Genomic DNA, 72,089 nt, shown 5'->3' on the forward strand with positions numbered 1-72,089 from the left:
TTGGGTATGTGGTGCCCCAGTGCCGCATCACCGCTCTCAGCAGATTAGCGATGGGATTACCAGCCACACTTGGAAGTCCAGCTTCCTCTCTGACTACAGCAGCTCCTCATGTGACCCGACAGTACGTAACAGGTCACTTGAAGCCGCGCTGTAGACATGGATACAGGGCGCAGGATGGGTGGATGGAGATCCCATCGTGGAATGCTGAGAGTAGGTGAATGAAGCGGCTTCATGCATCCAGGGAGGGGGAGATGGAGTGTGAGGAGAGGGACATTTGGGAAGGGGAGCCGCCTCTTGCTACCTTCTAATTGTTGCCACCATGAAGCACATGATACATGTTGCTTCGTGGAAGAACCACCCCTGACCCCTGTGCTACTCCACATGGTTTGGTTTACTAGTAATAGAGGGGAGGATGGATGGTATATCATGGTGAATGCTCTTGTAATGGAAAAGAAAAGGAAGAGGTTCCCCTGGTGGCCATATTTATAGAGAAGGGATTATACAATAAATGCACCTGTAATGGGGAAGGTCAGGGGTCTCCTACTGGTCACACATGTTAAGGGGGGGGGGGAGTGGAAACACCCCCAAGATGCTGCTCTTATTATTGAGGGAGGGTTCTCAAGGTGGCTGCACTTGGCATAGAGAGGGTTCAAGAGTTCTCACGATGGCTTCACTTATAATCAGGGCCGGCGCTACCATAGAGGCAAAGGAGGCAGCTGCCCCAGGGCCCCAGAGCTTGTAGGGGCCCCCAGTGGCTACAAGAGGAAAAAAAAAATTTCAAATCGACCTTATAGTTTTTGAGAAAATTGATTTTAAAGTTTCAAAGCAAAAAAAATACACATTTAAAAACCAGACGACTTTAATGGTTAATAGCAAATCCACCTTAAATTCTAGAAGCCCTACATTTGCAGGATATGTTAAGGAGATCATTGGGAATAAGAGGAAAAAACAAATTTTCAAAAAGACCTTATAGTTTTTGAGAAAATCGATTTTAAAGTTTCGAAGGAAAAAAGTATACTTTTAAATGCGGTAAATGTCACTTTTAGTACCTAACGGTAGTGTAATTTTACATGCATCAAAAGAAAGAGCAATACATTTCCTGAAGGGGTTTCCAGGGGGTCCATACGTAGCCGCAGCGCTTTGGCCAGGGATCGCTATACAGCCGCAATATGGCTGTATGAAGATCCCTGGCATTTTTTTTTCCTATTTTCCCAATTTTTTTTTTATGTTTAGAGTGTGGGAATTTTTTTTTTTTTAATTATGTGGGGTCCCCCCTCCTGAAACTTTTTAACCCCTTGTCCCCCATGCAGGCTGGGATAGCCAGAATGTGGAGCTCCGACTGATTGGGCCTTCAAACTCTGACTATACCAGCTGCAAAAAAGGTCCCTTAATGCCAATTTTTGCTCCGGGGTATCTGTTGGGGGGCCCCCCAGGTTCATTTTGCCCTGGGGCCCCATTGTTGCTTAAACTGGCCCTGCTTATAATAGGTGGTGGGGTGGGATCTAAAGGTGGATGCAATTGTCAAAGGGCATGTGAAGTGAGTGGAAAATGAAGGCTGCAATATTTATTACATTCATACATCAGTAGTGTCTGAGTCATTCACCTGAAATAAGTATACAGCAAATCCAGTCAAACTTCAGTCAAGCACCTGATCTGCATGCTTGTTCAGGTAGAGTGACCAGATTTTTGTGGGTCCAACTTGGGACGGGGAGGGGGCTGCGGCGCGTGCCGCGTTGAAAAATGGGCGTGGCCATGACATTGTATGGGCGGCGCTAACGTAAAGATGTAACAGCGAGGCATAAGAAAGCAGTGTTTACGCCATGATGTGGACAAACAAGACTTTGCATCATGGGTGTGCAGAAACTGTGTGATGCTAATAGTATACCGTAACCACAAAGCAGCAAACATAGCCATCTATGACCATTAAATAATAAATGCAGTAACAGTTACCCTGGACACCAGAAAATAAACGCAATGGGCAACATGTCAGCACAAAATAAACGCAATGCGGGCAACATGTCAGTATAAAATAAATGCAATGCAGGCAAACATGTCAGTAAAAAATAAATGCAATGCGGGCAAACATGTCAGTACAAGATAAACGCAATGTGGGCAACATGTCAGTACAAAATAAACGCAATGCGGGCAAACATTTCACCAGAAAGTAAACGCAATGCGGGCAAACATGTCAGTACAAAATAAACGCAATGCGGGCAACATGTCAGTACAAAATAAACGCAATGCGGGCAAACATTTCACCAGAAAGTAAACGCAATGCGGGCAAACATTTCACCAGACAATAAACGAAATGCGGGCAAACATGTCAGTACAAAATAAACGCAATGCGGGCAACATGTCAGTACAAAATAAACGCAATGCGGGCAAACATTTCACCAGAAAAGAAACGCAATGCGGGCAAACATTTCACCAGAAAATGAACGCAATGCGGGCAAACATTTCACCAGAAAAGAAATGCAATGCGGGCAAACATTTCACCAGAAAAGAAACGCAATGCGGGCAAACATTTCACCAGAAAAGAAACGCAATGCGGGCAAACATTTCACCAGAAAAGAAATGCAATGCGGGCAAACATTTCACCAGAAAAGAAACGCAATGCGGGCAAACATTTCACCAGAAAAGAAACGCTATGCGGGCAAACATTTCATCAGAAAAGAAATGCAATGCGGGCAAACATTTCACCAGAAAAGAAACGCAATGCGGGCAAACATTTCACCAGAAAAGAAACGCTATGCGGGCAAACATTTCATCAGAAAAGAAACGCACTGCGGGCAAACATTTCACCAGAAAAGAAACGTAATGTGGGCAAACATTTCACCAGAAAAGAAACGCTATGCGGGCAAACATTTCATCAGAAAAGAAACGCAATGCGGGCAAACATTACACCAGACAAGAAACGCAATGCGAGCAAAGTTCACCTGGAAAAAAAGCATTTACTCACCTGGCAGAAGTCTCCGGCCTCTGGCGCTCTCCTCCCGGGACCACCTTCCCCCTGCATATCTCCCGCGCTGACAGGGCTACGGCAAGATGGCGCCCGAAGCCGTGTACTGGAGACACAAATAGTCTCCAGTACAGGGCTTCGGCAGCCATCTTGCCGTAGCCCTGCTCGCCTGCCGGTGTCGGAACAGACACCGGAAGAGGAGGCTGGAGCGGGGCTGCAGGCAATGAACTGGCACGGCGTCTATAGACGCCGCTGCCAGTTCATGAGGAGAGAGTGGCCAGAGTCCCGAGGCCGGGACGTCCCGCTGCTGAAAGCGGGACGTTTCCCGGGACCTCATTAAGCCTGGGACAGCGGACCCCGAATCCGGGACGTGTCCTGGGCAATCCGAGACGTCTGGTCACTCTAGTTCAGGGTCTATGGTTAATCAGCAAGACAGCAGGAAATGTGCATTAAAAGGAAATAAATATGGCAGCCTCCATATCCTTTGCACTTCAAGTGTCCTTTAAGGGAAAGGGGTCTAAATTTGGCTGTACTTGTTATGTGGGGACAAATCGGTTCCCATAGTGGCATCATTTGTTATGGAAAAAGCAGAGGACTCAAGCTGGTTGCATTAGTTATGGGGCAGAGGGAAGAGGCCTCACGGTGGCTACTTTCATTATAGGGGGATGGAGGTCATGGTGGCCACACTTTTTATAGGAGGTCAACATGACACTATTATGTTATAATGAATAAGCCCACTGGTCACCATGTACCTTGACCCTAAGCACACAAGGATCCTAACACAGACAGTCCATGCAGCTGTGTGGGTCACTCAGTTATCGCAGGTGTGGCAGTAACTACCAAGACCTATTTTCTGAAGCTAAAAGCACATGCAGGAAGAGGCAACATCTGGGCTGTCTGTACTGAAAAAAAAGAGAGTACACATTTCAAGTCAAAAAATAAGTGCAGTTTGTACTTTAAATAGTTTATGTAAATTGATAGCTGGCTGCAAATTAAAACTGAAAGGTAATTTTTATAACAATGAATAGCAAAAACATTTGTGCAGTTCTCATACAGTAATTTCACTTTAAGTGGGCGCCATGTTGGCTGTGTGGCTGGGACTCTTGCCCTCCAGTTTCATGGGCAGGGCCAGGCCAAGGCAGAGGTGAGAGAGGCTCCAGCCTCAGGGCGCAGTGTATAAGGGGACGCACAACTCACTAAGCTATCATTCCCCTATTGTGTTTGAAGCAGAGAGAAGTAAGAAAGGAGATACATGGCAGTGACTGCAAACCAGATAACTAGAGATAAAGGTGTTGGGGGCCCTGGAGCGCCTCTTAGTCCAATAGCAATCAGTGTGTGACATCTGGGGTGGGAGGGGCGCACTTTGGTGTCTCAGCCTTGTCCCGGCTCTGTTTATGGGTCCTGGATCTGATGCTTCATGGAGTTTGCACTTTGTGTGTGCATTTCCTCTCAGTGCTCCAGATTCTTTCACAAAAACAACAATAGGATAACTGGGTTGCCCCAGAAAAATTGTTCTAGAAAGGAAAGGGCATGAGATACGAGGCCTTCTGAGGAAATGTGACTAATGGTATTGTTTAATGTACTCTAGATGTATTGGGAAAATACTGGCAGCAGGGGCAAACCCAGGATTTTCAAGGGGAGGTCTCTCTCAGCCACGCACAATATAGTATAATAATATGGTAGGACATCATTGCTGGGTACACATAATGCAATTTCCCGGCCGACCAACAACGGGATCGATCAGAAGCAGTTAAGATACAGATAATAATGAGGACAGTCGACATTGGTAATGAAGGGGAAAGTGAAGCATTCACACACCAGAGCTGCTCCATGCTCTGTACACATGCTGCTTCTCTATCCAAAGTCAACTGTAGCAGGGAAAGAAAGGGCAGTGCTGTGAGCTGCAGGATACCTGCAGATATTCTGGTGTCTCAACTTGTGCCAGACACTGCACTGGCCCTGGTCTGAGGGGGGATTCTGGACAGCTGTAATCCCCCCCTGCGTTTGCCTATGGGCAGTGCTACATAGATATGTAAAATTAATGTCATATGGGGGCGACACAATTAAAGCCTTTGCTTACATTGATATTTTCAGTACATTCGGTTAAAAGATTTTAAATTGTGCATATAAAATGATGTTGCAAAACACTCTTTTTGTAAATCCAAAGAATCGATTTCCCTGCTGCAGCAGGTTGCAGATCTGTTCTTGATTACTCTCTGAACATGCCCCCTCCAGTTACATAACTGCACTATAAGCAGTATTATTCTGCAATGCAACTGAGCACTGTAAACTAGGCCTAAGTGTTTTTAAAAGTTCTAAATAATAATTTTTCAATGTCAGGGCCGTTACCTGGCTCCTGTGGTGTCAAATTTGATTATGTTACAGCCCTTTCACACTGCATTAGTTGTGTTGCAGAATAATTCTGCATGTCAACTCACTTCCCATACAGTTGTATGGGCCTGTTCGCAGTACTGCATGGTAACTGATCATGTTATTCTAACCCGCTGCATGCAGTTTTCGAATTAACAGGTATGTCCAGTCTCCAGTGCAGTTCACACTTATAACGTGTGTGTTATGCAATGTGCAGCATAAACCCGTCCGAGTCCCACGCCATCCTCCTGCGGTCTTCTGTTCAGCCACGATCAGCCCCCTGTAATAGGTTCAGTTGGGTCCAGTCTGGGTCTTCAGCACATGCGCGGACCTCCTGCGCATGCGCAGTAGACCCGGATTGAAACGACTGAGTCAGTTACCAGGGCTGATCGCGGCTGAATGGTAGACCGTGGGAGGACAGCGTGGGACTCAGATGGGTTTATGCTGCAGGAGTAGAGATGGGCCAAACGGTTCGCCCATTCGTCCTGGGAAACTCCAAACCCGGACATACTTTGCCAAGCATGCGGAGTATGTCCGTTCTGCTCCCTTGTGGCTGCATAGTGATGTCACAGGACAGGAGCACGCTTACTCATGCATCCTGGCGTGAGCGCTGATTAAAGACACGGGAGGAGTGAGCTGTCCTGTGACATTACTAGGCACGTTCACAGGGGAGCAGAACGGACATACTGCGCATGCGCGGCACAGTATGTCCAGGTTTGGAGTCGCCCAGGAGAATGGGACTGACCGGAAAGAGAACGGCGGGGGATGGAGGGGAATGGGAGGTGCATTGAGTATTTGATTATGCCCCACCCTCTGGTACAACTTCACTTTATACCAGGCTCTGGTATCCTTTAAAACACATGCACGCGCTGTGTAGTAGCTCAGTGCCATATAATTACTGTAAAATAGCATGTCCCAACCTTATTTTTCCCTTTCACAGAAGCACCAGCAGAGCATGACTGTGCTATCTTCTCATAACTAAAGGTATTCCATAACAATAAACTTATTTCCTCTACAGACTTGTTCCATAACTTCCTGCCTTGTAGTCCCTAACAAGCCTTTATATTATATGTATTCTTTCTACATATAGTTTCTCTTTCACTCCACGCAGCAGCTGGGAATTACAGGCGGCCTCTGCCTTTCCCTCACGTTCCAGGCTCGCCTCTGCCTGCCACTTTAAAACAAAGAGCCCAGTGAGGTGACAGGCAGCTGAGTCACACTTTACGGGAAGTCAGATAGACACACGTGAGGATGAGGCAGCAGAAATAGACAGCTGGGAGCGGCCACAGCGTAGAGACGAGACGGGGGCGGGGCTGCAGAGAGGCAGAGCGTAGTGAAAGGGGCGGAGACTGCCCGCGCGCTCGCTCAGCTACTGGAGAAAGGGAAACTTCCTGGAAGGCGGGAGACTTACGGGAAACTTCCATGCAGGAACAATTAGCCTTCTGCTGCTGAACATCTGACGCCACTCTATTCACTGGCTGCTGTTTTCAGTGAACGTGACTTTGAACTGTTTGTGAACCTCTGGAGAATACATTACAACTGCGCTTATATTTTTATATCATTTTAATTTGTTTTAGACTTTGCAGACTCACGTTAAAGCGATCAGCTAAAACCTTTTTTTAATAGCCTAGTGATGAAGGGCTAGATCTCAGCATGAATTCTGGGTGTAGGATAATTTGGGGGTTTTTTTGCGCCATGGTTTTACTTGGAATTTTGCCGAATACACACTTACATTGCAGGGCGGACACTGCAGACGCATCGCTAACCTATAGGCTAGTGGCATGTTCTGTTGTGATGTGAAGGGCTGACAGAGTATCGTGGTTTTGATATCACGCAGTGGGCAGGGTTAGAGCGAGCTCTCGGCCAATGTTCAGCCAAATTGATCTGCCCCCCGGCTTGCTGACTGAGACGTTGGGGACACACACTATATTCTTCCTAGCTGAAATTTCATCTTGTGTATGTCCTAAAACTTAATTGGTAGATTTTTTTTTACCAGACAGCCAGTGGCATAGCTAAGGAGCTGTGGGCCCCGATGCAAGTTTTACAATGGGTCCCCCAAGCACTCTATACATAACAATTGATACGGCGCACCAAAACCTGCCAATGGCAACTACAGTGTCAGAGGTGCAAGAAGGGAATGGGAAGCAGTTTGGTAATGATTATCACTATTCAAAGTATCTATAGAAGTGATTATTATGAGCACAGGACCAATAGAGAGCTAATACTGTAGTTGAGGGAGGGCCCTTCGAGGCCCCTCTGGCCCAAGGGCCCCGATGCGGTGGCTACCTCTGCAACCCCTATTGCTACGCCCCTGCAGACAGCTGAGTAAATGGAAGGTTGAAAAAAAATGTATATACCTACCATATGTCAGTAGGGGGAATCCTCTGTATGCTCCAGAAGCTTCTCTGATGTTTATAATCCCTGCGCTTTCGGCTTGGACCCTTTGCAGCGGGCAAAGTATGGGCGTGGCTTTACTTTGTGCCTGTGTAGTGCGGCTCTGCTAGTACATGGAGGGGAGCGCAGCGCAAGCAATCTTCGACATTAATGCTGAAGATTGTTTGCAGCAGCCTTTCTCAACCTTTGTACCCTGGAGGAACCCTGCAAATAACTTTTGGATCTCAAGAAACCCTGCAAACAATTTTTTGATCTTGAGGAACCCCTGTATTTATTTTGCAGGAGGCATGGTCTTTAAAAGTAGGGGAGGCTGATTGTCACTACCACCATTACAATGCCCCTCATTATACTGTCTCTTTATCCTAGTGCTTTATATTAATGTGCTCGCTCATTATAATTCTGACCCCCAATTTAATGCCTCTTTTTTTACAGAATCCCCTATTATAATGTGCTCTATTATACTTCCCCCACGGGATGGGAAAATGCCAAGGAACCCCTGCAGAGTACTCAAGGAACCTTAGGGTTTCAGGGAATTTTGGTTGAGAAAGCCTGGTTTGCAGGGTCCCAGTACAGAAACAGATGGTGTAGGAAGATTGGGGGAAGCCTCTGGACCTTCCAGTTGCATATCTTAACTTCAGGTGCACACATATGGTTCCAGCAGTATTGATTTGGGCGCAGGGAGAAGCCGAGAGACGGCTCTCCCTACGAGTGGCAAAGTAGCAGTATGTAGCAAATATATTCCCCTATTGATAACCTAATTTGTTACTCTGGCGGCTATTGCAGGCACCCGAATTACTGTGCTTTCTGTGAAAATCCCCCCAGCACTGCTATAGCTGTGATAACTTTACAATTGCTGTTACGGGTGGGAACGTAGAGCAGCACATTATAAACACATTGCATCGCATACAGTGAAATATACAGTAAATGAAAAGTATGCTTCATTATAATTTTGATGAGAAAATTACGGTAAGTGCACTGCGTTGGGATACCGCAACGGCTGCATTGCAATGCAACGATCTGCGTTACAATGTGGCCGTTTCAATGCACCCAGGGCTGTGGAGTTGGGACAAAAATCTTCCAACTCCGACTCCTCAGTTTATGAAACTCCGACTCCGGGTACCCAAAATGACTCCGACTCCATAGCCTAATACTTAACAGGGCTGTGGATTTTGTACAAAAATCATCCGACTCCGACTCCTCAGTTTATGAAATCAACGATTCCGACTCCGGGTGCCCAAAATTGCCTCGACTCCGACTCCACAGCCCTGAATGCACCCACTTTGAACCTAATATAAAACAAAAGGATTTCATTTTGACTCAAAGGACAACACATTTTGCCAGCCATGCCTGCTTCATCAGGTCAAGTATCAGTGGCAACTTGATATGTAAAAGTAAGAAGAGCGCCTTTTGGAGGAACTCAGCTTTTTTTTTTTTTTAATAAAAACAAAAAACTGTTGTGAGTAAGCAGGGTGTAAAGGTGCCTATACACTAATCGAATTTCCCTGGCAGATTTGGTCACCATGATCTAATCTGTTGGAGATCGAGGTCCCACCTTAGCCATAACTGTTCGAAATTATCGGTTGTTCAGGACGAAGAGCTTGTAAGTGGGTATGGCAGTAGGCAATTGCCAGGGCCCCGTGGCTGATGATACCCACACGAATCTATCTGCAGCTATTAGTGTTCCCCTGAGGCCCCTGAAGGGGGGGCAGCAGAACTTGTGGCAGCAGAGCAAATTCACCAATTCGACCAGCTCACTCCCTCCAGTCTGTGTCTTTCTATGTCCATCCTTCCTGTTTCTCCGTGACCTGTCAAAATTTTAAATCTTGGGTTTTTATCCTTAAAACCAGTGGGATTTTATGAAAGTCCTGTTTTGCTTTAGCACTATGGATACAATTGTTTATGTCCTATGGAATATAGATTGACCACCTTTACATACAATGTAATAAAAATGTTTGAAAGGCAAATGAGTTTGTTAACACAGACTTGAATAAATGTGGCACTCTTTGCAAACATTGGAAAGAAAGGAATACAATAACTGGTATTTTTTAAAGGCTCATACTGTATACAGTATGTTCTGATTACATGTGATGTGTGGCTTTCCCTGTTATGATTTCATCACATAAGTAATACGTGCATTTATCCATGTTCTGTTAACATGTCTTGGCACGCACAGCACACTCGTGCTACTGAAGGTCCATCCCAAATGATTTGACGAGAGAAATGTAGGTCAATGCAGCAAAAGTGCATCAGACTATTAAAGTGCACATGTAGGGAAAAAAGGTGCCCCATTTAGATACCTCAGTAGAAGGAAGCTTCTGGGTAATCCAGAGGCTTCCCTGCCCCCCCCTCCCCCCCCCCCAGGTCTACTGATCCATTGCTGGGACCCACCAAACTTCTTCGCCCACGCTCTTGTCCATGAACAAGCGTGGCAGCATGGCACAGGCGCATGTCTGTGATGTAGCACGGAGAAGCTTGGACTCAGCTTTTTCCGCCGCTTAGCTTTTTCTGCCGGCGCTGAGTGGCTCCGTGTTACTACGGTCGTGTTTATTCACAGATGGGAGCTCGGCTGCAAACTTCCAAGGGGGTTCCAGCGCTGCATCAGTGTTCTCGAAGGACATGGGAGCCTTCCTTCTACCAAGGTAAGTATGTGACTTTAAAGTCACAGGTTTGATTTAAACACTACAATGCAATGGTGCTGACAGGCTATGAATACCGAACCAGATAAAAAGGGCACCAGAGGCGCCCTCCTAAAATTGGCACTGCCACCAGCGGCAATGTTAATAGCCATTATAAGTGGCTATAAATGGTAATTTTGGTGTTGATAAAATAGGCATTAGCCGCTTACAGTTGCTATTTACAGTTTATAGCCACTTAACCTTTTTTTAGCCGTTTATAGCAGCTACTTACCATTTATAGTTGCTAATTGTGGCTTTTAACATTGCTGTCTGAGGCGGTGAAAACATTAGGGTTAGGAGGCGAGGTCTTTAGTGTTAGGAGTGTGTATGGTTTCCTTAGGGAATAAGGTTAGGTACCACGGGGGGGGGGGGGGGGGGGTTAAGGTTAGGCACCACTAGGGGGGCTAAGGGGGGAGGTGTTAAGATTAGGTACAACTAAGGGGAGGGTCTTAAAGTTAGGCATCATTAGAGGGAGGTTTCTGTGTGAGAGTAGGGTTAGGTTGGGTCATAAGAAAATATTGGCAATGATTGCCAATATTTTACCATGTAAATTAGTAGGATAGTGGAAATATTCTACTAGCAGCTGTCTCTGGCCCCTTATTACCATTTACCAGGCCCCTTATTACCATTTACCAGGCCCCTTTTTTCCATGTACACATACTCCATCTATGCGCTTCTGTCGGATAGAAGCGCACAGATGGAAACAAGGCCTAAGGGCTCGTTCAGACTATACTCGCTGCCGTGCGCATTTTGGCTGCGCGTATAGTGTGCAACACGCAAGAATGGTAGACAGGCTTTCTACCGTTCCCATTATATGCGTTGCGCATCACTGCAATGCGCTATCGCACCACTGCATGCATTTTCGGGAATCTCAGCGCAGATCCCATTCACCGTAGTGAATCTGCAGCGCATAGTAGCACAGATAGCGTGCAATCATACACGTTGTGTTCCGATTGCACAGCCATCTGCGCTGAATGAGGCCTAAGGCCTCGTTCACATCTACTTAGTGCAGATGGCAGTGCGATCAGAACGCAACGCATACGATCGCACACCATCTGTGCCGGTACCCGCTGATCCATAGACAGTGATGGGATCAGCTCGGCGCTTGCGGGCAAAATGCAGGCTGCAGTACGCAAGCGCATCATAGCGCATTGTACTGCTGCGCAGAGTATGATGTGAACGGGGCCTAAGGATTTTACCGTACATGTCTCTGCATTTAGAACATATTGAAGTTCAGCTCACACTAGGCTCTCTGCCAGGCCTTTTTCTAGATCAGACATGTAGAGCAGACCCCTGCTTTCCTATGAGCCTGTCCACAAAGACTGTTTTCATCGGATACGGAAAATATATACAAAAATATATATATAAAAAGTGGATCGTTACCACTGCAGTGCAAAAAAAAATGAATGCAGTAACTGGAGGAGGGCCTCACGTGGGCTACTTAGTTCCAGGCACCATAGAGTGGTTGCAACCTCTGCATCTTAAATTGCTACACAACTAATGCTGCAAAAGAGAAAAGAAATTGAGCGCTTACCCTGTCACTCTATTGAGGGTAAGCCACATAGGCTCAGGCCTACGGCGACAAGACCACTGTGGCTAGGCCAAATAACATCTGTCACACTAGAGGTAGTTCTTTTTCTACCTTTTAGGCCTGTTTTCCAGGGGCAGCTGAAGGCAGTGTATTCACTGCCTGTCAGCTGCTCCCGATAACTGGCCTGGCGCTTGCTAGTGCTTGTCAAGGGCAGTGGACTGGTGGCCTCCTATGGAGTTGCATCTGAGCACGATGGTTGCCATCCTCAGACACAACATGAGAATTTTTTTTTACCACATAGTAACACCACTGCACGTCAAACATCACCCTGTGGTGTTACGAAACGCTGCCATTGGGCTGAATGTAATTGCAGCTGAATGGCACTTGTGGCCATCAGCCGAAAGGCTGAACCACCCATCAAACGAGCAGTTCAGGTGTCCATAGAAAAGAGGCCTCAACCTTACGTGTCAGCATGTGCCCTCAGGCCTTGAATACTACTTATCAGCTACAGATAAGGTTCCAAAATTTTGTTTCAGGGGAAAAAAAATCAGACATGGTAATAAGAAATATGTGGTTGTAGTCAAATATGACCCTTTTGTTACATAGTTGGATTGAAAAAATACATTCGACCATCGACTTCAACCAGAAAGTATGGTACTGGCATAACACTGCACCGCTTACATATCCCAGTTGAACCAGAGGAAGGCGAAAAACCCTTACAAGGCTTGTCCTTTGCAGAAGCCTAGAAGATCATCTGTCAAGCTTTTAAATTGTCCTCTTATGTATTTATATATGTAAATTACATTTCTTCTAAAGGTGGCCATAAATCAGGCAACGTGGTGGCCGATCAACCATCCAATTCCATTATTATAATAGAATCGGATGAAAATCGGTGCCACCAAGTGCATGCGCGGCGGTAACGTTGAGCAATATCGTGAAGAGCGAGGAATGCGACAAAGCCCCCGGTGCCGTTTCCTCAGTGTATAAATGTGCGTGTATGTTTGCATTTATATGTTATCTGTCCTGTGTCACCGTGCCTGTCCATCTTCTGAATCCACCGCTTTTCTGTTAGCCCTATACACGCTGCTGGCGTGTAGAACACGGCTAAGGAAAGAGTAGAGGATTCGGAAGACATGCAGGCACCGTGACACAGGACAAGTAATGTATACATGTACAAATACATGCACCATTACACACTATGGAACATTGGCAGACTCGGCCAATTCCCAAAGATTTAAGCATGAAATTGATCGGGAATCGGCCTGTGGTGTATGGGCAGCTGGCATTTGTCTTTTGTTCGAATCTGCCCTTCATCGCCTGATGTATGGGAACCTTTAAGCCTCATCTACACGCGTAGATGAGGCTCCGATCCGGCGGCTCGATTAGCTGCCGGATCGCCTCTTCTGCGTCCCCGCTCGCCGCACGTGCGCCGGATTCAATACCCACTCGTCCCCGCGCCGCATATCTTCCGCTCGATTCCCTGCCATTGTCCCCTCGCTGGGAACGAGCAGGGAATCGGCGGTAGCAAGATCCGACCTGTCGGATCTTATCAACCGAGTAACATCGGAGCCTCATCTACGCATGTAGATGAGGCTTAAGGCATCTTTTCTACAGACTGAATAGGCTGAGTTTATCTAACCTTTCCTGGTATGTGATACCTTACATCTGTCTGATCAACTATGTCTCTGCACCTGCTCCAAAACTGCAGTGTCCCTCCAGTAATGCAGTGCCCAGAACTGAATTCCATATTCCAGATATGTCCTTACATGAGAGCTAAACGGGCGGTATTATGCTAGCATTCCTAGATTTTTATGTCCCCTTTTAAGTATCCTAAAGTTTTATTTGCTTTAGCTGCAGCTTCTTGGCACTGAGTACAATTATTTAAAGGGAACCTTAACTCTAAAAATAAACATTAGTTTCACTTACCCAGGGCATCTACCAGCCCCCTGCAGCCATCCCTCGCAGTCACTCCTGGCTCCTCCGGTCTCCCGCTGCCAGCTAGTTTCGTTTTTACCGACTGGCCGCCATGCGTACCTTTTTACGCATTCCCACTGGTGCATTAACCCGTACATTCTTACGGGTTATAGGTGTAATGCGTAAAGTCGCCTGACCTTTACTCTGCTTGTCTTCAGCAAACTGAAGGCTTTCTTGTGCCTAATATTTAGAAGAAGCTTCCTTCTATGACAAATGGCATTCAGACCAATTTGATGCAGTGTGCGACATAAAGTCTGAGCACTGGCAGACTGACCCCCTACCCCTGCCAGCACTAATACGTCTATTTGCAAAAGACAGCCGCTGGATATGATGCTGAAAACGTAAACTCAACTTCTTTGGTTGACCATGGGGAGGCCTGTTTTAAGTGGAACCTGTCCTGTTAAGGTCTTGGCCACCATGCTGCAGCTCAGTTTCAGGGTGTTGCCAATCTTCTTTTAGCCTAGATCGTCTTTATATAGAGCAGCAATTATTTTTTTAAGATCCTCAGAGAGTTCTCTGCCATGAGGTGCCATGTTGGACTTCCAGTGACCAGCATAAACGAGCGATAATGCCAAATTTAACGCACCTGGGGGTTGACTCACAAAAGTTAGTTATTTTTCACCTTAACTGTAAGGAGTGCTAATGCATGAGATAAACAAATAAGAAGAGATAATTCATAAGATAAATAGATAAGGAGAGCTAAACTATGAGTTATGTCAATTAAGGAGAGCTAAAACCATGAGTTAAATTAGATAAGGAGAGGTAAATCATGAGTTAAGTCATCAAGGCTACTTTCACACCAAGACGTTGCGTTTTAGGGGACGTTAAGGTCCCATAACGTGCCCCTAACGCAACACGTGGTGGTGTTGAAGTTGGACATCAGATTGAGCTGCGTTATGCAGCTCTCAAAGCAGCCACTCCAGGATAGTGATGGGAAGTCCGGATCTTTTTAAGGATTTGGATCATTCGAATCGGATCATTGAAAAGATCCGGATCTTTGAACCAAATCATTTGAATCATTTTACTAGGGAAGCAGACTGGGGGTGAAATGATTAGTAGGACAGGACTTTCCCTGCACTGTACATTCTGTATGTTCCTGTTTCTTCCAGACAGACATCCACTGTGAACCGAATCTTTCATTGTGATGATCCAGATGATTCAACTCACAAAAAAGATCCGGATCAAATGAACGATTCGTTCATAATCCGGACAACACTATTAGTTCCACCAGGAGTCACCACAGTGCAGTGAATATTAATTAGCCATGTGGCTAGTCACTGAGCATGTGCAAACAATCTAATGCAGCTCTATAGGGGTATAACGTACAGCATGCTGCACTTTCATTTAACGTGCAGCGTTATACCCTGATGCAACGTGTGCACTGTGAACAGCACATTGATTTTACAGTGCTGTGAGTTAAGCTGTGTTACTAGCTGCTGTAATGTCCCACTGCGAAACCAATCTTAAAGAGACACTGAAGCGAAAAAAAATGATGATATTATAATTTGTATGTGTAGCACAGCTAAGAAATAAAACATTAAGATCAGATACATCAGTGTAATTGTTTCCAGTACAGGAAGAGTTGAGAAACTCCAGTTGTTATCTCTATGCAAACAAGCCATTAAGCTCTCCGACTAAGTTAGTCGTGGAGAGGGCTGTTATCTGACTTTTATTATCTCAACTGTTCCTGGACTATTTACTTTTCCTCTGCTAGAGGAGAGGTCATTACTTCACAGACTGCTCTGAAAGACTCATTTTGAATGCTGAGTGTTGTGTAATCTGCACATATTATAGAATGATGCAATGTTAGAAAAACACTATATACCTGAAAATAAAAGTATGAGAATATTTTCTTTGCTGCTAATCTTCTAGTAATTATTCATAGTACACAACCAATTCACTATATCATATTTTTTTTTTCGCTTCAGTGTCTCTTTAAGGAGAGATTGTGAGTTAAAAAATAAGGTGAGATAATTTAACAAAAAAGCTTTGTGAATCAGACCCCTGCCCCCCATTCACCCGAGACCTTGTAACAATCATTTTAATATTCTTCATTTAGTGGTGTACTCACTCTTGTTACTAGTGGTTTAGACATTAATGGCCGTGTTATTTTGATGGGGCAGCAAATTGACTCTGCTATACAAGTTTTGCACTGACTACCATACTTTTCATTGTGTCAAAGTGCCATATAATCAGTGTTGTTCCATGAAAAGATATAATAAAATATTTACAGAAATGTGAGAAGTGTACTCACATTTGTGAAATACTGAAAATTCTGTAGCTTTTAAATACTGGGGCTCACCAAACAGTGTTGAACTCAGTATGGCCCGGTTCACACTTGCGGTGGCCCTCCGGAATCGCCGTGCCGGAGCCGCACCGCTTGCAGAACGGACGGAACGGACGCACGGCATAGCAATGAAAGCCTATGCGTCCGTTCACATGCGTCCGTTCTGCCGAACCGGAGCCGGACCGGATCCGGACTCCGGCCTCCGTTCCAACATGCGCTATTTTTTCATCCGGCTCCTCCGGCAGCCGTATCCGGGGCGGAGCCGGACTGCACCATCCGGCCAATACAAACCAATGGGAACCGGAGAGCGCACAACACACTGGCTGAGAAATCCGGATGTTCTACCCCACTTCCTATGGGGATTGTTGCGGCGATATTGGATGGGGACACATGGGCAAGCATTTTGGAGTGGAGCAGCACAGCTGGATCCGGATCCGGAGATGTTGGCAGCATGTCGCAGGTGGAGGTGAGTGCTAAACAGCAGAGGGCCTGATTCCACAGGTCCCCCTTCTGCTGACCTCCCAGACCCCAACATTTTTTTTGTTTTTAACGTTACTTTTGCCAAACGGATCCGGATCGCATCCTGATGGACACCTGATGCAACCTGACCGGATCCGGATTGGATCCGGATCAGAACCGTACGGTTCCGATCCGGATCCGGTCCGGATCCGGTCAGGTCATCCGGTCCGTTTGGCAAACAACCGCAAGTGTGAACGGGGCCTAAGAGAGAAAGTGCTGCTGGACAGTTCTTTCCACTAACCTGACTATACATCTGGCCAATTTGACATGAGGAAAAAAATGTCCTTGAACTGGTTTGTCTGATCCAACATGAAGGCAATTTGCACAGTGTAATTAACATCACATGTTGTATGGTGTTGTAAAGAGGGGATTTCCCACCTGTCATTACTCAAAAGCACGTGGGGTTATTTACATTTAGCTGTGCAGACGAATAATTACAGGCTGAAATCAGAGCTACTGAAGTTGACTATAGGTCATTTCTCTCCAGGTGGGTGAGAGATGTTCTGATGCCCAGAACAATGCTCTTAATGCTTAATATGAACCTGTACACTCCCCCACCCCACAAAAATACAAACAGTTACCTACATAGAAGGAATTGTGGGAGCGCTAATAGTTAAGTATTTCTGGGAATTGGGAAATGTAAAAAAAATAAGTTGTAAATAAAATAAAATGTAAAAATAAGTCTCGATTGGATCCATGGCTCAATACGGGATTTCAGAGAGAGGCTCGATGGATTCATGATTTGAGAGCAACAGACCACCCGGGTCTCAATGAGGCTTTCAATTATAAACCTTTTTTGCCAATATGGTACAGACTAATCAGCAAGCTCATGGTGAACCAGAACTCATTGGAGTGTGTAAGGGGCTACAATGGTCCTAAAAGCCCCCTTACTAAAATACCCCCTTAGTAAAATTATATTCAGCAGTGATGCACTGAGAGACATCTCAAGCTCACTCCAACCTGAATTATCGCAAATTCTTTCTGTTTTAAGAAAGCAAACTCTTGTTTTTCTTTTGCCAATATAATTAGTTGTGTTTTTGTTTTTTTTCTTCTTCTCTTGCCTGGTCTGCCTCTCTCCCTCTTCTGTCTGCGATCCGTTGTACTCCCAATTTTTCCTCCTATAATATATTTAAATAGTATGTAGAGCCTTTTTTGACCTTACATTGAATGGGCATCTATTTTCCTATTTTTTTTCCCCCAATGGTTCCATAATGATTAGTCCATAATATTTTGATTGAAGGAGGACTTTACTGCAGGGCGCCCCCTTTTTTGCTTATTAAAAATTATGATTTAAAATTATATTCATGATATTTACATATGTTTGTGTAAATATACGAAGAAATATCTTTCTCTTTGGCTTATATAAGATTTCACATATTTTTGTGGGCTTTTTTGTGTATGTGTGCCGTATGTGTGTGTGTGTGTGTGTGTGTGTGTGTGTGTATGCAGCATTTTGGCTCCATTCGGGATGCGTTCTTGCTGTATAGCTTGTCCCCATCTTCCCTCCTCCTCCCCTTCGCTACAGAGGGTGCGCAGTGTGGTTTTGGTTTCCTGCGTTCCAAGGAGCAGGGGATTGGGGGGGGGGGCTTTGACGGGAGACGCACGCACAAGGGATGTGTATCCGGAACCTTAAAAGACGTGCATGAGTACGCTAACAGACACCACGCCTCCCTCGTAAAAGCCGGAAGGAGACCGGCGAAACGTGGGGTAATCCCAGCGTGGTTGTTTGATGCTGCTGGCTGGCCTCCCCGCATGTCACTGGACCGTCCGCCACCCTCAGGCATATTGGAGTTGTGGATTCTTGCGCTGATGCTATTGAGACTTTCTCTATAACCTTACCGTGTATCCTGGGAACAATTGGGGGAAAGAGGCGCCCTAGTTCGATAAAAGCGTCTAAAAACAGCTTAAAAACGACAAATAATATTAGGTAGCTTACCTCAATGACGAAAACTCTGTAATTTATACAAAGATTTTTTATTTAGCACAGGCAACACGTTTCACGGGTCAGAGCCCGCTTCCTCAGGCCAATAGCAGTGCCAAAAGAAGAAAATCGGTATGGCAAAGGGAGCCTCCTGGGGAGCTGGTAGCCTCTGGCTGGACTGTGTGACTTCACGCCGCGGACTTCGGTACACTCAGTGTGGATCTGCTGTCACCTCCACTCATATGGATGATGTTGATCAATGAATTCAGTCGGACAAGTTTGGGTATCGTATATTTGATGCATACCATTCTTTGCTGCATGCCAAGCTATATCATCGCTATGCTTATTTGCCATATAACGCATTAACAACTGGCTTCACATACTACTGGCATACCCTTGCTAATTTTTCCAATCCATGCATGAACTTTTCTTTTTCCTCATTGCTTCAAAGGGAACGTTTGAGATTATTATGCATGCTTTTTAAACCCAATCTACAAACTTTGGGATACTGTGATTATTCTGGCTAGAGTTTGCTGGATTAGATGAAGCCACATTCTATGATAGATCCTTGTGTGCATGTTTTTTTATATCCAAGGAAATCCTTGCTAATCGGACTGTTTTCTTGACATACAGTTGGTCCTCAGTGTGTGTGGTATATGATTGTACCATGTTTTTATGTGGGGTGGCCACTTTGCAGCTATTTTAACAGGTTTTCTTATACATGGGTGATTTTTGTATAAAAAAAAAGGTTTTTTGATATGAGATATATTTTTTGAAATAAATAGATTTTTGATATTGATATCTTGGTCTGCATTCATTTTTGGTGTAATCCTTAAAGTTTTGTATTGATGTAAAAAAATAATAACTACTCACAAAAGTGGGTTTCTATAGGCAACCAAAATTCCGGGCACGTGGAGAAGTACTGTCTCCACTCGGCTATGATGTCTCAGATGGGTCAACATGGGTCGCGCTCCAAAAAAGACAAAGGAACACTGGCTGTAGTCGCAGAGTTAACCCCTGGGACAGGGGAGGAGACAATGCAAGATGGGAGGAGGTGCCCCAATTGTGATACAATATGTAGTGAGTGGAGGTAAGTAATAGGAACAGTATTACCTCACCATTAGAGGGTAAGATTTTTGTTGTTAGACATCAATAAAAAGACAACGCGTTTCACAGTACCTGCCCGCTTCCTCAGGTCAATACAAGATAGTGTCTGAGCTATGTATCTCCATTTCAGAGTGCTCTGAAATGGAGATACATAGCTCAGACATATAGTCTCGTTGTCTTAAGATGAAAATTATCTCCCAGGAGATAACTCAGGAGAAATAGTTAATTGCAAGTAGGCCACTGTGTTTTATGGAATTCCTTTGCAACAACTGCTAGTTAAAGTGAGTCTGAAACGAAATTATAAAAAAACAAAAAAACAACATTCACCTAGGGAGAGGATCATAGAGCCTTCCTGTTCCTCCTACAGTCCCTCGTTGTAACGCTGTGTCCGTTAGCAGTCTCTGACCGATGGGTTGGAGGCTGCTCTCTGCCGCTGAGGGAGGCTTCACAAGTCTTTGAGAGCCCGAGTGCTCCTGAAGACGGTCTGCTCCGTACTATGGATGTACAAGCACACATACTCACGCATGCGCAGTACGGCTGCCTGTCTTCGGGAACACTCGGGCACTGTACAATACATACACATGTCTATCTCATCATGTCACATGTCACCTCGGGTATTCTTTAACCTCCCATGCCTAACCTTAAGGCAGGGAACACACTTGACTTTCAGTTTTCCGCGCGCGTTTTTCTGCATACTTTTTCTGCACACCAAGTGTGTTTCCATGCAGGAAAACGCGTGCGTTTTTTCACAGCAGCTGATGTAATTGATAGAGAAAACTGAAAAAATGTGCAGAGTCATCATGCAGAATGTCAGTTTTTTTTCTGCGTGCGAACAACACAGTAAGTGTGAACTAGCAGATTGATTAACATGAGTTCTCAGTTTTTCTGTGCAGAAAACGCGCACGAAAATAGTCAAGTGTGTTCCCTGCCTAAAGGGAACCTAAACTGAGAAGGATGTGGATTTTTCCTCTTAAAATAATACCAGTTGCCTGACTCTCCTGCTGATCCTGTGTGTCTAATACTTTCAGGAGTTTTCACCCGCAGCACATGATCCATAATATCCCTGGTGAACAGTTCCAACGGGTTGACAGAATTGTCAGCCAGGAGGGCAAACAAGACTTGAGGTTGTCCGAAATGGTGGTACGCTTTAAGCAAAGGGGATACCCTACCAAATTACTTCTTAACCAACTTGATAATAGACCAGGTGGGGGTAGGAGAAGGAGAGGCTCTGGTAGACAAGACAAACAAGATAGGGTTGCATTTGTTTCCACTTATAGTGTAGTCAGTAGTCAAGTGGAACGTTGTATTAAACGACATTGGAATATTCTTAGGGATTCATTACCTTATATTAAGGAATTTAATCGCCCCCCTATGTTCTGTTACAAAAGAGCACCCTCCCTTAGGAGTAAATTGGTTCATTCTGATATCAGTATTAATAAACAACCAAAGCAATGTGGCATTTTTCCCTGTTTACAATGTCATATTTGTAATAGCCTCATTAAGGGTGATACCTTTTTTCACCCTATGAGTGGTAAACGATATGCCATACGAGATAGGTACACTTGTGATTCTCGTTGGGTGGTTTATATGCTTAAATGCCCATGTGGTAAGTGCTATGTTGGCCAAACGACACAGAGATTGAAAGATCGTTTGGCCTCGCACAAATCTACCATTCGCAAAAAGAATATGGATCAGGCCGTTTCAGAGCATTTTACTACCTTTGGACACAATGTTAGTCAGCTTAGGGTTTGTGTCATCGATGGGGTTAAACAGGATAATAAAGGGGGTGATAGATTGTCTAGATTATTGAAGTTAGAATCTAAATGGATCAGAGAACTTGACACTGTGAATAGTGGGTTAAATAAAGAGTATGATTTGAGACTAGATTGGTGATACTGATAGACTCATAGATATTTATAGGCCTTATTAGCTTTCTTTTATTGGATATTTTTTATTATACTACCAATCATCTGATATACCATTGGTGGAAAGTGCTGAATTGATTTTTTTCATATATGGCATGATTTTTTCATATATGGTATTTTTATGTTTTTGGCATTTTTTGGCATTTTTTCAGCATTTTCTTGGCATTTTTTTGGCATTTATTTAACATTTTTTCGGCTTTTTTTGACATTTTTTCGGCATTTTTTTGGCATTTTTCGGCATTTTTTCGGCATTTTTTGGTGTTTGGTTAATTTTACGCGTATTTTTAGTCGCAAAGATTGCGTATAGTTAGGACGCGTTCATGTGGCACTTTCTAGGCGATTGTTTTATTGATACGTAATTTTTTATACGTTTATGCGTCATTTTTTGAGCGCTTGTCTCATGTGTATATACGTCCGGCATAGATGCGTATTTTTGATCGTCAGTAGTCTAGATAGAGGATATGCATTATTACGTCATCTATGCGCGTATGCGGGTATGGCGTCGCGTCGTATTGATGCGTTTATGTGTCATTTCCATGCGGATTTTGATGTTTTGTTTTCTTTAATAAAATGTTACTTTTTGGATTTTTTCTTTCTTTTTTCTGCTATTCAGCATATTCCACCATGGCGTTTTGGCTGATATCTTGCCAATACATCTTAGAGGCATGCCTGATTTTGATATTTTTTTATTCAGCCATTATTGACAGTTATTTTTTGAATGTTTGGATCTTGCTCAGATCCACCAATGGGGGAGTTGGAGGTGTGACTAGATATGTAAATAGGCTGTTTCCCATCAGGTCCTCTAATTAGTATATACTCAGTGATTGGTTGTTTCTCTGTATATATGTTGGTGTTTTTGTATGTTACTTCAGAACTAGGCAGCATGAAGATGGGCAGGAGCCCGAAACAGTGGACTGTCCTGCCTTAAAGTTCTTTTTAAATTTGTATGTTTTTTTCCAATAAAACAGACTAAGCTTTTCTGAAGGTGGTGCGGATCTTTCTCTTCATTTGCCACAGTTTGAGTCCCATGGTGTCCGGGACTATTAGATCTGCACACCTGACCATCTGAAATTGATGGAAGCCAAGCAAGTGCGACTCCACACTCAAAATTTCTAATACTTTCAGCCGCAGCATGCAGATCAGGTGCTCTGACTGAAGTCAGACCGGATTAGCTGCATGCTTGTTTCAGGTGTCTGATTCTGCCACTACTTTGGTCAATGAGATCAGCAGGACTGCCAGGCAACTGGTATTGTTTAAAAGGAAACATCCATACCCCTCTCAGTTAAGGTTCCCTTTAACCACCCCCCACCCACCTATCACTTAACCCTTGCGCAACTAGCCTTAACTGTCCCTCCACCCGCACCTAACCCTTAACCCCCCTGGCCTAACTTTAACCATTCACCATAGGCACAATTATAAATAGTGGCCACAGTGTGAAATTGCCTGACAAATAGCGGTGGGACGCCCGCTATGTATTGGGCGCTCAAATTTCACACTATAGCTGCTATTTATAATGGTCGCCTATAGTGGCACCCAAGATTCTTACGGTAGCAGGTGCCCAAATTTCCCACTCCGCTCTTGTAGTTGCTATCTGTGTTAGTTTGTAATCAGCACCCACTAATATTATTATTATGTAGTATTTATATAGCGCCGACATCCAGGGCCAGTGTAAGGGGCACCCAGACCCTGACCAACCCCCTCATCCCCCGGCCATTACCCCACTGCTCCCCGGGCCCTTGCATGTAAAGCACAGCTATATATACTCACCTGTCCTGGCGGGCGGTGGCTGCACAGTCCAGGCACTCTAGCCACAGTGTCCTCCTCCAACCCCGGCCCGTGGTTACACATTACACACGACGGGTCATAGAGGAGGAGGACAGCATGACTAGAGTACCCGGACTGTGCAGCCGCCACCTCCCGGGAGAGGTGAGTAATTACTGGTGCTGCTTCACATGCAAGGGTGCCGCAGAGCAGTGCAAGTAAGAACAGCTTTTGTCAGCTTTAGGGGCCCCTGTATCGGTCGGGGTCCTGGGGCAATTGCCCCCTTTGCCTCTATGGCAGCACTGGTCCTGACGGCATCTTCTGCAGTGCTGTACACATAGCTCTTTTGGAGGAACAGTCCCTCTCTCTGTGAACCCAATCCCTCCGTTCCTCTTTCACCCTCATCTGTACTTCTTTCAGGACTCATGTACAGATCTGTGTTAATATACGTATTTCTCTACTGAAGAATGTGTTTAATTGACTCTAAACTTAATTCCCAACCTTTAAATTTAGATATTTTTTATTTACACATGTTATTATGAAGGAAAATGAACCAGGATAAAAAGGACCAGTGTGGTTTGAATTATAAGACAACATATTTTTCTTATGAAATCTTTAGGGTATGCTTGACTAGGGGTGTGTCGTGGGCGGGATCATGGGATTGGCAAGGGCGTGGCTTAAGTGTCCCTCTTTCTTAAAAAGTTGGGAGGTATGTTGTACAGAATATATATATATATATATATATATATATATATATATATATATATATATATATATATATATATATATATATATATTCGGTCACTATGTGCATATTTATTTTACTGTGCTGTGTGATATGTTGGTTCTTTATCAATAAAATATAATAACTAGGAAGCAGTAATAAAGGGGTTCCGTCTACGCCAACTCGAAAAGAATCAACATTTGTTACATATGAATGTAATCAGGGGCGTAGCAATAGGGGGTGCAGAGGTAGCGACCGCATCGGGGCCCTTGGGCCAGAGGGGCCCCGAAGGGCCCTCCCTTAACTACAAAATTAGCTCTCTATTGGTCCTATGCTCATAATAATGACTTCTGTAGATACTTTGAATAGTGGTAATCATTAACAAACTGTTCTCCATCCCCTTCTTGCACCTCTGACACTGTAGTTGCCATTGGCAGATTTTGGTGCGCCGTATAAATTATGTATAGAGTGCTTGGGGGGCCCCATTGTAAAACTTGCATCGGGGCCCACAGCTCCTTAGCTACGCCACTGAATGTAATATGTAATAAAATAAATGTTGTGATAATGACAAATAATGATAATGATCTAAGAATAGAATCAACATCTACACTCCTGAGTACGGGAAATAATACTACAAGGTTTCAAATAAACTGAAATTATTAATACAGAATAACATGACTTATTTCCAATAAATTAAACGGCAAAATATAGTTGGCAAAACAAACAGAAGCATATAATATACAAACAAGCATCATTTCCCCGAAGTATTTTGTCTGGGGTGTCTCTATGGCTAATATCACTTTACCTATACTTTCCTTTCCATTCTGGAAATAGCAGAGTTAAATAAACGCTTCTAGCAAAGGGCTTTCCTTTCGCTGAAGGAAGTGTACCATATAAGGGCATCTGCGTCATTCGTTTGGGTAATCCCGGCACCTACCAACTGTGCGGGGGAGACTGCTTTATTATATCTCTTCTTTTCAACAATAATCATACTTTTTGTACAAAATAAAGGCAACAATTGATAATAAATTTTGAGACCAACTCCGTATTTCACTAATCGTGGCAAATACAAGAGAATGAACAATGGAAAGAAGATGTGGGTTGTTTAGGTTTTCCCTTTCAGTTTACTATTGGTTGAGTCCTAGGTTCCCATTGATAAAATGAAGCAGCGTAGATCCGTGAGTCAGTGTGATCGAGACAGAAGAGGGGATCGCTTGCGGACCATGTACAGAGACTATACTGGGACATACTCTCATCAGGATTTAGGGTGCAGCAGCAGAGGTAGCCACAGCCCGGACTCTGGAAGTTCGCAGTTGTTTGGAACTGTCAGCATGGGTCACAATATGAGATCAACACCCCCAGATGACAGCCAGCAGGTGAGTTCTTTTTACCATATGACGTGCTATACGTGTGCTCTGATAGAATAACAGTGTATATATATATATATATATATATATATATATATATATATATATATATATATATATATAATTTTTCCCCAAACTGAAAGGGAACCTAAACTGAGAGGGACAAGGATGTTTCCTTTTCATCAATACCAGTTGCCTGGCAGTCCTGCTGATCTATTTGCTGCAGTAGTGGCTGAATCACACACCTGAAGCAAGCATGCAGCTAATCCAGTCTGACTTCAGTCAGAGCACATGATCTGCATGCTTGTTCAGGGGCTGTGGATAAAAGTATTAGAGACACAGGATCAGCAGGAGAGTCAGGCAACTGGTATTATTTTAAAAGGAAAAATCTTTATCCTCAGTTTAGGTTCCTTTTAATGTGATACTGAAGCAAAAAAAAATCTGATACTTACCTATGGAGAAGGAAGGCTCTGAGGCTCTGAATCCTATAGAGCCTTCCCTGTCCCCTCTTGGTCAGTACAGCGATATTTCCCCGCTAGGGCTCACCGACCTCCGTGAGCCCCCAGAAGGCTTTGGGAGCTACGTGTCCCTGAGTGCTCCCAAAGACCAGTGACTCCACATTGCGCATGCACAAGTGCTTTCGAGTAAAACAGAATGGAGCTGCCCATCTTTGGGAGCATTTGGGGACACTATTGCTCCCAATGCCTTCTGAGGCTCACGGGGGCAACATACTTTTACTGAGGGACAGCGCTGGAACGAGGGGACTGAGAGGGGAAAGAAAAGGCTCAGTAGGATCCAGAGCCAACCCTCTCCATAGGTAAGTATCTGACTTTTTTGTGCATCATTTCAGATTTGCTTTAATTGAATACACTGGGATTTTTTATTATTATATTTTTTTAATGATTGATAACTTCTTGTTGGTTCAGTCACCTTAGCAGCTGTATCTATACTTATTCATGCACTCCCTTCCACCGCCACCAAACACCATTGCCACTGCCTTGGGGCCTCTCTTTCTGGGGTGCAGCAGGAATCTCATCCCTCCAGTTACATTTCCTATAGTACAAGCTAAAATTCTTAAGAAAGAGGCATTGATGGGAGTCCCCTTGTCCTGGCTGAAGCAGGTGAGCAGGCCTTGGAAATGATGCACAGTACTACCTACACACTTCCGCAAGGCATGAACGCATAAAACAAACAAAAGAAATAAGTACGTGACATCATCACTATGGTATGGTCAGACCAACCCTTTAATTATCACTATTATTATTGATTTAAGGAACATTGTTTAGATATTCTATTACCAATACATATTTATCTCATGTCTTAAATACTGAGGTGACAAGCATTTAGACTCAGCACTTGGACCTCCTCAACTACAACTGGGGATACAGAGGTTGTGACCACACCAGGGCCCTTGGGCCAGTGGGCCCCATAGGGCCCTCCCTCAACCGCAGTATTAGCTCTTTATTGGTCCGGTGCTTGTAATAATCACTTTTATAGATGCTTTGAATAGTAGTAATAATTTACAAACTGTTCTCCATTCCCTTCTTGCACCTCTGACACTGTGGATGTCCTTGGTAGGTTTTGGTCGCCGTATCAATTGTTATGTATAGAGTGCTTGGGGGAACCCAATTTAAAACTTGCACTGGGGCCCGTAGCTCCTTAGCTAAGCCACTGGCTACATCCTATTGCCGCAACTGCTATTTCCTATTGACCACAAGGAAGGCTCCTTAACCCAACACTAGAGTCTCCTTTCTTAGTTTTCTAAATGTATCATGTTTATAACTTTGCTGGAGACGATAAAAGTTAAAGAAGGCCTCTTAGGAGCCAATTGCTCCTGCTGCCATTCCTGGACAGTCACATGGCTACTGTATGCCATAGAGTACTGTTGCGATACCTGAATAGAAAAGCTTTGAGCTTTCAGTTTTGGTAGTTCTTGCCTTGGTTGGTGCAGATTGAAATGCAAAAATATTTTTAGATTTAAAAATACAAAAATACTTCTTCAGCGCCCATCTATGTTTATGGCAGTTTTAGAATGAAAGTGAAATGTCCCTTTAAAGCGGACCTGAACACAGAACTTCCTCTCTGCTCTAAAAGATAAGCATCAGCATAACAACCATTAGGCTAGGTTCACAGTGGTCACTTGCATAACGCACACGATGTAATGAGTGTGAACTGCAATGGAGACTGGACATAGACTTTAATGCAAAGCCTGAATGCAGCGAGTTAGAATAATGCGATCAGTTACAACGCAGTACTGTGAACAGGCCCATAGCATTGTATGGGCAGCGAGTTGGCATGCAGAATTATTCTGCAGTGCATCTGAGCACTGTGAACAGGGCCTCTATGAAAAATATTTTTAGTTACAGCTAATACAGATCCTGCAATATATCTGCAGTGTGTCTACTTCCTGCTTTCAAGGAAGCAGACATAGGGTTAACATCCTGTGTTTGCAAATTATCTGCTCTGCCAAGTACTGCCGAGATTTGTTAGCTGACACAGCTAAGAGATCAAATTGCACTTGTGATAAGTCATAGATGAGGTGGCAATTAGACAGGCTAAACTCTCTAAATACATACAGGGTGCATTTCTCTATGCTTCCCTTCTGTCCTGTGTAAGAGTTCAGGTCCACTTTAAGGCCCATCTCTGATGCATGCCCTTCTCTGTGAGCAGCTGTGAACAGACTTGAGATAAATAGGTGGGCACAAGCCAACTCTCCGTCTTCAGTCTACACGGTAATCCCTGCAGAGAGAAGCCCTGCTGGCTTTCTGAGAGCCATGCACTGTACAATGGAGAGGGTACCCTCCTACTGCAGGAGAGTATCATAGCGGCCATTATTGTTCATACTCGTATAGTGCTTTTTTCCTGTCACACTGACAGCACTTGAGTTCTGCAGCCACATAGGACACACTCAGAAGGTCACCATAGAACATGAGGGAGGCTTCCTCAAGGACTCCTTGCTGAATAGGTACTGGTTTCAACCAGGATTCAAACTCTGGTCTCCTATGTCTTTAACCAGTACAATATTCAGCCACCATGTCATCCAAAATGATCACAGAAAAAAATATTTACATAACTTTTTGGCCTTCAAGGATTTATTTACTGTGGCCAACAGATTTGTTTGTAGTACGACTTTATTATTATTTAGTACTAGCTGAATGCCAGGCGTTGCCTGGGTATGTATTTGGCTGGTGTTGGCTCTGCCCATTTTTTCTAGCCCTAACACACAATTACTCAATGACCAAGTTTGTGAGCTTTGTGGTCTTTGGCATTAATAATTTGCACTGAAATGAAACAAATCTCATTGGCTGTCTGGGGATCCACCCCCTTTTCTGAATATGAACCCGAGTCACCCAATGACCAACTGCACCAGGTTTGAGGCTTGTGCCATTAACCAGGCAAGAATGGCAGCAATTAAATATTCCTCTTGAAAATCAGTAGGTGAATTTTGATTGGCTTTTTTAGGCTCCACCCACTTTTCTGAATATTAGTCCCAGTCACCAACTGTGCAAAGTTTGAGAACCCTGCCATTAACAGTGTAAGAATGGCTGCAGTTTACATTTTCCAAGTGAAATTTGTATTTGTCTCCACCCACTTTTGGGGTATTGGGATAAAAAGTATCCTATATGTTATTCCAGGTAATGTACTCTGTGTGTGCCAAATTTCATTCACATCCGTTCAGCCATTGATGCGTGATTGAGTAACAAACATCCAAACTTTCGCATTTATAATATTAGTGAGATTTATATAGCGTCGACATCTTCCACAGTGCTGTACAGAGTATATTGTCTTGTCACTTAACTGTACCTCAGAGGGGCTCACAGTCTTATGCTGGCGGCGCGATAGTTGTTATCAGTCGAGCCACTGATGGCTCGATTGATAATATTCAACCTGTCCGATCACCGCGGCGGATCGATACCGAGCTCGATCCCTGCGGGCGGACAATGGAAGAAACGAGCGGCTGATAAGGAACTGCCCGCGGGGACGAGCGAGAATCGATCCACGCGCCCGCGCAGACGATCGGGGACGCACCGGCTCGATTCCGTGTATGCCTAGCATTATGTCTATATCATGTAGTGCATGTATTGTAGTCTAGGGACAATTTAGGGGGAAGCCAATTAATTTATCTGTATGTTTTGGGGATGTAAGAGGAAACCAGAGTGCTTAGAGAAAACCCATGCAGACACAGGGAGAACATACGAACTCTGCCCTGGCTGGGATTTGAACCATAGACTTAGTGCTGCAAGGTGATAAAGCTAACCACTACACCACCACACTGCCCACTTTAACTTAATTATTTTTTTTAAAAAAAAAAGATGATCCTTAACAGAATAAACCTTTCCTCCTAACGTAAAGCCAGGACTGTATGTACAGTATTCTACAACAATGTTTCCCAAAGTGTGGGACTGGTATCACTTATTTTGCAAACTATCATTAGGTAAATAGGAGGGTTGTATAGATGTAGGTCCACACCTGTAGAGAAGCCTTCAGTCGTCACAATTTATTTCCTGTGCAGTATTGCATGATTAGAGCCCTCCTTGCAGCCTCAGGTTATAGATACCGTAGTGTAGGTGACTCATAGCTGATGCCATCAGAGATTTGTACAGAACATCCTAAATCACCATTTCATGCACAGCTGAATCATTACATACGCATGTACAGATAAATCATCCAGACATGTTCCCCAGCTATATTCAAAGTGATGCTCATGCTCCATATGTCCTCACTAATTAGCTTCTGATGTCCCTTCTATGCTCGTAACAGCCCATAAGGCCAGGATCACAGTTAAGTTCCCTGTGACAGCAGCAATGCATGGCACTCAGAAAACTGCACCATGCGTCCTCTGCGCATTGTATTGCATACAGTGAAGCATACAGCAATTGAAAAGTATGCTTCACGGTATTGTTAGCACAGGCATTATGTGGTCAATGCACTGCGTGTTGGGGTACTGCACTCTAACCGAACGCACTGCGAAGGCCGCACTGTGAGCGTCACATTGCTTTTGTATTGCAGTGCGATGTTCCGCGTTACAATGCGGCTGACGCATTGCAAGTCTCCACTATGAACCCGCTCCCTGGCCAGTGCAAGATGTCTACTGCGCTCCAGCATGTGTCCAGATGACGTCAGTGCAACTCCGTAAGCCGCACGCTGGAGCGCAGCAAGATGCCGAACTGTCATCTGCACCAGTGGGGACCAGAAGCCACCGGAGCTTTGGCGAGGGCACAGGATCGCTGTCAGGGGCTGGAGGAAGCACCATGGAAGTAGAGTATTGATTGTTAAACACCTCAGACCTTCCCTTTAATGTAATCAGACAGTAATTACTTCCGAACTCCTAGCTATCAGATAAATACTCAGTTTTTACTCTATTGTAAAAAAAAATGAAAACCAAAAATGATATATGTCCTCACGTATACATTCAACGCTCACATGTGACGCTGAGCTCTATGCGGTGCTAATGAGTTCCATCTGTGCAGCTATTTTTTATGTGTTACAGGAATCTGATGGGGGGGGGGGGGGGGGTGATGCTGTTCCTGGCAGGCTGTGGGCTGTTGCATCTCCTCCTAGGGCAATCTCAGTGCTGCTAATGCCCCCATGTTTGTTTAAAATTTTCAGGCATATATTTAATAAAATATTGTTTTATAGTAATTTTGCCTCAGATTTTGTGGTTAAGAGTTAAATCTTTTGCAGAAAAAAAATTAAAAGCATACATCACTTATTCATAAAGCCTCAAACAGTACATATGTTTGCTCACCCCTCCCCTCCCAGTCCATTTGAAACCATGATGTCTGATAGGCTATCAGGCATAGATTCAGCTGTTAGGACAATCACTCTGCCTATTACATGATTATATGACTAAAACGGGCGTGGTTCAGACTGACAGGAAGTGAGCAAGCAGCCGTTAGTCTCTCGGAAGTGGATCATTTGGCAATGCCAGTATTCCTTTAATTTTTTCTTGATGTTTTTATGAATTACTAATCTAAAAATAATGCTCTTTTAAATGTACCTGAACTACTACCGGCGAGACATTCAATGAAGCAGAGGGCACAATCCAACTCTGCCCCATTCCCTTTTTTATATATATCTTTGCCAATAAAGTTAGTTCACTAACAAAGAAAGTTTTTTGCAGAATCCGCTGTATTTAGTGGATGTATGCTATAATGCATAATTCGCATTTCTGATTGGCAACTGTGGTACAATACTGATTCTCTGAGGGCTCGTTTCCACTGTAGCGGTGCGGAATCGCCTGGATTCCACCGCAGAAGAAATCGCATGCAGGTGCGTTTTTTTACGCGTTATTTTACGCGATTACGCATGCGATTTCGCATAGGTTAGGCTATGTGCGTTTTTAACCATGTCACTGCCTGTGTTAATTTACATTGGTTCCTATGCGGAATCGCATGCGGAATCGCGTAAAATAACGCGTAAAAAAACGCATGCGATTTCCCTATTAAATACATTAGCGGCGATTCGCATGCATTCCACGGTACTTATCCGTTAGCCGGGCGCATCCTCTAGGTGGCGACAAAACTCCACCAGAGTTGCATCTTTCCCTACTATCCATGTCGGCCTGGAGGGGGAATAGTAATTAGCGCCACCTGCCGGATGCGCCCGGCTAACGGATAAGTACCCATTCCACTAGCAGGCGAATTCGTTGGCTCTTTTGTGCGTTTTTTCACCGCTCATAAAAACGCACCACGCAAACGCTACAGTGGAAACAGGTCCATTCACTTGCATTACATGTGCGAATCTGCATGCGTTGGACGCATGCAGATTCGCGATAGTGGAAACGAGCCCTGAATGGCCTAATACTTTTGAGTCTTGGGATTGTCCTTAAAACTCGCAGTGTCGGTAATGCGGTATTCTGGGAAATTGGAACTCCGCAGCTCATCCCTAGAGGGGATGTTAGGAATCAAGAGGGGAGTCAGTTGTGGTTAGACATCGATCGGGGGGTGGGGTTGGCTAGGTATCGAGAGGCAGAGTCGGTTAGGGGTATGCTGGCGGGGGGGGGGGGGGGGGTAGTTTGGGTTAGGCATCGAGAGGCAGAGTCAGTTAGGGTTATGCGGGGAGGGGAGGGGGGGGTGAGGTAGTAAGGTTTAGGCATCGAGCGGAAGGGCTCATGTAAGAGTAGAAAAGAAACGACACAGAACATTTATATTGCACTTTTCTCCTGCCTGACTCAAAGCGCCAGAGCTGCAGCCACATAAAGGAATCTTCAATCACATTATGCTACCCCCCCCCCCCCCCCCCGCTCTACTTACCCAAGGATACCTCCAGCCCCTGGCAGACGCAATGTCCCACGCCGCATCTCCGCTCGCAGCAGCCGGCCCGGGATCCAGGCCGGTGCAGAGGCTTCTACGCTGGCGCGAGCGCTGCTGTCAGTCACCTCCACGTTGTCCGGACTGTACTGTGCAGGCGTAGTAGTTCTGCACCTGCGCAGTACAGTCCGGACCACATGGAGGTGATTCACAGCGGTGCTCACGCAGGCGCAGTAATCCGCACCGCGGGGTCTCCGGGCCAGCGACTGCGAGATGTGCCGTGGGACATAGCGGCTCCCAGGGGCTGGAGGTAGCCCCGGGTAAGTAGAGCGGGGGGTAGCATAGTTTCATAATGATTCCTTTAAGGTGCACTTAACAGGAGACCAGGATCTTTAAGGAGCCTTGCCCAAAGACTCCTTACTGTTTTACATTCTGGCTTGAGCCACAATTCGAACCCTGGTCAAAGGCTTACATCAAAGGCAACAGCCTTACTAGTATGCTATCCAGCTGACCCTGAGAAAGGTTAGGCCATAGTAAAATATTTGTACAGATTACCAATATCCCAATATCAGAATTATCCAATTATTCATTTCAGTAGTAGAATATTGGTAATTTAACGATATTCTACTTTCGTCTGTCTCCACCACCGAAATTCCTGCGGCACCCATTTTAAATGTATGCGGTAAAGAATACTGCCACATGTGGATGAGCCTGTTATGTGTGTATTCCCAAGGTCCTTGCCTTGTTAGCACAGTGCACTACATCAGGTGAGGAATAAGGAAGACAGGTGGATTATACCACTGCACCTATGTATGCATCACATGGTGGATATTTCAAAACAAAGGGATTGGAACAGTCCGCAGTCTGTGAGGAAGAGCACCAGTCCTGCCAGATTCACATAACACATAAGTGGCAGCCCTACAGACTGCACTCACTAACTCAGCTTAGAATTCTGTATCTACTGATTGTAAACTTTAGAGTACACGTGTAAATTGCTTAATCCTCTTTCCTTCATATTTTTTTGCCCTAGTACGCCTTGAAATAGATCTATGGGACCTGTTTAACCTGCCAAGTGAATTGGTGAGGTGAGGAGAGGTTGTGAGGTGACACCATTACCGTCTATTGAAGTTCTGCCACTTACACTGTCACACACTTCATTAGATGGTGACTCAGCTCCCTGACTACGCTGACTCATTGCTCAGTAGGCAGTACAGTGAAAGAAAGCTGTCAAACAGATAGGGCTGTTCCAGCTACCTGGCTTTGCGGTGACGCTGAGATAGGTGAATCACTAGGTTAGCTGGAGAGGGATGCAAAGCCTTTGGTTGGCGAGCACTTTTCATAAATGTTTAACTAGATATTTAACTGTTTTCTTTGAATCCTGTTTGAATCAGTGTTAGGGATTAATGTGAGCAACTGTGCCTAGGCTTGTACTGGTTGTTCAGGTCTGACGGAGTACCGTATATTCTCGAGTATATGCCAGTCACCTAAAGGCAGCCGTCCAAAAATCTTACTAAGTGACGCTGTGCCCACAACCCGCCAAATGCAGAGCAAAATGTGTGATGGCTGTGCCACCCCCCTCCCAGAAGTGACCCCCTTGCCATATGCAGAGCGGAGAGTGCATGTATGGGTAATGGCTGTACCCCACCCCCCCCCCCCACCCCCCCACGAGGGACCACCTTGCCATATGCAGAGCGGAGAGTGCTTGTTTTACTACACGGTCAGGTCAGCACCACGCTGGGTTGGGAGGGCTACCTAATACTGGGGCATATCTGGCTATCTTTATTGGGTTGGGGGGGAAGGTACCTAGTACTGGAGGCACATCTGGCTATTTAAAGTGGGGAGGGGGATAGCTAATACTGGGGATACATCTGGCTATCTATGCTGGGGGGGGGGGGGGGGGCTACTTTATACTGAGCTATTTATACTGGGGAGGGGCTACCTCATACTGGGGGCACATCTGGTTATTTATACTGGGAATGGGCTACATAATACTGGGGGTATATCTGGCTATTTATACTGGGGAGGGGCTGCCAAATACTGGGGCCACATCTGGCTATTTACAATGGGGAGGGGAATACCTAATGCTAGGCTTATACTTGAATCACTTTTTTCTGGATTCTTAGATAAAAGTTGATACCTTGGCTTATAATGAAGTCAGCTTTTTGCCACTTTTTTAATTGCAGAGTGCTGAAAAGTTATTTTAAACAGAAAATGAAGGATTAGCTCCTAGGATAAAACTTAAGAGAAAAAGTGAATTGGATAGGGCCCATTGTCTTTTATGGTCTGGCCAATATAAGCTCCCCCTCAACATTTGAATTATTATTTTCAGCAATCTTTTTTTCTTTTTATGGTGGATAGCACAGTCACCTCTGGGCACTTCACATCTCAAACACATACAGATTATGAGCTCCTCAGTTAGTGACATGACTGTGTGCTCTGTAACGTGTGAAGATAATGTCAGTGCCATATAAATACATAATATGGTAAGACATAGGACTGTGACTATGTTAGGAATTGGATTGTGAGCTCCTTTGAGGACATAGCTACAGACTCTGAACAATGCTTTAAAAGATGTCACTGCCATATAAATAATAAATAATAAAAAAGGCATCCAGTAAAAAGGGTGCAGGAGATAGCCGCTAGAAGAATACCAGTAAAATTACAGATATTCTACTACTTAAAGAATACCCGAGGTAACATGTGACATGATGAGATAGACATGTGTATGTACAGTGCCTAGCACACATATAGCTATGCTATGTTCCTTTTCTTCTTTCTCTGCCTGAATGAGTTAAACATCAGGTATGTAAGTGGCAGTTCCTGTCTGAGTCAGGACTGGGTCAGACTATAGTGTGACCCTCACTGATAAGAAATTACAACTATAAAACACTTTCCTAGCATAAAATGTCTTCTGAGAGCAGGAAATAAATAAAAAGGGGCAATAGTTCATAGATTTTAGCTCTAGCATACTTCAATGAATGTGTCATTGAGAAAAAAACAATAAAACAGTAAAAACTTAAAAAGTAGATTTAAAAAAAAGTAGATTTAAATATAAAATAAAACTGTGGACTATCTGAAAACGTTCATTTTTAGGAGGAGGAGGATAGATACAATTGTTTATTTCCTTAGTTTATTTTCACCTCGGGTGTCCTTTAATTCCAATAACCATAAGACCCCCAACAACCCCCCTTTCCCCTGTGGTGCCTAACCTTGGAGCTAACAAGTGTGGTGTCTGTCCCTGACTTCCCCTACACCATTTTTCTTTTCTATAAATAAGTAATAAATACATGTATGTATGTTTCTCAGAACTGTCATCAGAATATTTCTAATCTTAAGAACATTTCCTGATTTGTGTCACATAATGGAAATAGCCAGTGACATCATTGTAAATGAATTTCTGGGACGTCCAATTTCTTTTTCTTGCTGCTTGGAAAGTAAGTTTCCATCCATGGGGAACTCTGCATAGAGGTCTCTGCCGAGTTCTGACGCTGGGAACGTGCAGTGTGTGCTCTGTCTACTCTACCGCATGCAAGCTCACACTGCCACCTAGCGGTACTCAGATGAGATCGACACGTGGGTAAATAGAAGTACAGTATATTTTTCCATGCAGTGCAGAACTTTTCATGGAATCCCAGATCGATTTTTCTTCAATTCAAAACGAAAGAGTTTAATAAACTCTGTTATTATTTATTTTATGGCTGTCTTTGTTCTTGGTGCAATGTAGAGATTTCTCCTAGTATCCTGACCAGGGGACAGTCAGGACCTTTCTGCATGCTTCTTGAAGTGAGAGATTATGATTATTATTATCCTATATAACAATAGGCAACTGTCCCTGCGTACGTCCGTGCTTTTTTGCTACTGCGCATGTGCACGGACCTAGCCTCACACAGACAGGAGGACAGGGAAGGAGGCCAGGGAGCCAGGTGGGCGGTGCGGCCAGGTGTGGGGCGGGTGCGCGCGGTGCGCGTGCGCAGTACATGCGGCGGCGAAAAACACAGACTCTAGAGCCCGTTGTTTAAATGGGCTTGGGTCTGCTAGTTGATATATAAAGCGCCATCATATTCCATGGAGGCTGCCATATTTATTTCCTTTTAACCACTTGCCGACCGCGCACTCATAACGCGCGTCGGCAAAGTGGCAGCTGCAGGACCAGCGACGCAGATCTGTGTCGCCGGCTGCAGGCTGATTGCTTCCTGTCAATTCACGGCGGGGGGCTCTGTGAATAGCCTGCAGGCCGCCGATTGCGGCTCGCAGGCTAAATGTAAACACAAGCAGAAATAATGCGCTTTGTTTACATTTGTACAACGCTGCTAACAGTAGCAGCGTTGTACTAGATCAGCTATCCCCCCGGCCAATCAGCGGCCGGGGATCGCTGTCACATGACAGGCAGGAGCCTGTTAGAGGCTGCACAGGACAGATCCGTTCCTGTGCAGCCTCCGATCTCTGGGGAAGGGAGGGAGGAGAGGGAGAGTGGGAATCCTGCGGTGGAGGGGGCTTTGAGGTGCCCCCCCCCCGCCGGCCACACGCAGGCAGGAGCGATCAGACCCCCCCAGCACATCATCCCCCTAGTGGGGGAAAAAGGGGGGCGATCTGGTCGCTCTGCCTGGTGTTTGATCTGTGCTGGGGGCTGTAGAGCCCACCCAGCACAGATCAGCTAAATCAGCGCTGGTCCTTAAGGGGGGGTAAAGGCTGGGTCATCAAGTGGTTAAACGATACCAGTTGCCTGGCAGTCCTGCTGTTCCTCTGCCTCTAATACTTACCTGACTGTACGGAAGTGATGGCAGTTTTTTTGTAATTTTTGCCCACTCTGCAGTCAATGCCATAATAAATAGTGTTTACACTCGTTACAGAAGTTTGCTTGCTTCCTCTCAGGCCAGGAAGTGAAGGAAATTCTCTTGGATCACACTAATTTGCCGCAATTCACAGTGCAGGTGGCCCCGACATATATCGGGTGTGTCACGCAACCAAGTTTACACTGATAGCTGATCTTTTAATGGGCGCTTATGGCGGCACCCAGAGGGTCTTAAGGGTTAGGTGTAGAAGGGTTAGGTGTGTGGTGGGGTTAATGTTAGCCACCCACCATCGTTTAGTGTTGGGCATCAAAAGGGAGGGTCCTTTGTGAGAACAGGGCTAGGAGAGGATATAGTAAAATATTGGTAAAATTACCAATATTATGCTATAATGGATAATAGAATATCAGTAAAATGACAGATATTCTTTTATCCTTATTTTGCGCCTATAGTGGATAATAAAATATTTGCAAAATTATAGATATTCTATCACTCTTATTTCGCGCCCATTTCTTCATGGGGTGCTTTTTATATATATATATGTTACGGCCAGAACCCGAAGTGTGGCCACTTCGCGTTTTGGCCAGCCACTTCGGGTTCTGGCCGGCCAATGTGCGAAGTGGCCGCAGCGCAGCGGCCATTGTTAGAAATGTAATGTTTACGCCGTCTCGCTGCGGCCAAATTGATGACAACTTGCTTAATTTAATTAAATATAGCCGGCGGCAATGTAATATATGAAGCCGCCGGCTTTTGCACTGCCTCTCTCCTCCCCCGCCTCTCTCCTCTCCCCGCCTCCCATACAATAAGTAGCAGCCGGCGGGGACATGCCTGTCCCCGAGAGTCGTTCATCGCGGCAGGGGCAGCAGAGCGGGGAGGCTGCAGACATTGCTTCTGCCAGCACCCGCTCTGCAGGAACGGCAGGATTCCCCTGCCGCGACGAACGACTCTCGGGACACGTGTGTCCCCGCCAGCTGCTACTTATTGTGCGGGGGGGGGGGGGGGGAGAGGAGAGAGGCAGTGCGAAAGGGCTTCATCTATTACATTGCCGCCGGCTATATTTCATTAACTTAAGAAAGTTGTCATCAATTTGGCCGCAGCGAGACGGCGTAAACATAACATTTCTAACAATGGCCGCTGCGCTGCGGCCACTTCGCACATTGGCCGGCCAGAACCCGAAGTGGCTGGCCAGAACAAGAAGTGGCCACACTTCGGGTTCTGGCCGTAACATATACACAATTCTCCCAGGCAGGACGCAGATGGCTGTAAAGACTCTTGTTCTCACTCCTTTCTACACTATCCATAATTAAAATAAGTTATTTTTGTATCGATCCCATTGATCTGATCAAATTGTTTAGCAGTATTTTTTTCTCTTAAAGGAAACCTGAGACAAAAAAAAATGAAAGCATTTATACATACCTGGGGTTTCCTCCAGGCCGTGGGCACCCTCACCGTCCTCCCGGGCCACTTTGATCATCCACTGGCCGTCTCGGTAAATCCTCCAGCTGCCCTTAGTCGCACCATACTGCCACTGGCGTAGCTAAGCAGCTGTGGGCCCCGATGCAAGTTTTACAATGGGGCCCCCCAAGCGCTCTATACATAACAATTTATATGGCGCATCAAAACCTGCCAATGGCAGCTGCAGTGTCAGAGGTGCAAGAAGGGAACAGGGAACAGTTTGTTAATGATTACTACTATTTAAAGCATCTATAGAAGTGAATATTACCAGCACAGGACCAATGGAGAGCTAATACTGTGATTGAGGGAGGGCCCTATGGGCACCCCTATCGTGCTCCCGTTGATCCTGATCGATTGTCCGCGATATTGTACTGTTAACAGCCACTTTAAGGTTCAGCTCACACTGCATGGGTCAAAAACTGATCCTTTAAAAACTGATCTGTTTTCAGTTTCAAACTGATCAGTTTTTAACTTTGGGCATCAGTTTTTCATCCTTGTATTCCATTCGGTTCCCCGTCACCACCCGCTTGGTATACCCGCGACGCACCCGACGGCTCAGAATTATTGCAGACTCCCTATACTGATGTGAACAGATCCTATTGCTTGGTGTTCCATTTCGTTCCGCTAAATGGATCGTTTTTTAGTGCAACAAGAACCAAGACTTATAGTCTTCATGAAAAATGTCTCAGGAGTGTTACAGATACTTGCATCATAACGGAATTTAGCACAACGTTGCTCTGTTGAATTTGTTTTCCAATGAGTAATTGATTTATTTTCTTGTTTCCAGAAATATTCACCTCACACCTCAGCCATTCCGTTTGTACCAACGCTAAACGCAATAACATCAAACCAAGACCTCAACTGGATGATTCAGCCAAGTGTACGGCCGCTGTCCTTACCACCCTACCCCAGTCCACGCCACGGTGTCATCAGAAGCATGGGGGGAGGCCTGAGCATGGGACGAAGACGAGTTGGTGAACATGTAAGTATTATGGTGCAAACGTCTTCCAATCTTATTTCTCCCCCCCCAAAAAAACTTTAAAAAATACATTCAGATTAGGATCACTCATGAGTTTTAAAGCCTGGATATGAGTCACTGAAAAGAGGCAGGTTTTCAGGCTTTGAAGCAAGTCTGTAGTCCGCCCGCCTTCTTCTGGTTTCAGATCAGTACAACCTGATTCCCTTCCATAGTTACATAGTTAGTTTGAAAAAAGACAAACATCCATCAAGTTCCACCAGAAGGAAAAACAAAAAAAAAACACCATCCTGAACCTGCACATACCCAGTTGATCCAGGGTAAGGTTTGGGCCAACTAGCCTTAAAAGGTAAATATCCCTTCCCGATTCCAGATGGAGTCAGATGAATTCCTGGATCAACTTTCCCAGGAATTACCTGGTAATTATAGCTGTGGATGCCCTTCAAAGCAAAGAACGCATCCAAGCCCTCTTTTAATGCAGATATAGAGTTTGCCATAACTGCTTCTTGAGATGCTTGTCCTGCATTCATCTGTCATGCAGATGAAGCAAATAATATGGCTGGTTGCTATAGGCAACCGGTACAAATACTTTCCACATGAGGAACTGCTCAACAAATTACCTGAAATCAATTAAAAGTTGATAATTTAATGGCACTATATCCTCAGAAGATTCAAACAAAGCAATTAAATCAGCCTGATATACTGATATGTGCATGGTCAGTCCAAGAGTAATAAGTTGAGCCAAACAGTCAGGCAAATATTATATTTCACCTTTTTTATTGTACAGTACTTTTTGTGTATTTCTACAGTTCACCCCTATATTGAATAAAATCCTCCAGTATTGTTAAAGCGGCATGTATTAGCATGTTTTGCAACTTTTTGAGATAAGAAAAAGTGTCACCTTTATGACACACCCCTCTGACACACCTCCAATGATGTTTTCGTCAGACTCCTAGTGACGCATAAAGAAAAGTACACATACAGTATGCAAAGACATCGTTTATCATTCAAACTATACTTTTCTATCATCATTTTTAAAATTATTATATTAACATTTGAAAATAAGAAATATATCAATATATAAAAGATGGAAATAAATGCAAGCGTCCCTGAAGCAAAAAATGAAATAGTTAGATACCTAATTAGTGGGAAGCTTCGAGATTATCCAGAGGCTTGTTCTTTCATCTCTCCTTCCCAGCACAGGGTCCTTCTGAACATACAGAAAAACTAAGAACAGCACTCGGGGGAGAATCCGACTTAAGGCTCCCTGCACACTGCAAATCCGTTTTCCGATTCCGATTCCGATTCCGATTCCGATTTTCCTTGAATACATTCAACAGAAAAACGGATCAAAAAACGCAGCATGCAGTTAAGATTAAAAATCTGAATCGGAATCGGATGTAAAAACAGATTAAAAATCTGAATCTGAATCTGATTTGCTTGCAGTGTGCAAGAGGCCTTAAACTGTTCCAGGCAGGAAAAAGGCCCCTAATAATGCACTAAAATATAACTTTTTCATTAAAGAGAATCTGTATTGTTAAAATCGCACAAAAGTAAACATACCAGTGCGTTAGGGGACATCTATTACCCTCTGTCACAATTTCGCCGCTCCCCGCCGCATTAAAAGTAGTCAAAAACTGTTTTAAAAAGTTTGTTTATAAACAAACAAAATGGCCACCAAAACAGGAAGTAGGTTGATGTACAGTATGTCCACACATAGAAAATACATCCATACACAAGCAGGCTGTATACAGCCTTACTTCTGAATCTCAAGAGATCACTTGTGTGTGTTTACCTTCTGTCCCCAGCTTCTCTCATGCACTGAACATTACAGGCTTCCTGCAGACAGCTCTGCCTATGTCGTTAACTCCTTAGTATGTGACAGACAAGCTCCTTTCACAGCCTCCAGAGGAGGATTTTTATCCAGCTCTCTTCTATCACTGTTAAGGCAGCCATACACTGGTCGATGTGCCATCAGATCGACCAGCTGACAGATCCCTATCTGATCGAATCTGATCAGATAGGGATCGTATGGCTGCCTTTACTGCAAACAGATTGTGAATCGATTTCAGCCTGAAACCGATCACAATCTGTTCAGCTGCTCCTGCCGCCTGTCCTCCCCCCGCGCATACATTACCTGACGCTGGCATCTTCTCCACGCTGCACCGCTCTGTTCTTGCTCCATCTCGGCGCTTCCTGTGTCACTCCGTGACCAGGAAGTTCAAATAGAGCGCCCTCTATTTGAACTTCCTGGGTCACTGCAGTGACCCAGGAAGCGCCGGGATGGAGCGGGTGCAGCGCTGAGAAGATGCGGAGAAGACGCCCGGGAGCCCGCATCAGGTAATGTATTTTTCATCGGATCGGCCGCCGCTAGCGACGCGCACTTTACCCGCGGGCGATCGAGGGTAATTTCCCGCACGGCGCGATCGACGGACCGATCCGATTTCGGGAGGAAATCGGATCGTCGGCGGCGTTTACCGCGAACGATTGGCAGCAGATTCGATCCCAGGATCGAATCTGCTGTCGAAACGGCCGGGAATCGGGCCAGTGTATGGCCACCTTTAAGATAGCAGAGAAGCTGCTGGCTTATGTAAATAAAACACACACTGGAGTGTGCATAGAGGAACAGTTCAACACTGAAGAACTTGGCAGCCTTCCAGACACAGGCCGACAAGTCTGACAGGGGAAAGATACATTGATTTGTTACAGAGATGGTTATAGTAGAAAGAGCTGCAGCAAGCCAGATCACATTAGAATAGGTTTAGGAACTTGTAGGAAGGTAGAAAAAACGTTGTAATTTTTGTTACAGAGTCACTTTAAGCAATAAAAGAGACAACGACAATAAATGGTGTTTTGAACTTGGTGTCTAGTGCTTTGGTCCACACGCTAGTATCTGTTGGAATAGCATGTAGGGCCTAACACCATATATGGTATAGATGAATGAGAGGAGACAGAGAGGTTTCCACAGTGTTAATATTATCACTCATGGGAATATGTAACCCAAGTCACAGGCAAACAATGTCAGGCTCTGCGTTCCTCCACTATCAATCGCATTTAGTAAGGCACATTGTTTGCGGACATAAGTGGGGACAAATCACCCTTACACATAGATAAAACAAGGGCTTGACATTTTTCAACCAACAAAAGGCTTCATCGGGAGTGCAAATCAAATATTAGGGGCCTATTTTCCTGCCTGGAACAGTTTAAACTCCTTCTGAACATACTCAACAAGAGCCTGTTGAATATGCTCTTGTTACCACGGTTCCATCCACATATGAGTGCATCTGTACTAGGCATGCATGAGTACAGTCCCGGTAGAATGAAGCTTCCTGGTAGAATGAAGCTCCATGCACCGCTTTTTACTTTGTGCACGACCGGCTTAGTTCTACTGGTTATGAGTGGACCATACATGCGCAAGCACAGTGTGAATGCGCTGATACACAGATGGGAGCATGGCAACAAGAGCATATTCAACAAGCTCTTGTAAAATATTGTCGGAGGAACCAGAGCTAATACTACAGAAAAGGGCGTGGACATGAAGAAGAATAGGGTCCTGGGCAGCAACAGTGGGCTTGAGGAGGATCTGGGAAACCTCTGGACCATCCATTGGCTTCCCACTGATTAGGAAAATATATAACCTTTATACTTATACTTTTATATTGCTTTAAACACAGTTTTCTAAAGAAAAATACAAATGTTTACATAGGTGTATACATAAGCCCTATTAAGCTGAGTACTCACCACCCAGCGACTTCCCCTAGACGACTAGCATGCAGCAATTCCTCTTTTAGCTCGCAATGTCACATGCCGTTACACGACAGGCGTGAACGGGAAGTCAAGCGAATGTGGTACTTTGCACATCAGGGGTCTTAAAGATGCGTCCCACAATGACAGTCGTTATCGTTGTGCATCGCTAAATGTCGTTCGTGTGATTGTGTGCCTTTACCTATGTCGCGAGATTGCAGAAACGACCATTCATTGCTAAAAAAAATTTTTTAAAAAATCACAGCTCGTCAGGAAAATCGCACGGTGGGTATGGGCCTTTAGAGGGACAGAGGGATTTGGTTTCCAAAGAGGGCCTGTCCCTCTAAAAAAAGGGACAGCTATATATTAAAGATCGGGTGTATGCAACTCCCTGATTAGTACTAGTACTGCTCATGTGGGGACTGTACTATACCCCGAACAGTTAAAGATTTTAGCGCCTGAATTTGGAAGCATTACACATGTTACGGAAACGGTTGATGGGCGACTCATAGCCGAAGAGGGGGGGAGGGGGTGAGTCACGGGGAAAAGAAGCTGGGACATGAGTGCCAAATTGTAAATTGCAGAGGGATAAACACTAATGCCTGAGTCACCAGGTCACACACACTGCCAATCCTTCCATTCATAAGGTAAGCAGACGCCATTCAGTCCTTAATGCTTTGTGACCTATGTACATAGCAAGTGCACAGGATGGGCTGTGGCACTGCCAGCAACCCACATCTCTACACCTCAGGACAGCTGTACCCCCTACATACATAAGCTCTCTGCATATTCTCATTGCAACAGGATGAGTTATGTGAATACATGAATGAATCACTCAGCCACTTCACCCTTCAACTATTTACTTATTTACTGAGTGTTTGTTTGATCTGCTTCTGGTATGATTTATCCACCATAGATGTTCTAAATTGCTGTTTTCCTTTCAAAGATCTCACACGAAGAAGAAGAGAGAAGAAGATTACGGAGAGAGAGAAACAAGGTTGCAGCGGCCAAATGCAGGAACCGTCGCAAAGAGCTGACCGATTATCTCCAAGCGGTAAGTCAAGACAATCGATGGAAATTTATTTTATTTCTAAGGTATAGGGAAATAAAATGACCCTTTGTAGATGTTATTTCTGTTGCTTAGGTTTGCTGCTCACCAGAGCCCAGATGAACGAAAGTTTGAGTTATTTCTCCAGAACCTGTTCACACAGGGCCACCATCAGGGCATCAGAACCCTTACTGGTGTATGGGGCCCGGAAACAGCCTACGACCCGGTCAAGCTGATTACCGAGTCCTGCCGCAGCCACATGTACTGGCGCGGCCCCCAGGGAAAGCTATATGGGGGGTAACTAGACCACCAGGGCAGTCCAAAAGGACATTATGTTTGGGGATTTATGGGGGTACTCTGCATAATTAACTTTGGTGTTTTTTAAGAAGAGAGCGAGTCTTCCGGCTTATACTTGGTAGTTTAAGGTGGGGGAGTTTGGGGAAATTCCTATGTATCGATGTGTAATGCTGCTTAAATATATTTGGGGAACATGCTGCTTAATCATTAATTTTATGGAGAAATATTGTGTCTGTACTGTACTTGCACCCAAAATGTCACCCAAGGGATCGGGACCCAAACCCGGCAGGTGACAGTCCTTGTACATGTGTACAAGGCTTAATCTTTTATTTGACTCATCCAACAAGCAAAAGAAGTTTTAAAAATTAGGTGACAAAAATAATATCCAAGTTAAGTTACTTAAACAAGGATGGTCAACAAGATGTAAATAATTTGGAGTGGTTGAAAAATGATTCCCCTTTTTAATGCAAATTTATGCAGTTTGAAATTAAACCAAGGTGGGGTTTGACAGCTCAATTTACAAGATGCGTGAAATTGCATAATTGTGCATCAACACAGAATTATTTGCACCTCATTGACCATCCCTACTCAGAAACAACTAAGGGCTCTTTCCTACCAGATAACGTGCACAGGCACAATTGCGTGCACACGTTACGATGCACGGCATGACAACGGGAAGTTGCGCTTTGATGCGTATCAGCTGTGCTAGTTCCTCTGGAATGTTTTAACTAATGTGAACGGTAAGATAAAATTCAGTGGACTTAAAGCTGAACAGAAAGTCAATGTTTTATAGCTGAAGTGAAAAATGACTCAGGAGAGATAATTCTTGGTTTTGTGAATCAACGATAGAAAAGTAAAATGTGCATGAAACTAAATATTCTTTTCCTCATTTTCAGGAAACAGACAAACTCGAAGAGGAGAAGTCATCTCTACAAAAGGAGATCGCAGAGCTGCAAAAGCAGAAAGATAAGCTGGAGTTGATTCTCGATGCCCATCAGCCGATCTGCAAAGTGGTCCACTCTCAACAAAGTAGCAAGCAAGGGAATTCCTCAAGACCTATAAAGCAAGAAACGCACGAAGAACGAGGTTCCAAAATCAAGCTTCCCAGAATAGAGATCAGCGACACCGTTCTTGAACCAGAAGCTCTTCACACTCCCACACTAATGAAGACACCGTCAATTACACCCTTCACACCATCACTGGTGTTCACCTACCCAGGAGCTCAAGAATCCTGTTCCACGGCTCATCGGAAACTCAGTTCAAGTAGTAGCAATAATAGCGGGGATCAAAGTCCTGCATCCCTCAGCTCACCAACTTTATTGACTCTTTAGTCTGTATTTGGAGGGGAGGTTGCCTTTAGTGTTACACTATGTCTAAACTGATCTGAGATACAGTTATGCTTGTCTTAACAATGTTTTAGATCCCATATATAGGATTAGATTCACTTTATCAGTAAAGCATGCTATCACGTTTTTCTACGTTGGTTTCTTTTTAATATATTTGTCTCATTATTAAGGGATTTGGTTAGATGCGTGGCCTTCTTTTATAGGGTCGCAAGTAAAGATGGAAATATAGCTATATAACCACAGGGTCACAGTTAGAGGCAGAGCCGCATTAAACTGCTTGTCCACTGTTACATAGCGGCAGAGCCGAAAGTTTAGATGACTGCGTAGTAGTCTCATGGGTAAAAGCATCGGCAGAGCCGGATGACTTAATACCGTATTTATTAAAGTATATTTTTATAAGCTCACTGTTTGGGGTACGTAGATTTTGATAATGATTTATTATAATAAAAATACCCCCAAATAAATTTGTGTTTATTTTGTTTTATTTATCACACTCTTTTTCAAAGATAAATTCTCAACAACACAACTGTACTGAAAGCTAATCTTCAAGTATGTACTTGTATGAGTCTGTATCTACATACTTGTTAGCAGGGCTGGTCGGTACACAAATTATCCAACTCCGACTCCTCAGTTCATGAAACTATTGACTCGGACTCGGACTCCAAGGCCCATATGCAATTAACTTTTTCTCCTCAGTTTTCTACTAGGTGATATTTTTAAACATTTCAATAAAATGCCTTTGAAGCCACCAGAAAGAAAGAAAATACTCAAAATAATTTTGGTAGTACTTTTCACTTACTTTTTACATAGTTACATAGTTATTTTGGTTGAAAAAAGACATACGTCCATCGAGTTAAAACAGGTACCTTTTTTAGTTGAAAATGTTATTTTAAATCAAACATGAAAAATTATCTTCTAGGAGAAAACTCAGTAGAAAAAGTGATTTGCATATGGCCCCAAGTACCCAAAATTTCTCCTCAACTCCGACTCCACAGCCCTGCATGGGAAGCAGTGCAGACACCGAGAGGGCGTACATTTAAATTGGCATGGCCAAATTTTAGTGCAGGGTCACAAGACGGCTCGCCCTATGCCTGCTTAAATCCAGGGTGGTGTCAATGCTATTTCCCCTCCAAGTTGTTGCAATCTGGGGGGACACCTAAATTGCACACCGGCTACTGCTGGTGGCTGAATTACCTCATATTTTTTTCTAATTTGAGCTCCAGTACTCGCCGGTGCCCAAATTAACCACTGAGCGCCGCTATAGCCTTAATGTGAGTTACGGCCTATGGTGGCGGTAAAATCAGCAGTCCAGCTCTGCACCGAAATTAGCCGTGTCCCCGGGAGGTACCAGTCCAGCATACACTTTTAGTTAATTTACAGAGAACACCCGAAGCTGTGAATCTCAAGTCACTATAAAAGGTGGCACATTTTGAATTTCCTACATCAAAATGAAGCGTAGCTCCACCTACCCTTACTACATCCCAGAGGCGACCTATCACAGTAATAGCCAATGGAGTCTCAAGATTGATGGCTTGTGAAGGTAAAATATTTATCCAAAATAAAGGCTTACCTACTGGGGGAGCAGTCGCTGCAGCTACAGCGGGGCCCAGGTCACTACAGCTTTCCCTCCCTCTGATATACAGACCCCTCCTTCAGAGTAGTGTTGTTGTGGCCACACTTGTCATTTGTAGAAAAAGCTCCCCTTTTATGGAGGGGGCACACATTACCGTGTTTCCCCACAAATAAGACACTGTGTTATATTATTTTACCCCCAAATAATGCGGTAGGTCTTATTTTCGGGGAGGGCATATAATATTGGTCCCCAGTGGCAGCCCCCAGCAAAGTAAAGCCCTTCCCTCCCTCCCTGATAAGCTGCCCTGTAGTGATACCCGATGGGACTTGGTCCATAACAGCACCCCCAGCCCAGTATAGCTCTTCCCTTCCTCCCTCTGCAGAGTGGTGAGTGGAGCATTACAGCAGAAGAAACTCACCGGCTTCCGACGTGGCATTGATAACGTCTCTCCTCAGCAGCACCCGGCTTCTTCTGGTTGACAACGGCGGCTCTTGTCATGTGACGTGGTGAGACGTGCGTGCGTAACAGGACAAGAGCTGCCGACGTCAGAGAGAGGAAGCTGGACACTGCTGAGGAGAGACTTTAATGATGGCACGTGAGACGGTGAGTTTCTTCTGCAATATCAGTAATGCTTCGCTCGCCACTCTGCAGAGGGAGGGAGAGAGCGAAGGGGGGGGGGGGGGGGGGGACATTGGGCGGCCAGCCAGGTCTTATTTTTGTGGGATGTCTTATATTTACAGCATGCTTGAAGTAGAAGCTAGGCCTTATTTTCGGGGGAGGTCCTATTTTCAGGGTAAAAAGGGTATATGACCTCTGAAAGATGTGCCCCTTGGCCATGGGGGGCAGGGGGTCTCCATTATGTTTAGGAAAGGCAGGTGTAAATGTGGTGTGGGAGAGTTTTGCTGTGGGCCCATGATTTGTTATTAGACTTACGCACCGCAACGCAATACTTTTTAAGGATCTTATGCTGGGAATACATGATGAGTTTTTTCGGTAGATAGATGGTTTGATAGATAATTTCCGACATGTCCGATCTTACTTTGGATTGTTTCACTGCTCGATTTCTCATAAAAGTGAATGGAAATTGATAAGAAAAGGTAAGAGAATCAAGCGGAAAAATGAATAAAAAAAAAAAATCGATCGACTGGTAAATCGACCGAAAAAACGCATCATGTATTCCCAGCATTACTTCCGGGACTTTGCATATGAAAGTTATATTTATTTCCAAGATCCAGTATATTAAAACCCCGACCCCCCCCCCCCCCACAATTGTATCCTTTCCTGGTTTGACTTCTTGGGAAAAAATAGTTTTTCCTCCATTCATGGAAGATAAGAAGGGTTGAATTCCATCCAATAAAAGCTCAGCTTATTATCGGCTAATATAAGTTATCATAGATAGGGTCTGATCAATGAACCACCTGGTATATTGCCCTACTTAGTCAGCCAGGGCCGGTTTAAGCAGCAATGGGGCCCCAGGGCAAAATAAACCTGAGGCCCCCCCCCAACATATACCCCGGAACAAAAATCGGCATTAGGGGACCTTTTTTTGCAGCTGGTATAGTCAGGGTGTGAAGTCCCAATCGGTCGGAGCTCCACATTCTGGCTATCCCAGCCTGCATGGGGGACAAGGGGTTAAAAAGTTTCAGGAGGGGGACCCCACATAATTAAAAAAAAAAAAAAAAAACAATTCCCACACTCTAAACATAAAATTTTTTTGGGGGAAAATAGGAAAAAATGCCAGGGATCTTCATACAGCCATATTGCGGCTGTATAGCGATCCCTGGCCAAAGCGCTGCGGCTGCGTATAGACCCCCTGGAAACCCCGTCAGGAAATTTATTGCGCTTTTGTTTGATGCATGTAAAATTACACTACCGTTATGTACTAAAAGTGACATTTACCGCATTTAAAAGTATACTTTTTTCCTTCTAAACTTTAAAATCGATTTTCTCAAAAACTATAAGATCTTTTTGAAAACTTGTTTTTTCCTCTTATTCCTAATGATCTCCTTAACATATCCTGCAAATTTAGGGTTTCTAGCATTTAAGGTGGATTTGCTATTAACCATTAAAGTCGGCAGGTTTTTAAATATGTATTTTTTTTTCCTTTGAAACTTTAAAATCGATTTTCTCAAAAACTATAAGGGCGATTTGGAAAAAAATGTTTTCCTCTTGTAGCCACTGGGGGCCCCTACAAGCTCTGGGGCCCTGGGGCAGCTGCCTCCTTTGCCTTAATGGTAGCGCCGGCCCTGCAGTCAGCACACACAGCGCTGGATTTCTGGAAGGGCCACAGAGGTCCGGGCCTTGGGGTGGCTGCAGCCCAAGAGGACACCAGGACATGAAACTGGTTGCTACATATGAAAGCGAAGACTGCAAATGGGAAGCAACATATGAAAGCGAAAGCTGATGCCTCGGGAGCTGTACATGAAAGAGAGGGGCTGCTGCAGTGGCGTAACAATAGGGGGTGCAAAGGTTGCAACTGCACCGGGGCCTTTGTGCCAGAGGGGCCCTCCCTTAACCACAGTATTAGCTCTCTATTGGTCCTGTGCTGGTAATAATCACTTCTATAGATACTTTGAATAGTGGTTATCGTAAACAAACTGTTCCCCATCCCCTTCTTGCACCTCTCACACTGTAGTTGCCATTGGCAAGTTTTGGTGCGCTGTATCAATTGTTATGTATAGAGTGCTTGGGGGGCCCAGTGTAAAACTTGCACCGGGACATATAGCTCCTTAGTTATGTCACTAGTCTGCTGTACATGGATGATACACATTTAAGAGGAGGCTGCACATGGAATGGGAGGGGCATTGCTATACATGGAAGGGGTGCCACAACATATTTGCCATGGGGACAGAAAAAGTATAATCCGGTCTGCTGCGCACAGCAATATTGTCGGTACTAAAGCCAGCAGAGTACCACGCGTGATCTGTGGTACATGGATAACGCTATCATAGCAATGGTAACGGTAGCATAGCAGCTTACATTACCCATGTTTCACAGGTTGCAATAATTGCGCAACATCCTGTATAGTACCAGTAATATACACCGCCATCACAGGACAATATTACTGCTGGTTTGTACATCAAGCCCATAGTAGCTTAGCATCGGATATACAGGAATGCTCAGTATACCTCAGGGTTGTATTCCAAGATGAAAATTTCACTTGCTGTGTTTCACCTAGAAGCACATTTTGACACTGTGCAATACTTACAGAATTTACAGTTTACGAAGGAACTTTAGCGAAAAATTGATAAAAATAAATCAATACATTGCAAAGTGAGAAGTGAAAAAATAGAAGAGGGATCAAGAAATGACTGATATTTGCCTTGTAATTTGTTCATGTTGTTTGATCCACAATGAGCCTGCATGCACAGAGGGAGATACTGGTTGCTTGGCAGTTGGAAACAGATGTCATTTCCCACAATGCAATGAGGTTCACAGATAGCAAACTGTCAGGACCATGGTCATTACATCACACCATGGGAGGGGTTTCACCACAATATCAGCCATACAAACCCTACCAAATAATATATTTGAGAATATGTAAAAATTTCTCACGGGGAAGGGGATATCAGCTACTGATTGGGATGAAGTTCAACCCTTGGTTCCTCTTTAAGACAGTTCTGGAAGCATGCATGTCATTCAGATTTTCATATTGTACGTACACATTCCAGTTTTAGTGGAAACTTCTAGAATTATGTTCCACATGCAAGTAATGATGAGCCCTGTTTACACTAACTCAACCACAGATATGAGAAGAGTTGAATATTCCATTCCACTGGAATTCCATTGAGACATTACATATTTCTGTACAGAATACATTCCTGTCAGTTGGAGGGAGGGGCTACTCAATCTTCCGTAAGTGCACAGATCTTCTATGGAGAACCTGTAGCCCTTTCTGTAACCTACAACCCAGGAGCCGCACCTCTGTGCCGACTTCCACGCCCCATAATGCACCTCACAGCTGCAACATTTCACAACAAATAATGGAATAAAAATAATGTATACTTTTAATATAAAAATAAATGTAGTAAAAAAATTCACAATACATTAAAGAGAGAAACTCCGACCAAGAATTGAACTTTATCCCAATCAGTAGCTGATACCCCCTTTTACATGAGAAATCTATTCCTTTTCCCAAACAGACCATCAGGGGGCGCTGTATGACTGATATTGTGGTGAACCCCCCCCCCCCCCCCCCCCACACACACACACACACACACACACACACACACACACACACACACACACACACACACACACACACACACACACACACACACACACACACACACACACACACACACACACACACACACACACAAATTCTGAGTACGTACTCCTGGCAGTTTCCAGTCTGTGAACCTTGCTGCCTTGTGGGAAATAGCTGTTTACAGCTGTTTCCAACTGCCAAAAAAAACATGCAGCAGTTACATCACCTGCCAGCAGTAAAAATGTCACCATGTGATAAATGTCAGAATGTAAATCAGGGATTTAAAAGATTTTACAATGGGCAAACATAGACTAAATCATTTATACATAATTATTGTAAAAATTAAGCACTTTTTTTTATTACATTATTTTCACTGGAGTTCCTTTTTAAGGGATACAAAGATCAAATAATCATTTTATATTATTTGTTTTTATAAATGAAAAAGGATATGGGCATTTCCACTGACACCTGGAAAAAAGTCATAAAGTTAGGTAAGCACCATTTTTAGCACCCAGGGCTTCTCAAACTGCCTTAGGCAATTGTCCCATGTGTAACAATAGCAATGTGAATGTTATATATGTTACGGCCAGAACCCGAAGTTTGGCCACTTCTAGTTCTGGCCGGCCACTTCGGGTTCTGGCCGGCCAATTCGCGAAGTGCCCGCTGCGCTGCGGCCAATGTTAGAAACGGATCGTTTACTCTGATATGAATGTATCTTCTGGCCGCAGCGCAGCGGCCAAACGTATTAATTTGTTGCAATTTTTAAGCCGGCGGCAATGTAACGATTCAAGCCGCCGGCTTTTTCATCTGCCTCATCTCTCTCCCTCTCTCTTCTTATGGCCAGCCGGCGGGGGGGGGGGACACGCGAGTCCCCCCGGGAGTCGTTCGTCGCAGCAGGGGCAGCAGAGCGGGGAGGCTGCAGACATTGCTTCTGCCAGCACCCGCTCTGCAAGAACGGCAGGCTTCCCTGCCGCGACGAACGACTCCGGAGGGACACGCGTGTCCCCGCCCGGCTGCCCATAAGAAGAGAGAGGGAGAGAGATGAGGCAGATGAAAAAGCCGGCGGCTTGAATCGTTACATTGCCGCCGGCTTAAAAATTGCAACAAATTAATACGTTTGGCCGCTGCGCTGCGGCCAGAAGATACATTCATATCAGAGTAAACGATCCGTTTCTAACATTGGCCGCAGCGCAGCGGGCACTTCGCGAATTGGCCGGCCAGAACCCGAAGTGGCCGGCCAGAACTAGAAGTGGCCAAACTTCGGGTTCTGGCCGTAACATATATATGGTTTGGAAATACTGCATATCCAACAGTATTGGAAGCAGATGGTGACTATGATTCTAGGCTTTTCTGCAAAGGGGTTATCAGTGGTGGACTAATTAAAAAAAACTCACAGAAAAACATTTGGCTTAACCTAGATATGCAAAAAAAAAAAAAAAATACATTTTCATTTAAAAACAATGCCAGTTGCCTGGCCTCCAGCTGATCTTTCATGCATCAACAGTGTCTGAATCAAGCATGTGGCTAGTCCAACCAAACTTAATTCAAACATCTGATCTGCATGCTTGTTCAGGGGCTATGGCTAAAATTATAAAGGTAGCCATACACTGGTCGATTTGCCATTAGATCGACCAGCTGACAGATCCCTATCTGATCGAATCTGATCAGAGAGGGATCGTATGGCTGCCTTTACTGCAAACAGATTGTGAATCGATTTCAGCCTGAAACCGATCACAATCTGTGGAGCCGCCGCTGCCGCCTGTCCCCCCCGATCATACATTACCTGACGCTGGCTCCCGGGCATCTTCTCCGCATCTTCTCCACGCTGCACCCGCTCCATCCCGGCGCTTCCTGTGTCACTCCTCGACCAGGAAGTTCAAATAGAGCGCCCTCTATTTGAACTTCCTGGTCACTGCAGTGACAGGAAGCGCCGGGATGGAGCGGGTGCAGCGCGGAGAAGATGCGGAGAAGACGCGGAGAAGACGCCCGGGAGCCAGCGTCAGGTAATGTATACCTGATCGGATCGGCCGCCGCTAGCGACGCGCTCCCTACCCGCAGGCGATCGAGGGTAATTTCCCGCACGGCGCGATCGATGGACCGATCCGATTTCGGGAGGAAATCGGATCGGCGGGTGCATTTAGCGCGAACGATTGGCAGCAGATTCGATCCCAGGATCGAATCTGCTGTCGAAACGGCCGCGAATCGGGCCAGTGTATGGCCACCTTAAGAGGCAGAGGATCAGCAGGACAGCCAGGAAATATGGCAGCCTCTCTCACTTCTGTTGTCCTTTATCACCGGATTGGGTTAAATGACTTGGAAAGTTACAAGCAGAGAAGGTTCTAAACTATTGTCTTCTGAAGTGAAAATTGTGATGGCCCCGCCTCTCCCCCATTAATAGTCCCTCCCCCCACAGTAAGAATTTCAGCCATATTTTGGCCCATATGCAGTTATCATTTTCTCTTGAGTTTTCTCCTGAGAAATAAATGTAATCTTCTCTTTAAAATAACTTTTCAGCAATTTGCAATTACAGTGGATTAAAATGTAATTGGTACTTACCTGGGGCTTCCTCCAGCCCACCGTAGGCCGCAAGGTCCCCCGGCGTCCTCCTGGCTCCTCGCTCGCTGGGTCCCGCTGGCGGCACCTTCATCGGCGACTTTCAGGTAGAGTGTCGGCCCAACACTTCCTGGCTCTGCGTCATCACGCCGGAACTTGCTGCAATGTTAACCTAATCATCTTTGTATTTATGTTGCTGTTTCACATCAATATTTTGTTCTAGTACACTGACCAGACGACCTGTTTTACCTGGGACACGTCCCAGATTCAGGGTCCCCTGTCCCAGGCTGCAATGTGTCCCAGGTTATGTCGCACTTTTGGCAGCTGGGTGTCCCAGCTGTGGGACTCTGTGGCTGCATGAGGCAATGTTTGCCTCATTTACTGTTTGTGAAGTCATGGTTTTCTGCTGCATTTCATGTGTTAGAGATAACGGTAGTTGCACTTCATTTGTCGGAGGTAACGGTTATTGCAATTCATGTGCCAGAGATAACGGTTGCTGCAGTTATTTGATGGTCATAGAGACTGCATTTGCTACTTTGGGGTTATTGTTGCAGCATTTGGCATTTTGGGGGCTCTTCATTATTAAATGATATGCTAATACTGTAGCACCAGCAGCTTCTGTAGATTTCACTTTGATAGGACTCTGCCACACGGACCAACGGAAGTTTCCTAGATGCGATACTTACATCTGACATGGGTGAGATCTACCCCTTTTTGCTTTGACCAAGTGGTGTTCAAGTTCTGGTGACATTCTGATGAACTGAACCATTTAAGTGGGATCCAAGTCAATCTTAAGGGGGCCCCCAATATTCCATATCAAGGCACGTGTATGTGTGGTGAATGATTGCGCGGACGTGGTTAAGTGCAGCAGGATTGATATTTCTGGCCAGATACAGTCTTGTTTATGCTTAAAACATTGAATTGTCATTGTTTGCTACGCAGTCAGCGTCATATATGTTATCCGCAATAAATGTTTTTATGGGGATTGTTTGGGGAATATACTGACCTATGGCTATCTTGCTTGAGGTTTGGTGTCTTTTAACAATTTTGATATAATAAACGTACTTGGTATACTTTATGAGGCTGTGTGACCAATTTCAATTGTTTAGTGTATGTTCATAGCTCCGGTTGGCCCCATCTCCATACCTGAGGGAGTAATAAGTCCCAAGTAATTAATGACACCGCTTATGCATAAAATTGATTAGTACTGTTAATGAGTGTTTAGATAAACAAACAAGCTATTGCCAATCTTGGCAAAACCTCAATTCTTAACCATAGGAAACAGATTATATAGTCCCCTTTAGTTATTATTTTAATTAAGTGTCTAGCAAACCTTTAAGCCCCTAGGTGGTGGGCATCACACTGTCTGAAATGGCCTATACGATCAGTGATGAACTGGATGGTGAAATAGCCGCCAGTTTCTCAACTGATATGGTTGATGGTGAAAGCGACATATCTGAACTGAAACAATTATTTTTTACACACAAAAGTCTGCTCATTAAGCAACTTAAGCGCAAGTGGAATGCGTCATTGCTCGAGTCATACGTGAAGGCAGGGGTCATACCTGATGGCCTGCTGGAACGAATCATTCCTGCTGGCAATCTGCTAACTACGCGATTTGTAGAAAAATGGAAAGAAAAGGTCTTAGAGCGTGGCCTTGAAATACTAAAAATGATGGCAGACGAAGAAAGAGAACAACTAAATGAGATTACAGAGGAGATAGTGGAAAGTGTAGAAGAGTTGAATGCATATAGCTCCCATGCTGAGTTTAACTCCTTCAATGAAAATCTTAAAAAACAGATTGAGAAAATTCAGGCTGCAATTAAAAAACAGAAGCAACAAAAATTCCAAAACTAGAAAGAAGGGGAGAAAGGGATCCACGGGACTGGACAGTTTAGAGCCTTCAAGCATAGACACTGATGTGTCGGGCAATAGTAGAAGATCTGTCACTTTTTTAGAGGACGATATACCACAGCGCAGGGGGCGAGGCAGAGGCAGGAGGGGAGGGGGAGAGGACGAGGCAGAGGCAGGGGAAAAGAGCAGAAAGAAGGAAGAATTTTGAGAGAATCAGAAGGGATGGACAACCCAGGCAGGATAACGAGAAGTGTGAGCCAGAAAAATTAGACACTAATGTGAATTTATACAACGAAGAAGCCAGTAGGAATGTCATAAATCTATCAAATTTTAAACTGGAGGAAAGACACATTTCGCTGCTTAAAAAAGGCTTGTCCTTTTCACCAACCATACCAGGTGATATATTCCAGATATATAAAGATATCTATTTGTTTCTAAGAAAAGTAATTCTGAGACTTACAATGGGACAAAACCCGCAACCAAATGATGATGCAACTTCAGGGTATGTGTGTCTGGCACAGGATGAAAGGGAAGCCATTGTGGCATTGCAATCCCTCCTGGATGAACAGGATGTCCATGATGTCTTTGGGTCTTCTGACATAGAGAATGTTTCCCCTAATATGATACCTGACTGTTCCATTACACCCCTGACCCCACCACCCACAACTGCCTTACGGCTTAAATCTGTATTTATGCCACCCCTATCTCAAAACAAAAGTGTCCAGGTATTTTTGAACACGATTGAACAAGAACTGTGGAATTTAAGGCTATTTCCCTCCAAAAATGAAAAGAATCTAACATCACAAGAACAATTAGCGCTGGAGGAACTCCAAAAGGCCCCTCATTTAGTAATTAAACCCAGTGACAAAGGGGGAAATGTTGTCCTCATGGATGAGGAAAAATATGTGCAGGAGATTCAAAGACAACTAAATGATATTAAAACATATCGGAAACTGCGTGATAATCCCTTTCCGTTAATTAAGGAACAGGTTAATAGTCTTATTGATGAAGGTTTATGCGAAGAAATATTGACCAAGAAAGAGTTTGATTATTTGACTGTGACCACCTTCAATGTGCCAACTATATATATTATCCCCAGGGTGCATAAATCTATGGAAAATCCTCCAGGACGACCAATCGTGTCGGCGATTGGGAGTCCTACACAGCGTTGGGACAGTATATAGACAGAAAGGTTAGTTCACTGGTTCAGGCGCTACCTTCTTACATACAGGACACACGTGATGTCCTGGGTGTGCTGGCCGGTTTCGAGGTACCCCCGGGGTCCGTCCTTGTTGGGGTCGACGTGGAGTCTCTCTACACGTCGATCCCGCACGAGGAGGGGCTCCGGGCAATGTCCTTTTTCCTCCGTGAGCGGCATCCCTCTGCAGTGGCCCACAATGCGTTCATTCTAGAGGCTATGGAATTAGTTCTGACCAGGAATTGTTTCATATTTGAAGGCCAATTTTATCAACAATTACGCGGAACGTCGATGGGGGCGTCGTGTGCACCAGCCTATGCGTGCTTGCACCTGGGACTCTGGGAACGGGAACAGGTTTATCCCAGCCCGGAGTTTGGTGCACACGTCGCCCTCTGGATTAGATTTATTGATGACGTGTTAATGGTCTGGAGAGGTACTACTGATGAACTGGAACAATTTATACGTAAATTGAACATTAACACCAAGAATATTCGTTTGACCTTCTCCTTTGGGAAGGAAATTCCATTTTTGGACCTCTTGTTGAAGGTGGAGGGTCAGGCGATTGTAACAACATCATATCGTAAGCCAACGGCTGGCAATACGGTATTACATGCAACCAGTCACCACCCGCCCTCTTTAAAGAAGGGAATCCCATATGGGCAGTTCCTCCGTTTAAGGAGGAATTGTTGTAGGGATGAAGACTTCAGAAATGAAGCACGTAGCATGTATCAGCGATTTCGCGAGCGTGGATATCCGCATTCGGTATTACGGAATGCTTTGCGGCGGGCGTGGGATCTGGACCGGAAAAATTTGCTGGCCCCCAGGGGGATGCCGCATAAAGCGGAGGGAGGTGGACATATGCGCCTCGTGACCGGCTTTGGGGCCCACTGGAACAATTTACGTGAGTTGTTGAGCAGATTCTGGCCAATACTTACCTCTGATAAAGAAATTGAAAAAATAGTGGGTCCAAGACCACTTCTAACTGCTAGAAGAGCGCCCAATTTAAAAGACCGATTGGTACACAGTGAACTGCAAAGGAACCCCTCGACTTGGCTTGACAGTAGGAGGCCTACAGGGATGTTCAAATGTTCCAAGTGTAAGTTATGCCCGTATGTTGATCATGCCAATGTATTTTTTGATAGCAGTGGCAACAAAGAGTTTGCCATTAGATCATTCATAAATTGTGACACTAAAAAGGTAGTGTACATGATACAGTGTCCGTGTGGACTAAAATATATTGGCAAGACTAAAAGGGCATTAAAAGAGAGGATCCTTGAGCATTTTGGAAAGATAACTAAAGGGAAATCGACAGGGGTCATTTATGACCACTATAGAGAATGTCATCGGAACGATTTGAGGGGAACCACAGTTAAGGGGATTTACAATTTAAAAATATCAAATAGACGTGGTGATTTTGATGAGATACTCTATTGCAAGGAGGCGATGTGGATTTTCAAACTAGGCACGGTAGTGCCTGGGGGGTTAAATGCTGAATTAGATCTGTCCCCCTTCCTCCGAGCCAATAGATATTGACATATTGACCCAATGATGTTATTTGGAATTAAATGAGTGCTCATTGCGGGGTGTTCCCGTGATCAGTATGTATATGCTTTGAGTAACTTCAATGAAAAATGGGTAAAGTATGTGTATGAATGGATCCGCAATGAATGACAACTGTGCCTTTAAGGACAATATGTTCCCCAACAATAATCAATCTGATGGGAATTGCTATATAAATGTACAGCGTGAAATGATCGATCCGGTGAAGTATAACATCCTTGGATGATGAACTGTGTTATGGCTTACATGCATGGACTTCCCCTCTCTGTGACCCTTTTGTGCTATGGACATTTAATGTGCTGATGTGGCACTTCCACAAAATCTAATTGTTGCAAGTGAAATGCTCTTGAGAATGGTATATGTATGGACCATAAGATCAAGCATAGACACGGTTTGCCTGTGATGTAACAACATAACAAAAGGCTGACTTACAGAGTGTTTCACATACAGGCCGCACCGCATACATACTATGCACGTAAAATAAATGGTAAGCATGGCAACGGAGATGCGGTGGGCGGAGCCTGAACCACTACATAGGTGGCGATGTTTGCTAGTGAAACCACACCCTGATGAAACGTCCAATTGGGACGTGAAACGCGTCGGTGGGCGGAGCTGACGCGGCTGCGTGCAGTGCAGCATCATCCACACACGTGGGGCACGGAACTCCGGGTTGGCGTCTTCCGTGCAAGAGAGTTGCGGCATGGCGGAGCCAGCAATGTTATGCTCCCAGGCCAATTGATAGGACTCTGCCACACGGACCAACGGAAGTTTCCTAGATGCGATACTTACATCTGACATGGGTGAGATCTACCCTTTTTTGCTTTGACCAAGTGGTGTTCAAGTTCTGGTGACATTCTGATGAACTGAACCATTTAAGTGGGATCCAAGTCAATCTTAAGGGGGCCCCCAATATTCCATATCAAGGCACGTGTATGTGTGGTGAATGATTGCGCGGACGTGGTTAAGTGCAGCAGGATTGATATTTCTGGCCAGATACAGTCTTGTTTATGCTTAAAACATTGAATTGTCATTGTTTGCTACGCAGTCAGTGTCATATATGTTATCCGCAATAATTGTTTTTATGGGGATTGTTTGGGGAATATACTGACCTATGGCTATCTTGCTTGAGGTTTGGTGTCTTTTAACAATTTTGATATAATAAACGTACTTGGTATACTTTATGAGGCTGTGTGACCAATTTCAATTGTTTAGTGTATGTATTGCAATTCATGTGCCAGAGATAACGGTTGCTGCAGTTATTTGATGGTCATAGAGACTGCATTTGCTACTTTGGGGTTATTGTTGCAGCATTTGGCATTTTCGGGGCTCTTCATTATTAAATGATATGCTAATACTGTAGCACCAGCAGCTTCTGTAGATTTCACGCACAATCTAATCCCACCATAGCCATAATCTAATGTCCTACGATATTATGTATTTACATAGCACTGACATCTCCTGCAGCACTTTACAGAGAATGTAGTTATGTCCTCAGATGAGCTCACAATCTAATTCTACCATAGTCATAGTCTAATGTCCTACCATATTATTATTATGTATTTATATAGCACTGACATCTCCTGCAGCACTTTACAGAGTACAAAGTCATGTCACTGACTGTCCTCAGAGGAGCTCACAATCTAATCCTACCATAGTCCTAGTCTAATGTCCTACCATATTATTATTATGTATTTATATAGCACTGACATCTCCTGCAGCACTTTACAGAGTACAAAGTCATGTCACTGACTGTCCTCAGAGGAGCTCACAATCTAATCCTACCATAGTCATAGTCTAATGTCCTACCATATCATTATTATGTATTTATGTAGCACTGACATCTCCTGTAGCACTTTACAGAGTACGTAGTCATGTCATGGACTGACATCCATGATGCAAAGCTCCCATTTCACCACATCACTGTGGGAACACTGCTTTCTTATGTGTTTGGGGAACATTGCCTAATTACCTTTAGGGTCACTTTGCCTATCTGGGTTTTGGGAGGAAACTGTAGCCCACTACCTCAGAGTTATATTACAGGTCGCTCCTCCCTCACCATGTCATGGACACGCCCATTTTCTCACCACAGTCTTGGACACACCCATTGCGTGCCACACTACACCCCCCCCCCCCCCACCGTCCCAGGTTGAGCCAAGAAAAATCTGGTCACTGTAGTTCTAGTAAAGCATTTAGATAAGTTCAGGATTGAAACATCCTTTTATACTTCAACTGTGCCTCAGCTACAAGAACTTCAACAAAGCAGATTGAAAGTCAGGCAACGAGATCTTGGTGAAGAGGAAAAATGTATGAAGATAGGCAGACTCTGTCATTACAATAAGGCCTAGTGCACACCGGAGCGTTTCCGCTGCGGTTTGCGATCTGCTTGCGGGTGCGGATCTGCTAGGGTAATGCATTTCAATGGGGTGGTGCACACCAGAGCGGGTGGCGTTTTGCAGAAACGCATACTCCCGGGCTGCAGCAGATTTTGGATTGCGGATGCGTTTCTGCCTCAATGTTAAGTATAGGAAAAACGCAAACCGCTCTGAAAAACGGCACTTCAGAGCGGTTTGCCAGGCGTTTTTTGTTACAGTAGCTGTTCAGTAACAGCTTTACTGTAACAATACATGAAATCTACTACACCAAAAACGCTACACAAAACCGCAAAACGCTAGCTGAAACGCTGCAGAAAAATAAGAAAAAGCGTTTCAAAATCTGCTAGCATTTTGCGGATCTGCTAGCGGTTTTTGGTGTGCACCAGGCCTATAAGCTCGCCTTCCCATTCACTCAGATCAGAGCAGGAAAGTAATCAGCTCAGATGAATACTATGTCTGCTTAGGGCTTGTAAGTGGTTTTGTTTCACTCACATGATGCTTTATAGCAAGTCTGACTTCAATCTAAAGTTTCAAAATTGATGCATAATGAATTCCCTCACAGTCCCTCTATGAGACCTCACAACAGTTAAAGGACCACTCCAACGAAAAAAAGTAAGCAGTTAAAACCTGGCAGAACTAAAAGGTTTTGGACTAGTCCATCTCCTCATGGGGGATTATCAGGGTTTTCTTTGATTTCAAAAGCAGTTTCTAAGTCTAACTGACAAAATAGTGTACAAGTGAATAGGGGGGCTTTCTCATATCTTACTATTTTGGTTAAACTGCCATTCAGGAAATGCTTCTGAAAACAAAGAAAACCCTGAAAACCCCCCACAAGGAGATGGACTGGCCCAAAACCTGTCAGCTCTTTCAGGTTTTAACTGCTATCTTTTTTCGCTGGAGTGGTCCTTTAACCTCAGTGCCCAGCATCTTAGTGTAAAGTGGCTCACACAAGTTTATCAAGCAAGCTCATCCTTAACCTTCTTGCCGGTTATCCCGAGCTCAGCTCGGGGTAACCTGCGCAGAAGGATTTCTCCGGCCCCGCTGGGCCGATTTTCACAATTTTTTTTTTACTGCACGCAGCTAGCACTTTGCTAGCTGCGTGCATATCCCGATCGCCGCTGCTCGCCGCCGATTCGCCGCTACCCGCCGCGCAGCCCCCCCCCTCCAGACCCCTTGCACAGCCTGGCCAATCAGTGCTAGGCAGTGCTTAGGGTTGGATCGGGATTCCCCCTGACGTCCATGACGTCGGTGACGTCATCCCGCCCCATCGCCATGGCGACGGGGGAAGCCCTGTAGGAAATCCCGTTCTGAATGGGATTTCCTGCTTACTCTGATCGCCGGAGGCGATCGGAGTGGGTGGGGGGATACCGCTTGTCAGTGGCTATCATGTAGCGAGCCCTGGGCTCGCTACATGATTAAAACATTTTTTTTTAAAAAGTGCTGCGCCACCCCCTTGCCGTCAGAATTGGAACGGCAAGGGGGTTAAAGGATTCCCGAGGTGACATGTGACATGATGAGATAGACATGGGTATGTACAGTGCCTAGCACACAAATAACTATGCTGTATTCCTTTTTTTCTTTCTCTGTCTGAAAGAGTTAAATATCAGGTATGTAAGTGGCTGACTCAGTCCTGACTCAGACAGGAAGTGACTACAGTGTGACCCTCACTGATAAGAAATTCCAATTATAAAACACTTTCCTAGCTGGCTTCTGAGAGCAAGAAAGAGATAAAAAGGGTAATTTCTTATCAGTGAGGGTGCAGGCACAGTACTTCTGGGCCTGTGCAGAACAGGCCACGGGAGCATGGTCACTAGCGGTGCAGCTGCACGCTTTTGCACAGGTGCAGTAGGCGTCTTCAACGGAGGGGAGCTCAGGACACCGGAGCTGCGGCCAGGGACAGATGGGCTGCCAGGAAGCCCCAGGTAAGTACATCTCGCTTTGTTTTTTTTTTTTTATGCTTAGATACATGGCCGGATTTACCATAAGGCATTGTAGGCACGGGCCTACAGGCGCCTGATGATGAAAAGGCGGCTCACTCCCCTCCCGAGTGGCTTCCTCCCTATATAGAATCCTGAGCAGAGCGTAAATGGCAGGTTACTCACCCGGCTCTCTGCATTCCACTGACAAGATCTCCCTTCAGCTGGAGGCACCTCTAGCTACCTAATACTTGGGTTCACCTCTATCTACTTAGCATTAGTAAGCCAAAAGTGCCCTCAATATTAAGGGACACCTGTATATACCTATGACAGGTATGGGAAGTAAGGGAGACGTGACAGCTGGGCCAGTCAGCACACTTGCGGTGTGGTTCGGCAGGGGTTTGTAAGTTAATTGAGGGTGAAGTCTAGTGTGCCAGGACATGTGTGCCTATAGGCTCCTGTGATGTAGGATGCTCGGATGTGTCCTTTAAAGTCTCTGCTAGGGGACCCTCTAAGTACCTGTGTCTTGTATGTTTACTTAGCTGTACCAAAACAAAAAACTTGCAAAGTTCTGGTTGAATTGATGGATGGATGTCTTTTTCCAACCCAAATAACTATGAAACTAAAATACATTAACCTCCTTAGCAGTAACCCCAAGTCAGGCTCGGGGATGGAAATTCACAGCTCAGAATGGTAACCCCGAGCCAGACTCGTGGTGACCGCCGCAAGGTTAATGCAGAGCAATGGTGCGCAGCAGGCATTTTTTCACTCACCTCTCCGGGGATCCAGACGCCTGCAGCCATTCTTCTTCCTGTCCTCCGAGGCTCTGCATCTCTCTGGTGAGATCACTGCCTGTTGTCATGATGACAGCCGGCGATCTCACTATAGGGTTACAGCGTCACTCGGAGTACGGAGGGAGAACTGCAATGCTGGAGCCCAGGGAGGTGAGTGAGTGCTGGGCTGCTACAGGCTTTCTGGCACCATGATTGTTTTGCGGTTTTATGGTCTGGAAGGGTGCAAAAAAAAATTATACACTACAAGCGCTTTTCTGAACGCTTGTGATTGATTAGCGCTTTTTAAAAATCACTCCCATTCACTTTCATTAAAATCGCATAAAAATTGCTGGGATTTTTCACGTACGAATTTTTACACTCGTTTTACCGTGATTTTAATGGGAAGTGAATGGGAGAAATTTTTTAAAAGCGCTCAGAAAGCGCTAATCAATCACAAAGTGCTCAGAAAAGCGCTTATAGTGTGGATCCAGCCTAAAATCTGGAAACCCGGGAGGTTAAAGGGAACCTGAGGTGAGAGGGATATGGAGGCTGCCATATTGATTTCCTGTTAAACAATACCAGTTGCCTGGCAGTCCTCCTGATCCTCTGCCTCTAATACTTTTAGCCAAAGACCCTGAACAAGCATGCAGCAGATCAGGTGACTCAGATGACTCCGGTTTTACTGGATTAGCCATATGTTTGTTCCAGGGTTTTGACTCAGACACTACTTGAGCCAAAAGATCAACAGGGCAGCCAGGCAACTGGCATTGTTTACAAGGAAATATATATGACAGCCTCCATATCCCTCTCACTTCAGGTTCCCTTTAACACACATTGCAAACTTGTCAACCACAGACCTACATTATACGTATTGCTCATTCAGTGCACATAAAACTGCAGCGCTGTACAGTAACGCGATGCAAGAGCACATGTATGAATGATAATATTAGTGTATGGGCTTTCATTTATCCGAGCATATGATACATCCTTTTTATTATGATAACAGCGTTGTAAATAGTGTGGACAAGGAGTTCTAAGTAGCTGGCAGTGACAGCAAAAATGTCACGCAGTTACAATGCAGCCCACAACACAGCCCACAGCCGTTACAGTCCAGCCAGCACCAAGTAACAGACTATAGAAAAGCAGTCCCTTGAAGCTATTAGTAGACCACACACAATGCACCCCTCAGAGATGTCCATACAGCAGCATTCCTCTACTCTAGCAGTAATTGATGAGTTTTCATCTCTTCATTCACACCTTCCTTTCCCCTTTGGATTTTGTGCGGCTACAGTCCTTCAATGAGTCATAGAAAAAATACCGCGTTCCACTGCCAGGCCTTACTTTCACTGACACATAGAGATGTAACATGCTTCCAGTGTGCTGGCAGTGACCAGGGCAGCTTCTACTGGAGACTTTTTACTGCCTAAAGCTAATCCTTCCCCCTCCCCAGTAAAAAGTGCAGCAAGTATATGTTCCCCACGTTACCTTCACCTTAGTAATAAGTACTGCCAGAATCTGCCCCCCCCCCCTCCTTTCCCTAGTATAAGACGTTTCCAGGGGCTAAGGGGGCCCACGTTTTTCTCCTCCTGCCATCTGAATAGCACAGTGTGCAAGGCTAGCTCTAGTAACAATGGGGGCCCCCCAACCAAGAAGCAGCATTTAGAGGCCCTTTGTTGCTGATGCCCCCATTTCAACCCCCTCCACCCCCAAACTTAACTATGCCCCCTGGGGACCCTGCAATATCTTGGGCAGAGTATTGGCGCTCCTCAGTCAGTCTGTCTCCATGCACTCCCCGACTTTATCCACCGTTTACTGCATCTACTCTATGGCCCGCGGCATGTTATTACGTTATAACATGCGCCAGGTCATGTGGGACAGGTGACCCTGTGAGGATGAACTCGGGGAGAGCATGGAGCCACAGACTGACAGAGGACCGTGCCCGCAGGTAAGACAATACTCTGACCAAGATATTGCAGTGCCCAGGGAGCACGGTTATGTTGGGGGGAACCTTGGGAGGCCCTCACAGGCTCGGGGTCCCTGGAGCAATTGCCCCCTTTGTGTCTATGGACAGCGTGCAGCGGAGTACAAATACCTCGACCAATGCTGGGTCCTCTCCTCTTCCTCACTGCACCCTATCACCATACGGAAGCAGGAGGGGGCCCGACGATGAAGTAGGTATGTGTGCTCCACTGCCCACTATGCCGTTCCAATTTTGCCAGTCGCTCGCTCCTGACCAGCTCACGGGGCTCTGCTGTCAAACCAACAGTAGGGCGAGTGAGCTGCAGTGGCAGGAGAGTGGCCCAATCAGCAGAAACACCAGGTCCGTGTGGCGTGCAGAATGCGGAAGTTGAAATCTATGCCTGGCAAGCTTAAGGAGACTCAGAGCTGAGTATAATAATAGATTTATACATATCTGGGGCTAACTCCAGCCCCATCTGCATGGATCGATCTCACGTTGGCGTCCTCCGCCTTCTCTTTCGCCGGTACCGGGTCTCGCAGCTTCGGCCAGTCAGGGCCAGTCCACGTAAGCACAATGTGCTCTCTCCGTACTGCACAGGCGCATGCGTAAGGCAGGTGCCTGCGCAGTACAGCCCGGAGGACGTCCGATGACGTCAGCGCGCCGGCGTGGGACGCAGAAGTGCCGGGCCTTGGAGCGCAGAAGAGCCCGTCTGAAACCAATTAAAGAACTGGCCAATTGGCATGGTGAGTCTTCTCATAGATACAATCACAACTGACTTCGATATTGCAAATATTTTGGATTCTTTAACACTGTTCACGATGTGAATGATCTCATCGAAAATATGATTGTTTGCTAAAAATGTTAATGGGAACCTTTATATAAGTTTATTGGATTGTTAATTTAAAAGCAGAATGACACCTACTCTACACAGAAGGTCTCCCAGCATTAAATTGCCGCATTTCAATTCCTTGCAACCACTTTTGTGTGAGATTTCCATTGATGCCATTTTGTCAGTGTGCACTATGAAAGCTGTGGGGCTGGAAATCAAATACAGCATCTGGGAAACTTCAAACTAGAAATGGGTATAAATACAGCCAAGGGCCTCTGCTAAAATATCTGTTTGCTAGAGGTTATTTAAGCAGCCCATACACTCAGCCGATTTTCTGGCCGACCGATCGATCCCGATCGATCGATCGATCAATCGATTGCAAATCGGTTGGCCAATCGACCGATCGACGGCCGATTTCGATCGATTTCGATGGATTTCCATCGAACTTGCAGGGTGGAAAATTTAGGTCGATCTGATGAGATTGCTCATCAGTTTGCATTGGCCTTAATGGAAATCTGATGGCAAAAAAATGCCATCAGATCGAATTTCAATAGATTTCAAACTGAAATCTATTGGAATTCTATCCTGGTAAAAAATGTTCTAAAAACGCATCAGATAGATCATCAGATGCATTTCTTATCTATCTGCTGCCAATCTGACGAGTGTATGGGCACCTTAAGGCAATAAAAATGCTATTTACAAGCAATAAACTCTTGGAAACTGAACAATGGTATATAAGTGCTGTATACAGTGGTTTGCAAAAGTATTAGGCCCCCTTGAAGTTTGCCACATTTTGTCACATTACTGCCACAAACATGAATCAATTTTATTAGAATTCCATGTGAGAGACCAATACAAAGTGATGTACACGTGAGAAGTGGAACAAAAATCATACATGATTCCAAACGTTTAAAAAAAAAAATTACTGCAAAGTGGGGTGTGCGTAATTATTCAGCCCCCAGAGTCAATACTTTGTAGAACCACCTTTTGCTGCAATTACAGCTGCCAGTCTTTTTCAGGATATGTCACTGCCAGCTTTGCACATGTTTGCTGTGTCCCCCACATGGCTGGTGGCAAACAGCAAACAGGACTTCTTTTTTTTTTTTTTTTTTTAACTCAGATGCACACCACATGCAGAAAGCTTGTCAGCTAGAGGCTCATCAGCCTTAAGTGGCTGTGTGCCATCGCTGGGTAATGCTATCATCATCGTTCGGTTCCATTTTTTTGTAGCGCTTATAAATTTCTATACAAACTAAATAGATCGCTTAACTACCCTTTCAGTGGCCAATCCTCCCCTCTCCAGCATGACTGCACTATTTCAATTGTCCCAGCTTGCTAACCTTCAGACGATGGGCAGAGGTTCTAGCTTCCGCATGTACGTATGCACATTCAACCCTCATCCATTCACTCTTAGTCCACAATCTTCCCACTCAGACTCACAAACACACAAAAACATACCGAAGCGCAATATATCCTGTTACCAGTCTCCACCGCAGATTATCCACCCGCCTCAGGCTCTGTCTACCTTTGTCCCCAAAATGTGTGTATATTTATATTTTATTTATATACCTTTCAGTGATTTCTTGCCAGGTCTTACTGTACGGACTTGCCCATTCACATCCACCACAAACCATTTTGTCTTCCTTCGTATCTTGAACTGCAGGGGTACTGCCACCACATAGCTGGTCCATTCTGCAGACCCATTCATCCGAGCTTGGGGGGGTTGATTCTTTCCACTTATTTTGGCAACCTTGGTACCTACTTCTTTAATTAAAATACTACCTTTACACCCACCCGTGTCAGCAAATCCAAAAATAGCTTCTTCTGCAGATAGATCGAAGGTATCTCCTAGTAATTCTCTACAAAAATGGCTTATTTCATCCCAAAAGATTTTAACTATGGGGCATGTCCACCACATGTGCAGCTCTGTCCCGTCCTCCTGCCCACACCTCCAACATACTTCTCTATGGCCAGTGAATCTCTGGATGTGTGCTGGGGTAATATACCATTTAGCAGTGGTCTTGTACTGGATAAGTTGTAGTCCTGTATCCTGTATAGACCAGTTACTACGCCAGATCTTAGGCCATTTGCAACTGAGAGTAGGATTGATAGTTGTTTCCCATTTTGTACAGTACGTTGGGGTAGAATTATCAATCTCTCCTGGGTTATTAAGTCTATTTAGTTTAGATAGAGCCTTTTCCATTTTTTTATTAAGTAGGATGTGTTTTTCTAAAATATTCAGATCTTTCCTAATTTTAGTAGATTTCGAGTGCACTTTTTGCAGGAAACTTCGGGCTTGAGTTAATCCCCAGGAGTTTTCCTGCCCATGATTACATAATAGGCTAGGTATTTTCAAAGTGTGGTCGCCTCTGAGGTTAATAATACGAGTTTCACTGCTTATTTTGTTCTTTATAAACCAAGACTTCTCCAAACCTGGAATAAAGTCTGGATTGTCTCTCAATGTGGTCAGAGGCGAGAGGCCTGTTTCTTTTTGCCATTTTAGAACAAACCAGTAAAAGGTTTTTAGTGTGGGGCTAATCAGCGGATGGTAGGTAGTGGAATATACTTTATAAATATTACTTGGTATCCATGAAAAAATTAAATTAAGTTTACCTTCCTCCTTTTCCAGTAACGTCCATATTTTACCTGTTTTGTTAGGAGAGGATTCTATCCTCCAGTCCAGAACTCTGGCCAAGTGTATACTTCTGTGGTAATTTTGGATGTTTGGTGCCGCTAGGCCTCCCGTCTCTTTTTCCCTAGAGATTAGTTTGTAGCTTAATCTACGTCTGGACCTACTCCATATGAAGTTTTGAAAAATTTTATGCCAGCTTTGGAACCATGATCCTGGGATGGTCACCGGCAAACTCCGCAATAAAAAGATGAGCTTGGGTAGCACAACCATTTTGATAATACTAATCCTGCCAATGATGTTAAAACAAGGGCGATCCCATGACTGAAGTTTTTCCTTATAATCTTTTATAATTTTAGAGAAATTAGCTCTAAACAGATCCTTAGGGTCTTTAGTGAGGGAGATTCCAAGGTAATTAATTACACACTCGTTCCATTTAAATTTATTTTTTTGTTTAATATTTTGTACAGTAGCAACTGAACACCCCAAATTCAAGATTGTAGTTTTGTCTTGATTTAACTTAAAGTTGGAATACAGTGAGAATGTATTAAAAAGTTGCTCACACCTAGCAATAGAATGGATTGGGTCAGTCAGGATTAATAACAAATCATCAGCATAGGCAAGCACTTTGATCTCATCTTCATTTGTTTTAACACCTTTTATCTGATTATCGAACTGAATTAATTGGATAACAGCTTCTAGACTTAGATTGAATAGCCAAGAAGATAGTGGGCAACCCTGTCTGACCCCATTTTTTATGTCAAAATTACTAGATATATGTCCATTAACATTGACTCCAGCACTTTGATTCGTATACAGTCTTTTAATTTTATTAATAAAATTGAAGTCAAAGCCAAACCTTTCGAGAATTAAGAATATAAAATCCCTTGAAAGTCTGTCAAACGCTTTTTCTGCGTCTACAGCAATCATTATTGCTTCTACCCCCCTTTTTCTGCATGTATGTATCAAATTTATTGCTGCATAAATATTATCTTGGGTTTGTTTATTTTTAACAAAGCCGGCCTGCTGCTTGCCCAGAATTCCATCAGCAACCCCGCCCAGTCTATTTGCCAAGATTTTTGCATAAATCTTGAGTTTAGAAGCGATATTGGTCTGAAATTTGCACATTCTAAGTTAGATTTCCCTTCCTTTGAAATTAACGTTATGGTTGCTCGGTTAGTCTCTTTAGAAAAGATAGCAGCTCCTTCCTCATTGTTAACCATATTACAAAAGATAGGGGCCAAGACTGGAGCGAAGTACTGATAAAACTCTGCTCAATAACCGTCAGGACCAGGGCTCTTTCTTCTTATGCTTTTCTGTTAACAATGGCCTTCTTCTTGCCACTCTTCCTTAACCACTTGATGACCCACCCTTTACCCCCCTTAAGGACCAGCGTGGTTATTAGTGATCTGTGCTGGGTGGGCTCTACAGCCCCCAGCACAGATCAGGGTGCAGGCAGAGAGATCAGATCGCCCCCCTTTTTTCCCCCCTATGGGGATGATGTGCAGGGGGGGGTCTGATCTCTTCTGCCTGCGTGTGGCTGGCGGGGGGGGGGCACCTCAAAGCCCCCCTCCGCGGCGAAATTCCCCCCTCCCTCTCCTACCTGTCCCCTCCCCGGTGATCCGGGCTGCACAGGACGCTATCCGTCCTGTGCAGCCAGTGACAGGACGTCCCCTGTCACATGGCGGCGATCCCCGGCCGCTGATTGGCTGCTTCCTGTCAAATCACAGCGGGGGGGTTCGGTGAATAGCCTGCGGGCCGCCGATGGCGGCTCGCAGGCTAAATGTAAACACAAGCGGAAATAATCCGCTTTGTTTACATTTGTACGGCGCTGCTGCGCAGCAGCGCCGTACAAATGTAAACAAAGCGGATTATTTCCGCTTGTGTTTACATTTAGCCTGCGAGCCGCCATCGGCGGCCCGCAGGCTATTCACCGAACCCCCCCGCTGTGATTTGACAGGAAGCAGCCGCTCGCGCGAGCCTGCAGTACTGCGTCGCTGGTCCTGCAGCTGCCACTTTGCCGACGCACGGTATAAGCGTGCGGTCGGCAAGTGGTTAAAGGACAACTTTGTGCAGTACACGACTAATAGTTGTCCTATGGACAGATTGCCAATCCATATCCCCCCTCATATATATATTGTATATATTTCTCTACTAAAAAAATGTGTTTGATTGACTCTAAATTTTATTCTCATCCTTTAAATTAATATATTACTAATTTTAAAATGTTAATGTTTGT

At 44.7% G+C, this 72,089-nt stretch overlaps 1 protein-coding gene across 1 annotated transcript; it reads left to right on the top strand.

Annotated features, from left to right (window-relative positions):
• Window positions 1-25,346: 25,346 nt before the first annotated feature.
• On the top strand, window positions 25,347-46,887 carry FOSL1 (FOS like 1, AP-1 transcription factor subunit). The gene is made up of 4 exons (XM_068261693.1): window positions 25,347-25,523; window positions 39,800-39,994; window positions 44,679-44,786; window positions 45,974-46,887. Exons 1-4 carry the CDS (start codon window positions 25,371-25,373, stop codon window positions 46,406-46,408), a joined length of 891 nt encoding a protein of 296 aa, XP_068117794.1. The 5' UTR covers window positions 25,347-25,370; the 3' UTR covers window positions 46,409-46,887.
• Window positions 46,888-72,089: the final 25,202 nt, after the last annotated feature.

Source organism: Hyperolius riggenbachi, chromosome 11, assembly GCF_040937935.1.
Source record: "Hyperolius riggenbachi isolate aHypRig1 chromosome 11, aHypRig1.pri, whole genome shotgun sequence".
Classification (NCBI taxonomy): Eukaryota; Metazoa; Chordata; class Amphibia; order Anura; family Hyperoliidae; genus Hyperolius; species Hyperolius riggenbachi.

What these genes read in the sequence shown, in the direction of transcription:
- FOSL1 (XM_068261693.1), top strand. Translation starts at nt 25,371, where the DNA reads ATGTACAGAGACTATACTGGGACATACTCTCATCAGGATTTAGGGTGC. An exon ending in CCCCAGATGACAGCCAGCAG is followed by an intron (nt 25,524 to 39,799) that starts GTGAGTTCTTTT and finishes TCTTGTTTCCAG; the next exon opens with AAATATTCACCTCACACCTC. An exon ending in GAAGACGAGTTGGTGAACAT is followed by an intron (nt 39,995 to 44,678) that starts GTAAGTATTATG and finishes TTCCTTTCAAAG; the next exon opens with ATCTCACACGAAGAAGAAGA.